This window comes from Liolophura sinensis, chromosome 8 (assembly GCF_032854445.1).
Source record: "Liolophura sinensis isolate JHLJ2023 chromosome 8, CUHK_Ljap_v2, whole genome shotgun sequence".
Classification (NCBI taxonomy): domain Eukaryota; kingdom Metazoa; phylum Mollusca; class Polyplacophora; order Chitonida; family Chitonidae; genus Liolophura; species Liolophura sinensis.
The window spans coordinates 54,227,329-54,287,484 of NC_088302.1; the positions used below are offsets into that span (position 1 = coordinate 54,227,329).

At 41.1% G+C, this 60,156-nt stretch overlaps 2 protein-coding genes across 2 annotated transcripts; both read left to right on the top strand.

The window, feature by feature from the left end:
* The first annotated feature begins 11,561 nt into the window (after positions 1 to 11,561).
* LOC135473686 (glycine receptor subunit alpha-2-like) lies at positions 11,562 to 20,598 on the top strand. Its single transcript, XM_064753552.1, has 9 exons — positions 11,562 to 11,976; positions 14,215 to 14,425; positions 15,592 to 15,692; positions 16,150 to 16,217; positions 17,073 to 17,293; positions 18,165 to 18,247; positions 18,756 to 18,890; positions 19,640 to 19,989; positions 20,329 to 20,598. The coding sequence occupies exons 1-9, from the start codon at positions 11,562 to 11,564 to the stop codon at positions 20,596 to 20,598; spliced, it is 1,854 nt and encodes a 617-aa protein (XP_064609622.1).
* An 11,509-nt stretch (positions 20,599 to 32,107) lies between these two features.
* Positions 32,108 to 32,446, top strand: LOC135473687 (uncharacterized). Its single transcript, XM_064753553.1, has one exon. It carries the CDS (start codon positions 32,108 to 32,110, stop codon positions 32,444 to 32,446), a length of 339 nt encoding a protein of 112 aa, XP_064609623.1.
* Positions 32,447 to 60,156: the final 27,710 nt, after the last annotated feature.

Here is a 60,156-nt window from a genome sequence, read left to right on the forward strand (position 1 = left end):
CTTTAACTGCTTTCGCGTAATAAAATATCTTGGAAGCGATTTGACATTTGACCTCATAAGTGGTAGATATTGTTGTCACACAGACAGAATGCACTCTTTGTCACCCTAATTTACCTTACCAGACTACCGTAACATGATGCACGGCATAAGACACACTGGCTGACTTTATAATGGTGTTAGAATTCAGGCTGTAAAGTCGTCAACGATAAATTGAGTAGCTGTTATACGATTTGTTATATATGTGGTGACTCCATCTCAAAACGCAGCTCAAAGAAGTCATAATATTTCTGCACGTTAGTTGGGTTTTTGGACAATAACACCTTTTCTACATATATACAAGAATTGACAAAAACAAGACCTGGACTTGATGTGCAGATCACAATCTACTTAAGTAAATTCGTCGAATTTTGTTTTGATTTCTTCTCTTGCACAAATATACCGGGCTGTAGAGCAACGAAGTCCTGCGATTCCTAATAATAACTTCATAGTGTACTTTCAAAAGTTCAAAGACGTTGGCGACGATGATGATGTTTCAAATGACTGTTTTGAAGAAAACACTTCCAATTTAAATTATTGGTTTTGAATAAAACTTGTTATGAGCTACTAGGGATAATTTTTCATGAGGGCTCGTATACCGTTCGAGATGCTGTGATAAATGTCTTTATTACAATCTATGAACATAATTTCCTGATTCAGGTATCAGTGGTTCGGTGATTTTAAATCTAACGTCTTCAGCTCTTTCTGGTCAAGAGATGTCTACATTGTCCCTGTTAAGACTACAGGCCCTTACGGTGGTGGTTAATAGAACATTTAGGCACGGGTACAAGAATTTTCAACAAAAATGTATCCGTCCCTAGATGGTTGGTTTCCCTGTCAGAATAAGAATTGTATAGATCCGAATGTTCCGTGTTTCAGGGTGAAGACTATATCGATAAGCAGTTTGAATGTACAGACTAATCTAATTTTGTATATTAGAAAGACAATGGTTAAAGACAAAGCGAGCGCCTTCTCTTTGATGTTTTACTTCAGAGTTAAAACGACAAGGTCCAGGTCGTATAGGCATTAAAAGTACGAAATACTGATGGGCAGTTGCAATTCTGGTTACAATGCAAACATGTCTTAGGTTTATCATCTATGTTATGAATACCGAATATGATTCATTATGCTTATCTGTAAACACCGCCTGTTTGGAACTGGCTTGCTGTTTGAGTTTTGATGTGACAAGCTAAAGCAGGCCATGCGAGTTGCATGCAAGTGTTTATAGAGCACCACGCTTTGGTTGACATTACTGATTTATTATTTTCAATCGAAAGCAGCATACCTAAGGTTTCTAAAAAGTATCATACTTTATTATTTTAATGAGATTTCATCGAATAACGTGTAGAACAAAATTACAATACTGCACAAATGTCTGGTGTGAGTCGAGGCACCCATGTTTTATCCAGTGAAACACGTTTCAGATTGCGCGGCCCAATCTGTGACGTAGGATTAGCCCATTCACTCGATGAAGTAACATATTATAACAGAGAACTACTGCATAAGACATCATTTTGAGATCGTTTACACCGATATAGTTGTGGGGCAGGTCTGTATCATTTACGGACCACCACAGACGTAAAATCAGCTGTTTTACAAGTCGTGTAATATTCAACGACGGCATCACAAATTATGTTAGACAATAGCATACCGTCTCCGCCCAAATCACGTTTATCACCCCAAATACATTTTGCAGTGCATTTATTCAGCAGTTTATAAATAGCAAATATCAGAATTGGTACAAAATTCAGAAGTGATGCCAACGATTTATGGGAATGAGGAGACTTCGTCTCATTGGACAACGCTTAAAATTTTTAAGTCTTGTGACAACTTTTCTCTGAATTTATTACTGCTAAAGGATATAAATTTTACTCCTTTGTTTATTTCGCATACAAGGGTTGTTTTTTCTGCTTTCTTTTTAAAAAAGATTAGGGAAACGCCGTGTTCAAGACGGGGTGCTTTCCCTGTCGTCGGCAATGCTTTTATTTTAGAAGCCATCGCTACAAAATTAAAGTATAAAATCCAGCGACACTAGATTGCCTAGGTCAACCTCAGTGGTGCTTAGATTTATTTCCATTTTTTCAGAATTGACCATGAATCTAGGTGTACAACAATTCTATTGTAATTTTGTAAAAAAGATAGGCTAGGATCAGAACCAGGAGCTGGAGTTCCTTGTAAATGATATAGTAGGCCTGCTGTATCAACAGTTCAAGCAGTGGAAAAAATAGTCTTCCAATATGCTCAATTCCGAGAAAACAATTTTTATCATCGCTCAATTTTTATGATCGCCTTCATCGCTGAAGTTCACAAACTGTATCTGCCATAGACTACTGCTTAGACTATTATACTGAAAACACCTTCGACGTTAGAGATCTAGAGTAAACGTGACGTCACCCTGCTCTCGATAATGGAGACATGCTGAAGTTGTGACAAGACGAAGTTTCACTAAATTTTCACTAAACGACAGAAGTTGATAGGAAGGCTTTAATTGCTACAAAAATGCGACACCAAGTGAGCACACTGCATGCACTGCCAGATGTACCAGAAGAAGAGAGCAGATATTTCTATAAGCATATTGGGCATTCTGCATGCAGATATCAACACTGATATCTACCAAACTCCTCTTGCCATCATAGCCTGAACCAAAGATGGAAAGCATTTTCATCAGATGGATAAAGGTATGTAAAAAACTGTAAAATGTTGCAAGCTTGTCTTTCAGTACCTCTGTTCTAATGCAAGTTTTTTGATATATATATTTTATCAGACTTACTTAGTTCAGCGATGTTTTAATGAGAACAAGGAGCCTGTTTCAAAATAATTCCCACAATCTACTGGGTTGTCATGGTGGCTATATCTTAGTGTAGGATGAATCACTGTATCCAAGTCGTCTCTATATTTGATGTGCGGCATCAACAACTGAGTTAAAGCTTCAGGGTAAATGCTGACAGATGCAATTCAGCAGCAACTGAAACAGTACAGAAGTGACGGAGAATTCTGAATTGATAGATGCTTACAAAAAGTTAATTTCAAATACAGATTTTAGGCCATTAAAGATTTTATGTGTTTGACCAAATCAGATCGCCAGTAGGCTTTCAAATTTATAGATGTTGGAAAATGCTAGAGTAACTTAATGAGGAGCGTGGGTTTCCTCCAGGAACCACCAGGATTCCACCGATCATAAGATTTAAATTCATAAATTGCTTTATCAGCATGATCGATGGGCTTTTGAAATACTTCTTAACCTGTTATTAGTAAAAGAACATGGGATGTAGCCTGCTGGGCCAAATGTTACGATGCATTTTGTAGCCACATTTATTATGTTCATCCCTCAAATGTATGAAATATGTATCAGTAAGTCTTAGCTAGCATTCCGTGTTGCAAAATCTGTTATTTGTAGTATATACATACATTCTAATCTCTCTTACGGGAGCAGGTGATGAGGAGCTGACCATCAGCTGCACACCTGCAATGGATTTTAGTTCATGTACCATATTATACTGCCCTAGTCTAATGATCCATGCATTGTAGAACTATTGTAGGACCTGCCATTTCTGATAGTGAGGAAAAAGAGAATCCTGGTGAGTTTAGGGGCTAAAGAAATGTGGAGGGTGAGGTGCATTCTAACAACAAGGTACAGTTTTGAGATGAAAGTGGTTTTTGCTTTTTACATTGTAATGGTACATAACAGTTTGGATATGCAATGCTGATCATATCAGCCCGGATATAAAGATAACAGCAGTGTTTTTTTATCAAAATATTTAAATTGTATAGACCCTCCCACCATTTAAACTGCAGTGCTCTCCGTGTAAAAATCTGTAGCAGAATTTAGCACCACGAGTCCATACCTCTGACATAATTTGAAAGACTCTTAACTTCCGCCCATACTTCGTAAACATGAATTTTTAATTTACTGAGATGAAATTTTAGTCATACCAATTGGCTTTATCTACATGTAGGTAGATACAAGCCACATACAATCACAGGACTCGAAATTGCCACGAGTCTACCCATTGATCTCACACGATTTTTGCTGGCGAAAAGCAAAACAATAATCTCGTAAATCAGGTCTGGGCAAAACTGTATACAGGAAAACCATAAAACAGTTTGCTAATAAAGCCAGTGACGGTGTTGTGCGAACTCTTAGTGTGATAACGACTCCAAAAAATCCTGTCTCGATTTGCATCGCACACAGTGCTACCAGAAAGGGATAAAAGTAAATCGTAGTAGCTTTTGGAAACCTCGCTTAAAGCATGTTTTCTGTGTTTAATGGAGATTCCCGATATAAAAACTCGGAAAAGGAACTCTTCTGCAAGAGGACATTTGCGACTGTAAAGAAACAAAATGTACTTGTAGACTGATAAATTAAATTCGAATTACATGGACATAGGAAGCTGATGACAAATATTTCTAAGTGAAATTCGTTCTTACCTAAAATATATTTGTACACATATTCGTTGCATAACCGTTCACCAGATAACGGTGTGAGGTGACTTCCACGTAGGCCTAACCCGAATAATCCCTTCGGCTACGGTGTATGTTGTGCATGTACATTTCTTGTTTGGCGTGGTCATGCTTTGAGACAGTGTTTGGAATTTAAAGGTTTGTAATAGACATTGCCTGTCTTAATACTTTCTTTGATTTCTTTCATGGGTATATTTAGAGATGTACAGGTAGGCCATCTAGCCGGGAGACCTGTAGACCTCACTGTCAGTGGCTTCACCCCATGTGGCGAGGATTAGCATCCAGAGATGCTAAGTGCCATGTAGAGTAATGAAACGGGCTGGGGGTTAATCGCTCTCCTCTGTCATCTTGCCGCCAACTCAGGTCGTGCGAAAGTAAGGGACAGTAACTCATGCGCGAAACTTTAGGTCATTTACCGTACTTCTTGTGTTTCACAAAACATGTTTTACATACCCAAATGTTCTATTATGAGCTGTGTGTGGACAATAGTTCTGTGTATTAATATAAAACTGCACTTAACTTTAAATTTTCAAAGGAATGATTTATTTTATTTCACAGAGGACGGGGAAAGTGGCACTGACGATGAGAAGAGACTGAGTAACAGAAGTAAAATAACCTTGGTCTAGCGACTTTCAGTACATGAATGAGAGCATAGTTTAGACTGCTGTGTCGGTCAGCTTGTTAGTCAGATTCTGGCATCTTGTCTTTTAACATGGGTTAATCACTTTTAATACTGATGGACAAAATGAGTAATCGTATAAATAGTAGAAAAGGAAAGACTTCCGGACGCTTACTGTATACATACACATTAAACTATGTAGGAGCCCAGTGGTCAGACTAGTCTTTCAATTCACAATTGCATAAGAGGTTCAGGTTTAAATCCAGGGCTGGGGCAGGCTGCAGATGGAGTCTTAGTAACATTAAGCAATCGGCAAGGCTTGAGTTGCCATTTATGGTGTCAAACATTTGCTGAAGACCGTTTATTTTCACTAATATGGTTTGCATACCTGTGCGACACGGAATGCTTCACCTAAAGTTTTGTTTAACGTAATAAATTCCTACTTCCAGGTATTTACTTTTTGGTAAATTTTATGTAGTCTCATCCCTAACATTATAGCTTACCTTTGTAAGTCAAGGGTTGCATGTATTTCATACAAAGAAACTTAGATTCACAATTATAGTTAGTATTTATTCAGACGATAATCAAGACACGTGCCATCGAGCACGCTATTCTTATTGTTGTCTATGTTTAGACACGAGCGCTGCAGTCCCACCGGAGTTAGCGGACGGAAATGTAGCTGTTTGAGTTTGTAATCTTCATTCAAGCCTAGTCGTACAGTTTAAATGTATGGTCTGAAGCATATATCTGGCGTTCTAGGTTATTGTTTCACGAATTTAAATATGTTCGCTGATGGATTCATGCGCACAGTTATCATTTTATATGATACACGTGAAGGATAGGTGCATTCATGGAATTACTTTGTCTATGGAAAACTAGCGGTAACAAAAATGCACCGAAAATCTGTTTGTGTAACAGTACAGCGTTTGTGAATGTAATGGCAGTTCGCCTATGTAAAAACAGTTAAGCGATCAAGTATTCGAGCCGTAAAGTAAATTATGGAAGATCGACAGTGTCATACTGTTATGACATAAAGTACAGCATCATAATTATGGAAGATCAACAATGCCACGTTGTTATTACATTATGTCAAGTTACTGTACAACACGCTTCACCTAAGGTTTTGATTAACGTGGTAAATTCCTACTTGCGGGTATTTCCTGCATGTCCTGGAGACTTGAGTCGGCGTTGATCATTATACTTCCATGGAAGATGTCCACTAGACCTGGTTACACAGACACATCATAATTGTTGGATACCACATATACTGTTACCCATGAATATAGTACTGACTTTATCGTAAACTTTTAAGCGTGTGTCACTCTAACAGTGTCTGGTGCATCACTGGCGTTAACATTACATGATATAATACATGTATGTTATTTTCTCAATCTCAGGTTTACAGTTGCATTTGGATTATTCCGTCTTGATCACTGAGTGTGTGAAATAAGCTGTCTGAATGGCGTAGTGTATACACGGTTACTGACGGCAAAAGAAAAACTAAGTGTAAAGCGTATGGCCAACTGTAGTTACATGTATCATAAAGAGCACACTGACTTCTTACACCAACAAACCGAGCTCTTTTTTTCAGCAGAAAACATGTTAAATGTAGATTGCTGTTAAGTATTTCTCTCCTGACTGATTCAACTTTTGCTGTAGGGAAACCATATCACTGATGACGGTTTATAATACATGTAAGCGGATAAAAGTCACTGAAGTTGTTTTAATATTTACTTCTTAAAAGGTTGTGGTTTCCCACACATCTGACAAGTGTTGAATAACAGGCACGTGATTTTCACCTGAGGGTGTTTGTATTTTGCTGTATGGCACCGTTTGTTATGACGCAGCGTAGTACGTAGTGATATTTGTAGAGACAGGGCTGAAATGTTCATTACAAGTTAAATTAAAATTTGCTGCTCAAGGTATTCATTATGATTCTGAGAGGATTTGCTCATCTTACTCCTCATGCAGTTTCAGTTTGACTGAGCTGTACAATTATTTGCATTTACAAGATCAAGGTTTTGAGAAAACATTATGCTAACGTAATAAAGACCCAATGACTCCGCATTATTTACATTGCTTTATGCGAAATTATTAGACTGTGTTGTCGGAACGGTTGTTGTTTAAGTACAGATATATTTACAAACTATTTACATCGGTCAGTCTTGTGACACATCAGCTTAACATGGGGCTTATTTGTAACTGGATTGCAAGGGCCAAATGATGGCTTACCGACACCTGTTCTCCTATCAATAGGAATGTGTGGCCATTTACACCTCAAACAGCACAAAAAAACCTATTCATCCCCTAGCAAATAACCAATACACACAATTCACCCTGGCTTATAAAAGATTGTACTGAAGTCGCCCAAATGACATAAGGTTTCAGACAGTGCTGTACACGCGAAAGTTGTAAGAAATACATTTATATATTTATTGATCGGTGTTTAAGGCCATAATCAAGAATATTTCAGTTTTCAGTTATTTCAGCATTGTGCTGGAGGGAAACCCGGGGAAACCCACCACCATCTCCACGCAGCTGCCTGACCTTCTCACGTACGGCCAGAGAGGAAGATAGCATGAACTGGACATGAACTCACAGCAACAGCATTGGTGAGAGGCTCCTGTGTCCTTGCGCCATGCTGGAGTGCTAACCAGCTCGACCCCCCATTAAGAAATATAGGTGCTTAAAGTAACAAATATTCATGAAATGTCTGCCTCTGGTGCGCTTTCTGTGATGAATTCTGTCACCTAAAGACCATTTTGGTGATGGCTGCATTTTACAGATGTGGACAATGGCATGGTCCTCCATGCTTGAACTGGAAAAAGAAAGTGCCTTACATGTGTCTACTGTATGCTGGAGTAACTAACGTATTTCAACAAAAGTTTGCCTGTAAAAACGCACTTTTAAAGATAAATAAAGGCTTTAAAACGATTATTCGGATGCCAATACTTCACAGAAAGAACCCTTAATTGGTAGTATATAAGCTGGATGAATCAATCAGAATAAAACAAACCATATCACTTGTAGATGTACATTCCTCTGCTACAAAACAAAACTAACTCCCAAAGTGTAAGGGTAACCAGTCAAAAATATTTTATTCCACTTTTATGAATGATCAAGTCACAATCTCGTGACAATTTAAGCTTATGTCAAGCTCATCTAATCTATAATTTATGCACGGGTGTGCACGAGTGGTGATACCGAGGCAACATGACTGCTGTAGGGGTCCGTTATAGTGCCTGTATACAAATGGAGATCTTTTCATTGTCGGTTGAAATTCTTTTCATTTCCGCTCGTCACCATAACACAGGTTGGGAACAGCAGCAACAACTAACAAAAATACATGTGTTTCATGTCAATTTAAATCACATAATTGGGGGATTTGACTGTGCAGAGGTACAGCGTAAAGCTCTGTAGTCTCGTTGATTGGTAAAGCGTAATGTCCTCTGTGTGCGTACAGCGACGGTTTGAAATCACACAGCAAAGCATTGGCGCACTAAAAGCTCTTCTGAATTATGTGTGGCAAATATTCCGAGTCGTGATCATATCATGTACAGCACACTGCACTTAGCAAGGCAGATAATTATTCCAGTCAGGTGGTAAGAATTCGTGATGTTCCAACTGTGCAAGGACGACGAGAGCTAATAGGAAAATAATAGACATTTGATTTGACTGGGTCATTCCCAGTAGAGCCACAGAACCCTGGACCAAACCAGGTGCATGGAGGTATTGACTCTCAGGGTAACTTGTTTGACAAAGGCAAATATCATCGCTGAGGCCATATCAGAAACCGCCATTCTATATATATCGGGCAGGATTTTGACCAGATCTGCTGTTAAAGCTGAAAACAGAAACACTTGCGGAAAATCAAATTCTTTCAATGATTCGTCAATCATCGTGGGTGTGCCTACCGGCCCTGATTTTCCTCTTCTCTCCAGTTGTTTTCATCAGCCCCAGGTAAGAAACCTAACCTGTATATAGGTGAGACTGAAATGTTTGATGTGTTTTCATATTTTGTGTGAGTGTGTTTCCTTTCCGTTTGGCTTTCTCAGAAAGTCAGGTTACCGGTACATTTGGGTGGAAAAAATTCCTGTCGTTCCTTTCGTCACTTAGTTTGTCCACCTCAATTATTGCCAGCAAAGCTTTTCTCAAAGCAGCAATGATAACGATTGCATCACTTCTTTGATCTTGTCCAGTGTCGACATGGAGACTTGCCACTCAACCATGTGATACTATTTGTGATAGGAAAGCATTATCCAAATGTCAATACCGTTATCATGATTCTGTGGTTGTGGTAAACAGATTTGTGTCCGCAACGCTATTCCATCATGAGTTGGGCATGATGACCTTTGTCGTGCCATGTGTATAGGAACATATGTAAGCAAGAATGACACACGCTTTTGCTTTTACATTCTGCTGGAGCAGATGACGACGATAGCATAAATGATTTGTCCGTCATAAGAACTCATCCGGCCTTCACCAACCCGACATTTATTTATTAATTTCATTGTTGCTTACCGCCGTATTCAAAGATATTTCACTTTCGCGAAGGCCCCAAGCATAATGCTGCCATTCTGCTGCACGAACACAGTAAACTATGCCATTAGCAATGTTGTTTTCTTAATGCCCACCAAACGTGTATGTTTAGGCCCGTCGTTATGGCAACAAGAGCGTCATAAAAGCTGAAGGACAGCATATTGCTCTTGTCTATTGTCGACCAAACATTACCCATTAATACAAATTCCCATAGATAGCGATTTATCTAAGATTCCATTGACCTTACAGTTGAGTTTCATCGGGCCTGGTGTCAATCCGTAGCCTATGAACAATTCGGAGACTGTAAGGTTTTATTTGATTTATTTGATTAGTGTTTTACGCCATACTCAAAAATATTTGAGTTCTCAAAGAACTTACTGCGATCACATTGGTGAGAGGCTCATCGCTCCGCGCTGGAATACTAATCCTGTTAATGCAGTTAGAATAAAACCCTAACTGACATATTTCGCCGGTTACGTGTGACCATTGCCAGCTATCTCACACCGTCGTCGCTGCTCTGGTGTTTCCTCTCTATGCTGTACGTCTTTAACTATATTGTAAAGCCTGATATGTCTTTAAAAACGTTTGCTTTGTGTGTGTAATCAGATAGGTATTGTGTCTGGTTCCATTTAAGTTTGACGGGGAAGTTTTTGCAGATACCAATGAATATGTGCCGTTGACAGCACACGGTATAGACAGCACACGGTATAGACAGCTCACGGTATAGACCTGTTCGCGTTGTAATCATTAACTCTCCTTTATTTATGGATGTGTCGGTCAACTACAAGTAGACAGGTTATACCCTGGCAAAAACTAAGGCTTTTTAGGGTCAAACTTGTCTTTGTTGTTTTGCCACCTTTGACCTATTTCACTCAAAATAAGACTGTGGGCCACCCAAAATTTGACTGTGGGCCGCCAAATTCCAAGATGGTTTCCAAAATCACAGAAATAGGGCAATGGCGACTTCTGTATACTCTACAGAGGTGATTTAAACATATATTATGGGTTATTAAGACATGAAAAATCCAGCGAAATATGAAAAATACGCCAAAAACTCTTTATTTGTTGCATAATATGATAAAAACCACAAATTGCACAAGTAAATATTTGAGATAAATATTTCTGTCATAACAGTGTTTCTAATTTTCTTCTCTTGCCGCTCTCTAGTTACTGTTGCTGCTTTTTATGCTGTACTATTATTCTAGGTGCATGTGTGGGCAGACCAAGGTCAAAGTCAACTGTTAACAGTGTGGGAAAGCTATAAATTGAAACAACAATCGAGTAAGCGCACACACACGACACCAATTTGATGTTACCAGGATATTCAGTGACAAAACTTTCAAGTGTTCTTCTATGAAGAACATGCTTGGTTGCTGTAGCCGAGCATATGTTATCTGGATGGCTTTGTAAAGGTAGTTTGTGCTCATTTCCGAGAAATAGCTGATCAGGACAAGGTAGCAGTGGTACCCAGGTGCATACCTTCATGGGAGTTAAGGTACATACAAATATTTTATCGATCTTTGATACACAATATTTGCATTCGTAGTCGATAATATGGCTGCCTAACCTTTCTTCACCTTAAAAAGATGTGTGTTATGCCATGACTACATCGATGACAAAGACGACTCAACGACAATTACACAAAACTACTCCATCAGCTAGCTAAAAGATGGTTAGCCATTAGCAAGAGCATTTACCTCGAGCCACCATATGTCTGATGTTTGATTCCAACGGATATGTCAGTACTTCAAGCACATCTCAAGCAGAGAATATTTCTGCTATAAGTTTGATGATTCATCGTATGGCCGGGAGTAAAGAAGCTACTACTCTGCTTCATCCCTGTGCAGTTGGAATTCCCTATTCTGATGTCGGTTTACAAACTTATAACTGGGCGAAGTCTGTAAGCATGGCTCATAAAAGTATGCTTCCACCGGGATTTATTACAGGTCGTAGTGTCCGTGTGACGTTTGATGATTCAGACGGGAAGCAACAAACACCGACAGAATCTCAAACAACCCATCACACAACGGGAACTATACCTCAGACCACACTTTCGACTGATACGCACGACCCACATCCTCTGCCAAGCCACGAGCTTGATATTCCAGGCCAAGAGGAATCTGATTATAGCTCATATGAGATCCCGAATAAAAGAACTCCGCCACCATCATTCCCTTTGTTTACTGACAACTACAGGAATTCTCCACTACTGGACGAGGCCCTTAAACGAGATATAGCCTGGGCTGTATGCTCAGCTGTAGGGGACAAGTGCTTAGATGAAACCATTTCAGAAGAAGACAGATCTGAACTTCATGGTGTTGGTTCATGGACAGCCCTCATGAAATCAGTGACATCATCGTCTTCTACTACTTGCCTCCGGAACACAAGGTGGTAAAATGGTGCATGGGTATGATATTGGAGATGGTAAATGACTTGAAACTAGATTACACTTTTTTCACATGCAGACGAGGCCATAAATTCAAAAATGTTAATCATTTCATGGATCCAGGAGGGGAAGTATAAAATCATACCATTCACTGGTGGTTTTCACACTATGCTTGTTGCCCTTAAGATATTATATAAGAAATATGGTTGTCTCGGATTTAGCGACTGGTGGGTTGATTCTGGGGTCATAGCTGATGGTAGCTCGGTAGCCCAAACAATGAGGGACGGCATTATTACAGAAGAGTTCGTCTGCACAAACAATAGTTTGAAGCTCTTTTTAGATACTGCATGAAGGACAAAAACATGTTCGCCCTCATTCGACACTGAGATGAAAAGAGCCATCGCAAACCTCAGACTGAATCTTCAGGCTTTGATTAAGCAACCTATGTTTGATACAGTCATAATAATGTGACATCAACATCCGGGACACAGTCACAGATTGTTGTCAAGTATATCAAAGAAGCTTCCTCTATCTTATGTCTAATAAGCTCTGTCAGAAAAAAATGCATTGAGAGACTTCCAGCTGCACAACGAGCCCTGACCCGTAAGTGTTTTGCAGTTGACCACATGAACTATGCCAGATACCTCACATTCCAGCACAACGAGCCCTGACCCGTAAGTGTTTTGCAGTTGACCACATGAACTATGCCAGATACCTCACATTCCAGCACAACGAGCCCTGACCCGTAAGTGTTTTGCAGTTGACCGCATGAACTATGCCAGATACCTCACATTCCAGCATGTGAATGTTACTGACATCAAGCAAATCAAAACAGCTACCTGACATGATCTTATCACGAATGGATTTGGTGGTTCTTTGTCTGGCCAACCATTTTCGACAATACATGTTGATTTGATTACTGAAACAACTATCAGCAGAGAAGTGAAGGTGAGGGCTGGCCCGATGCAGGGTCGTTACAGCACCACAGACAGCTTTATCAAAAAAAGTCCGATCATGCCTAATATTAGAACTAAATTGAAAGTAGTTCACAAAGAAACAACTAAAGGGTCCAGAAAGCAGCACGAGGCCATGGTCAAACAGCTTAGTTCTCAACACTGACAAGTACTTCAACCCATTTATCGATGGACCTGCCCGACATATCAAAATCGGTGTTGAAATTGATAGTCATGTTATGTTTGGTCTAGTTGCATCAACAGAAACAGGAGAACAAAAATTCATTGAATTTGTAAACCGTTGAGAATCCCGTTGATAGTTACAGAAGAAGACACAACTTGGCTTTTCAAAGGTGATGAATTCCAAGCCATTAGTAATCACCAAGAGGCGGACACCAGACTGGTGTTGGAGGCATCCAAATCTACGTCTTCCGTAATTGTAAGGGCAACAGACACAGATATTCTTGTCTTACTTATGTATGCCTTTTCGTCATGTAGACAAAGTGAAAATTGGTTCATGAAATTTTCCTCATGGCATTGGTATAGTGAAGCCTCTAGAAAAAATGGAAAAGCTTGGAAACTACTTTTTTCTATCTAAACTGGGTCCATCGCTTGAATCTGTGAAGGATCTTCCATCTGTCAAGCGTTTCTTCAGAACACGCATGTACGCAGGGCGGCGGAATGACAAATTTGTGACAAAAGTTAAAAAGTATGACAAACAGAAAGTTAAATCTAGTTGAAGTCTGCTGCCTGACGAAAACAGCACGGCAGAGCATCTGGAGAGAAGTGATCTACAGGCATATCTATGGTACCAGTGTCTACAACAAAATTTCACATATCCATCTATTGTGGACAGAGTATAGGAAGAAACTGATAACGGTATTCGACTAGAATGGTTTACATGCACTCAACTGCCACCTAGCCTGTCGATGAGAAGCAAACGTCACAAGAAAGTGATTGGAACTGGTAAGTCAGACATTACTCTTTCTTTTTCTCTTCAGGTCTTTCATCCATGTGAACATGTGAGGATCAAGGTTCAACTCCATTCAAATGTCGATCATTCTCGTAAATGGCTACGGCCTCCTTCATTGTGAAAAAGTGCGTTTCCGTCATATAAGTAAAACGGTTTGCTGTTTGGCGACAACTATCCGCGATCATTCATTTCATTCAAACTAAATGTTGTTAATGACATTTTATATTATTTCAATGGTTTTATGCAGGAGAACTTAACTATGACGCCGACGAGGACATCCCAGTGACGATGAGGCAAGTGCCACCAAACAAGAAGAGAAAAAGAAATCCCACCACCTGTGAAACTGCCTCAGAAAGTTACCATGGTGAGGACGAGTTTACAGGGATTCAGGATAGTTCGGAAGATGACAGTGCCAGCAGTTCATACAACAGCGACGATCTGCATGTAACTGATTCACAGTCAGACAGTGGCCGAGAATCTTCTGATGAACATTAATATATATACGCATTGATCAAGAAAAATAATTTCTTTCTCTGTACGGTTTGAGTTTGACAAAAGTAAGTTCCTTTTTGGTTTGAAACCATGTATATTTTTTCACATTTCACATTTGCATGTCCAACTTCACGTTTTTGATTTTAGTGATTTTTGCATATTTCATTGGATTTGTCATGTCTTAATACCCCATAATGGATGTTTAAATCACTTTTGTAGAATATATAGAAGTCGCTATAGCCCCATTTCTGTGATTTTGGCGGCCATCTTGGAGTTGGTGGCTATCTTCTGTTCTATATCAAATGTTGGGTGGCCCGTAGTCTTGTTTTGAGTGAAATAGGTCAAAGGTGGCAAAACAACAAAGAAAAGTTTGACCCCAAAAGGCCAAAAGTTTTTGCCTGGGTATAACCTGTCTGAAGAGTGTACTTTCAGCAAGCTCACACCACCCACACCGCCCCTACCCTCTATTTACGTCGTCTATTTTTCACTTAATAAGGATGGTTTGATTCATATTCATATAAGCTGGCTGATTATTTATGTGGCTGGTCTGTTTTTTATTAATGATACATTGATGAGTAATAACTCGATGAGTGGCCCCGATGAGTGGCCCCGAGATGAACAATAATGTATTGCTGGATGCATTTTGACAGTGATTACTTTCATTCTGTAGACACTGTGAAATTAGTTTAAGTTCATTTATGCTCTGTAAGCAGACATTTCATGATTGGTTTTCAAATCATGCCTTCGGTTCCTGTGAAAATTAAACCTTATTCTGATAATACAAAGAACGATCCTATGACAATTCAGTCATGCGCTCATTTCACTTCCGTTTGGTTACTTACCTTCTCATCCTAGCCTTGTAAGCCCTTCTTCAAAACACCTTGGCTGTAGTCGTATAAGTGAAGTATTCTTGAGTACAGCTTAAAACATAAATAAAATAAAAATAAATAATTAAACAAAACACTCTGCTTCTCCCGACTTTTCCAGAATTATACTGACATAAATATTCGTACTGATTGAAAGTTGACAGTGAAATGTGATCTGAAAGGTTAATCGCACAGGTATGATTTTGATGATTGAGGTGTCAACTTACATCTAACGGCACTTTGCTTCTTTTTTTTTTTTGCTTCAGGGTGATGGCAAATAAAACGGCAGAGTCTAGAGCTGAACTGATCGACCAGTTGCTTAAGCAAAAGGGATACAACAGACTTGTTCGGCCAGGCGAAGACTCACGTTAGTAAAATTTGTTTTTTTTTTTGTTGTTGTTGTTGATTATTGATGCTTTTTTTTTCTTTTCCACAATTGTGAGACGAAACCACGTGGCTGGAAAGTTACTGGACATCGTTACTTTTACAATTCAGATCGTTGATGAGATTTTCGCATGTGTGTAAGTGTGGAGGCCCAGCAACTCCAGATTTGGACAATTTTTATTAATAAGATTGCAAGTAGTTTACACATGTTGTGTAAAGATTGGAATCGCCATTTGAGAATAGTTTATAGATTAGCCAGAAAGGCTAATTATAAATTTTCAAAATATCATTTTACAATCAGATTACCTTTCAGAAAACAGGCATTCCTACATTCGACTAGCTTTGGTTCATTTTAATTTGAACATCATTACACAGGCCGTCACATTCTAAGCTACACGTAAGTACTGAAGACAACCTGCTGAACACCTATCTCTTTGTAGATACACCCACACCAGTTACCATCGATGTTATGGTGCACATGATCAGCTCTATATCGGAGATCAACATGGTAAGGAAATGACACAACTGCATGCCTTTGAACACACTGCGTAATCTTTAGTTAGCGAATCAGTGTGGTAAAGGGATGACTTAATCATAGGCTTACTGCAAATTTGATTATTCTCAGACAACCAGTCAGTGTACTAAGGTAATGACATTAACACAGGCCTATTACCAAATCTGACTATTCCCAGAAACCAATCAGTGTACTAAGGTAATGACATTATCACCCGCCTGTTACCAAATCTGACTATTCCCAGAAACCAATCAGTGTACTAAGGTAATGACATTATAACCCGCCTGTTACCAAATCTGATTATTCTCAGACAACCAATCAGTGTACTAAGGTAATGACATTATCACCCGCCTGTTACCAAATCTGATTATTCTCAGACAACCAATCAGTGTACTAAGGTAATGACATTGATGTTTTACGCCGTAGTCAAGAATATTTTACTTATACGACGGCGGCCAACGTTATGGTAGGAGGAAACCGGGCAGAGCATGGGGGAAACACACGACCATTCACATGCTGCTGGTAGACCTTCCCACGTACGGCATGAGAGGAAGCCAGCATGAGCTGGACTTGAACTCACAGCGACTGCATTGTTGAGAAGCTCGTGTCATTCCCATACTGGATTATACTCAGGTAACCTATCAATGTGACTTGAAAATGACACCATTACTGCTGCACTTGCTAAATAAATGTCATCACTCTTCCATTGGAAACCTAAAATCAAGGGAACTGTAATAATCAATCAGTTTGATGATGATAAATATAATAATAGATCTTACATAAGTCGCCATAGGATGCAAGTCAGTACGTATATGTCTATTACGTGTAATATTTATGAATGTATTGCAGGAGTTCGCAACAGACATTTATTACCGTCAACGCTGGCGAGACAGCAGATTGGCTTTTGAAGACTTCAACAAAACTTTGAACCTTGGTTACAGTCGAATAGAATCTATCTGGTATCCCGATATTTATTTTCCGAGTCTGAAGGGAGGTTACCGACATGACCTAACATCTCCTAACATACTGCTGAGGCTTTACCCGGACGGTACAGTGCTCTACAGCCAGCGGTAAGTATTAATCGTATGTTGGTCGTACTGACTCTGCTTGCTTTCCATAATTACACAGTTGGGCATTTACTGGTCAGATTTATGTATTTAGTCGAATGATGTTTAATGATGGCCAGAAGGGCGGTAAGCTGCCCCATTCACCCATTTCAGATGGCTTACCAACTGTTGAAACGACTTTCTCCGCCAATAAATATACCCGCTTTCGTTTAGGAGAATTATTGTAGACTATGGTGTCACATCACTTTCAAAGAAAATTATTGTATAATACTGTCGTCATATTTCATACAAAACAAGAAATCATACAAAAGCTGCTGGAGAATTGCTTTGGGTACCATTTTGTCGAGGATTAATGTAGTTTTCTCCTTAGTGCCCGAATTATAAACTGACCAAATGAATACATACGTTTGCTGTGGAAGTGCACCCTCACAATACAAATAACGGTGAATCTTCGATAAAACATTGCCCGAATAATCGACTATTGAGATGTTTTATGTAGATGACCGTGCGGTTTGTAGAATTCACACGATTTGGTGTACCGACTCGACAATCTTTATTTCACACGATTTGCTCCGCGAAAATCGATAGGTGGTTCACGCTTTACTAATCTGTTGATTTCTGCAATTTAGTAGACGGAACGGGAAATATTTTATATTATGGTGTTCAAATTTGAATGCTTCATATCAATATTTTACGAATACCAGGTATTTGTTAATGTAACTGTGCATCGATTGCTGCAGAAAAGTTATACACAATATTCAAATGTACCTGTCATTAGCACCAATCTCTGGTATTTCCAGATTCAAAGTATTTCTGAAATATCTTTAATATAATAATTCTGTTATTAAATCTTCTGACTGTTTATGTTCAACAGCCTGGCACTTATTATGGCCTGCTCCATGGATTTACAGAAATTTCCTTTGGACAAACAGAGATGTCGACTCGATTTCATGTCCTGTAAGTATTTGTATGGATAAGTTGCTACGAACTTTTGGGTCACCAAACCTCTGTATCGATTGTTGGACATTTACTATCGATACAGCATAGTTGACAGCAAAAGCGATTCTCATCTACACCTGCTGTGTGCGTCTGTGGATCCCGCAGTAGTAATATTGGCGTCACGTGTCATCCTCTTTTCCGGGATGTTCCTTGGTTCGTCAGTTATTTGTCAACGGCCGATGTTTATCTCTTGAAATTCGGTTTCATCCAAGTATGGAAATGATCAATGTAGCATAAAGCCTGACCCCCAAGTAAAAGCGAGCAACACGTGAACTTTGGGGCGCAGTGTATGCATGAGAGGGTTTCTTCCAAATCTTTGCAATAATATGACGTCCATCATATTGATGGGTACAGCTTGTAATGTTACATGGGTATGACTTAGTTTTAAGGATCTCATTGATTGGTTACAGCAATCGTCTTGTGAAACCATATGCTGAAAGTCATACCTAAATACACGCTGTTTTAGATGGCTACACGGTCGAGGAATTGACGATATCTTGGGATGGCCAAAGCAACATCAGTCTGAACAACAATATAACATTGCCCGATTTCGAACTTGACGGCTACAAGCTTGGAGATTGCACAGAGATATTTTCCACGGGTAAGGTGTTTAGGTGTAAATGTGTGTTTAATTACAGGTAAACAATCCACACTATTACCCTCAATGCTAACTTCATAGACGATCACCTCTCGGGCCTCCTCTTGAGTCTGCTTTTACCCAAAGTATACATTAGTGTTCAAACCACGCCAGGATGTCCACAAACCTATTGTCGGATCTCGTGAAGTGATAGTCTAAACGTTATTTTACATCTGTTTTTAATATTAGTGGTTATGGGAGGGGAATACAACGGGCTCTGCTTGTTTTTTTCCTAACGATCTTTGTTTTTAACGTTATACTGAATAATTTTGTCAGCAGTAAAATAGCGTCTAATATTGCGTGTGGGGGGAACGAGAACGTCCAGAGAAAATCCCTGGCCACAGGTGGGCTACTGGATTACTAACCCACGAGTAACACGTCATAATGATAGACGACAAACAGTCTCCAGCGGGCTTCATAAAAACGAGGGCGCATTGCAGACCGCTTACTTCCATCAAGGCTCCGATAACCATGGTAACTGGGAAGATTGAGATTGTGACATAATTGTGGACAATAAGTATTTTTCCATGGCCGTCCCCTCACCCTCCACTCCTCTCAGCCGTCGAATAAAGGAAATGTTCTTGAGAGGAGGACTAAAATGCAATCAAACCATAGTTTTAATTCTGATAGAAAAACAGCTTTTGTACATTTGAGATAAACAGAACAGGAACAGTAAGTGACTTGATCAGAGTAATATTTTCTGCATTTTTTAGGAACATATGGTTGCGTATTTGTGGAGCTAAAGTTTACCCGACAGTTTGGACATTACTTGACGGGAACGTATCTGCCCACCATGTTGATTATCGTCCTGTCTTGGATCGGCTTTTGGATTGATTACAAGTCCACGCCGTCTCGCATAAGCCTAGGTCTGCTTACGGTCCTGGCTGTGACCACACAGAGTACGAGCATACAGGCGGAACTCCCCCGGGTCTCCTACGTGAAGTCCATCGACGTCTGGATGGCCATCTGCATGGTGTTTGTGGCCGGAGCTTTGCTGGAGTTTGCTATTGTAAATGTAATTGCCAGAAAAGATTCCGAGAAGATTCTCACAAAAAGGGCTATGGTACACACACGCAATGAAGAAAGCGGTGTAAGTTTATTTGTGATCAGATAAGTATTTCTCAGTTCTTTTCGTGGGAGAAGCTATATTACAGTTTATTTCAGTATATTAGTCAGTGTTAAATTTAACCTCCATTTTCTAATATCAATGACATTTAATTTCTTTCAGTAACATAACTTCGCCGAACCAAATTATATATGTTGTGTGAAAGTTCACCGTTCCGTTTCGAGGTTTGGAAGAAGTTATTGATAACAAGTAAGATTTAATCGTCACACGAATGAAAAAAGTCATGCTGTGTTTTAATATGTTTTATACACTGATTCGGTTGTTTGTCCCTAACAGAGACTTTCAACGGCATCTTCAACGGCATCCACTCAGGAACTGGTTTATACCGAGAAAAATCACCGGAAACGGGTATCCTGGGGAAAGACCCAAGAATCTGCCCACGAGAATTACACTGACAGCTCAGAAAACAGAGGGTGTTTGAAGACAGATGAGAGCTATGCCTTACGCATTGATAAGCTCTCTCGCATTCTCTTCCCAGTTCTGTTTTTCCTCACGACCATGATCTACGGACTTTCGGTACATTTACATGCATACCCCGAGGAATGAAGACGTTTCATTTATTTGACGTATTTATTTGATTTTTGTTTTTCGCCGTACTCAAGAATATTTCACTAACACGACAGCGGCCAGCATTATGGTTGGAGGAAATCGAGCAGAGCCCTGGGAAACCCCGCGACCTTCCGCAGATTTCTGGAGACCATCCCACGTAGGACAGGAGAGGAAGGAAGCTTGAAGTCTTGGTGAAGTCACGCATGGGAAGCCTACCTCTTTTGTTTGCTCATTTGTTAGATTGGGGTTTAACGCAGCTTTCAACCTTATTTCGTTGATATCACGACCGTTTAATCTTGTAGAAGGTCGAATCCAATGCGGATAGTGCTGCCTCACTGGAACGACATGTTGGTATAGACCTGCTAGATTATACTTATACCGTGTCCACCAGTATTTGGCCTAATCCTCTTATGTTGATCGCCTGGAGAGGTAGTGCCAAGATTACCTATGTAAAAGCCACTGCAGCTCTATCCGCTACCCCGCTGCAGCTCCATCCCCTACAGCGCTGCAGCTCTATCCCCTATGCCACTGCAGCTCTATCCACTATGCCATATCAGCTCTATCCACTATACCACTGCAGCTCTATCCACTATGCCGCCACAGCTCTATCCTCTATACCAATGCAGTTCTATCCACAACGCCACTGCAGCTCTATCCGCTACGGTGCTGCAGTTCTATCCACAATTCCATCGCAGATAACATCCACTATGCCACTGCAGCTCTATCCACTACGGCGCTGGAGCTCTATCCACTACCACGCCGCAGTTCTATCCACTAGGGCACCGCATTTACTACGCCGCCTACCCACTATGCCACTGCAACTCTATCCACTAGGGCGCTGCAGCTCTATCCACTATGCCATATCAGCTCTATCCACTATACCACTGCAGCTCTATCAAATACCCCACTGCAGCTCTATCCACTATGCCGCCACATCTCTATCCACTATGTCACTGCAGCTCTATCCTCTATACCACTGCAGTTCTATCCACTCGCCACTGCAGCCCTATCCGTTACAGCACTGCAGTTCTATCCACTATGCAATTGCAGCTCTATCCTCTATACCACTGCAGTTCTATCCACTCGCCACTGCTGCCCTATCCGTTACAGCACTGCAGTTCTATCCACTATGCCATTTGCAGCTCTATCTGCTACCGCGCCGCAGTTCTATCCACTAGGGCACCGTATCCACTACGCCGCTGCAGCTCTATCCACTACGGCACTGCAGCTCTATCCACTACACCACTGCAGCTCTATCCACTATGTCACCACAGCTCTATCCACTGCGCCACTGCAACTCTATCCACTATGCCTCTGCAACTCTGTCCACTACGGCTCTGCAGCTCAATCCACTATGCTAATGCAGCTCTATCCACTATACCATTGCAGCTCTATCCACTATACCATTGCAACTCTATCTATTATGCCATTGCAGCTCTATCCACTACGGCGCTGCAGCTGTATCCACTATACCATATCAGCTCTATTCACTGTACCTCTGCAGCTCTATCAAATACCCCACCGCAGTTCTATTTCACTACAACAGGGCAGCTCTGTCCACTACGCCACTACAGCAGGTCCACCCCTTTTTATAGTGTTACCAAAATACGCTTTTTCCTTTGTCTGTGATAAGGTGGAGTACTGTAATTAAGGTAAAAGTCGTGTATTGTGTGAGGTGCATATCTCATATGGTATAAAAGTACATGCAATAGATTTATCATGACAAAAATTTTCTTGCCGGCATAGTGTAAAATATTCAATAAATAAAGTAATTCAATAAATAATGTAACATCCCATGAGTGATAACCTTTATAAAGAATGCAACTAAAGAAAGCCTAATTGCTTCTGACGTTAATGTAACGGTGACCTGTTTTAGTAAATACCGAGACAATTAACGACGATATTCTTTCAATAAGATCTTTGTGAGGAATTGCAGTATAGAGTGTAGAGAAATCCCATGTGGATACGTCTTTGTACGGTATATGCATATCAGCATCAAGTTCTCCTGTAAGACGTTTGGAGTTGTTAAGAATCCACATGCAGTTGACACCGGAATTTTTTGTTATGGCACAACAATACTTATTCCAAAATGACTTCATTTCTTGTAACGCTCTTGTAAGAAGTGTTGACAAGAGTTTGGTGGTACAACTTCTTGAACCCACAATAATCCTTGTACGGGGATTTATGCATTTTAGGAATCCAGTAAAGTTGTGGTATTTCTGTATGACGGGTAGGTATATTTAGGCGCCTTTCTTTAAGAAAGGTGTTGTGTTTATTAATTAGTTCCTCCAGAGTACATGTAGTAGCAGAATACGTGGATGTTTTTGTAAATGTACATAGCTCTTGAACAAGAATTTGATAATAATAATTCTTGCAAATAAAGATGACATTATTAGGAGCCTTGTCTGTTAAAGTGATGACAAATTTACTATGAAGGTCAGCGAGTGTTTCTTGCATAGTGGGATCCTTCAGAACCTGTTACTTTAGGTAGAGTCTCAATGTCTATACGGTGTATAGCTAAACTAACCTTCTTTTTGACAATCTCAAGCCAAGTCGTTAAGTATCGAAGAATCAACTTTCTCCCGTTTTGACCATTTTTTAACATATTCCTCAAGCGCCGAGATGATATTTTCTTGTTAGATCGAATGTTGACATTTCTCTTTTCTCTTTACTGAGGACCTCTCACAAAGAGATTCCTTTGATCGTGATTCTTGATAATATTAAGGTCGCCAGTCAGGACATGTTTACATTTGTCGTAGGTTTCACAATCACAGTTACAACCGCCAGAAGTATACCTCGCCAAATCGAACTCTTTGATGGCCTTGGAATAATTGAAAATTTTGGAAGCGATAGGCTTTGTATACTCATAGGATACGCAAGGTGGCTCTTGGATATTGAAATAATTAGGCATAGCACTACGAACATCAGGTTCATTAAAGATGTGTGGTAGGTTAAATAAATCAAGGCCTCAGTCTAAATACCTTATCTTCAGAAAGAGTCTATCATGTGTATGTTATTGGATACGTCTTGAACTACCTGTTTTAGCAAATTCAATGGCAGTGCATGTAATACTGTGCAGAGCATGCATGCTATTGGTATCACTCGACAATCATACTAAATAGATAAATGTAACGTGTTTGTGAATTATGTTTCTATTGAACTTCCTCCTACCATGACTGCGAGGTCTACGTTTATGGTAATTGAATAAATTTGTTGTGATGGAGTCATGTGGTTGGCTGGATGTTACATTGCCCATTCTCATAACGTTACCATTCAACCCATACGGGAAGACCAATCTCTAGCATCCAGAAAAGATCGCGGTCACGGATTTTACGTTCAAATTCGACATCTGTCTCGTTTGCTGATGGATAAACCGATTCTATTATTTGAATGCTGAAATGGTCCCAGTCGTTGTCGGAGGCAGAGAAATGCTTGCCTATTAGCAATTGTTTCTTGCGCACGAACTTACGGCGCCGGTTCACCCGTAGATGTAGTTTCTGGGTAGTCTTCCCAACATACTGCTGACCACATTTATTGCATGTTATTAAGTAAATACAGTTGGAGGCAATACAACTTATGTTAACGTAGGAATTAACAAAAAACATTTACCAGTCAGTGAAGAAATAAAAGTGGCGGATGTATCAAATGATGGACATGTAAGACAATTGGTATGTCCACATTTGGAAATAGTTAAATGTTTGCTTTGGGAATTCAGTGTCAAACAACCGTTCAGTTGGATTGAACACGGTTTGGTGGAAATACCATGTTGAATATTCTCATATATATCTGGTATTTGTATGAAAATGGGTCTTAGTGCAAAAGAATCATTTATTGACTCGCCCTGGGAACATGCACCACTATTCCCAGCGTTAGTCCTATACATATTGTTGTAGTTCATAGTTATTGGTGTAGTTGTGCAGAGGCCTCGCCTCGGGGTCAATAACCATCAGCAGAATCGGGGCATGCACAGGTAATAAATATAAGCGTATATTTAACCTATACATAAGGTAATAAACATATGCTACAGTTGCCTTGAAAACATTCCTTCCCAAGAATCCATTATTCCAGGCCAGGTTGGCTCTGCAGAAAAGAGACTAGATATGATGGAAAATTTATAGCCGCAATGACTTTTTCCGCCTGTTCCGAACAGGTTAACCTCTCCAACATGATTCATGTCTAAATAGTTTGTTCTCGGTTATTTATCGTTGATGTATTGCTCGATGTCATTTATTTTGTAAAAGACTTTTACATGATTGTCATTCAAATTCTTGTGCCGCAGACGTGTGCACATAAGATTCCAAAACCTTGCATCCTGTACAGCTGCATCAGCTGCAGTTTGGAGAATATGGTTTACCCTCAGTAAATGTCGATATTTAGTTTCCATCTCGATCCACCAAGTTTTGGAAAATAAAATCCAAAGGGCATCGATCCGGTTGTGCTAGAATAGCATATTTTTATGTGCGCGAATAGCCTTTGGGAGTGAAGTCGATTATGTAGGGAGCTGACTGAATAATACAAATATTTACCTTTGTAAACTGTGTTTGAACAAAGGCGTATGGATGCTGGATGTCCGCTCTTTGTTTCCTAGTAAACGTGACGGGATGGTGATAGTGCTACAAGTATCTGTTATGAGTTCAGCATCCCGTCGCCGCCCCTTGTTAGTGTCGCTTTTCAGTGTCGCTTTTTTAGTAAAAATCATACAGCCTGATAATAACATGTTATATCATAGATAACATAGATATGCCGTGAAAAGAATTGAACAACCAGGAGGGACTGCACCACCTTTATTACCATAAATATGAAAAAAAACCGGTAACGAGATTTACATGTCAACGTCTCAAAACATAAGTATATATATGGGCCCCCACATTCCTGTAAATTGAATGCATCCAGCCATATCGTGGTGAGCATTCGTGGAGAAAACAAAAGCATGATTCTGTATCTGGATATGTTGTATTTAGATCTAAACGGTATCACTCTTGAAGTAATCATCCAGATTTTGTATACTAATCAACGAGATCTCGTGAAGGAATTAATGAGGTTTCCCGTACGAATCAATCAGGTTTTTGAATGAACTAAAAAGGTTCCTCGGCTTTGTTTGCCTGGTAAATTGTTAGGTACAGTAATTTCTTCAGCTTTGTTTGTCTGGCACGGCTAGGTGTGGTAATTTCTTAGGCTTTGTTTGTCTGGTACTTGGTTAGTTGAGGTATTGTCTTCAGCTTTTCTTGTCCGGTACTTGGTTAGGTGCTGTAATTTTTTGGCGTTATTTGTCCGGTACTTGGTTAGGTGAGGTAATTATTTCGGCTGTGTTTGTCCGGTACTTGGTTAGGTGCTGTAATTACTTCGGTTTTGTTTCTCTGGTACTTGGTTAGGTGCGGTATTGTCCTCGGTTTTGTTTCTCTGGTACTTGGTTTTGTGCGGTTACTTCTTCGGATTTGTTTCTCTGGTACTTGGTTAGGTGTTGTAATTTTTTGGTGTTATTTGTCCGGTACTTGGTTAGGTGAGGTAGTTACTTTGGTTTTGTTTCTCTGGTACTCGGTTAGGTGCAGTAATTACTTCGGTTTTGTTTCTCTGGTACTTGGTTAGGTGCGTTAATTTCTTCGGTTTTGTTTCTCTGGTACTTGGTTAGGTGCGGTATTGTCTTCGGTTTTGCTTGTTGGGTGCATGGTTAGGTGCGGCATTGTCTTCAGCTTTGTTTGTCCGGTACTTGGTTAGGTGAGGTATTGTCCTCGGTTTTGTTTGTCCGGTACTTGGTTAGGTGAGGTAATTACTTCGGCTATGTTTGTCCCGTACTTGGTTAGGTGCTGTAATTTCTTCGGTTTTGTTTCTCTGGTCCTTGGTTAGGTGCGGTATTGTCTTCGGTTTCTCTGGTACTTGGTTAGGTGCGGTATTGTCTTCGGTTTTGTTTCTCTGGTACTTGGTTAGGTGCGGTATTGTCTTCGCCTTTCGTTCATCCACTATTCTGATCACCCTCGTAAATGTTTTTCAGTACGGGGTTAAACACTTATCAAATAGAGGGGTCAAACACTTATCAAATAGAGGGGTTAAACACTTATCAAATAGAGGGGTTAAACACTTATCAAATAGAGGGGTTAAACACTTATCAAATAGAGATGTTATTTGAAAGCGATACACAAGATCTCCAAGATTAGATGATGGGTTTCGCAATTTTATGTACATTCTAATGCGTCAGTTGTCGTATAAAATAACCAGGACTTTCACGGCACGATTTGAACACTTTTATTCAAGCTTACTGTTAGCGATTGGACAAAATTCCTTATAATATACCTAAACAGGTACACATTTCCTGAAGACCCTAAAATCCGGCTATAAACCTAAGATTACTGGAACTGCGTTATCGGCAGGTGGGCTCCCAAACCTTAAACGTAACCACGCAAACACAATCAATTTTATTTATTTATTTGATTGATTTTTTACGCCGAACACGAGAATATTCTCTTACACGACAGCGGCCAGCTTTATGGAGGGAGGAAACCAGTTAGAACCTGGAGAAAACTTACGACCATTGGCATTTTGTTGAGAGATCTTCCCACGTACGGCCGGAGAGAAAGTCATCATGAGCTGACCTTCAACTCACAGCAAAGGCATTGTTTAGAGGCTTCTGGAACATTGCGACATGCCGGCACGATATTCAAGTCGGGCACGGAGGCCTCCAAAACTGAATTAAGGAAAGAGGGTTAAAATTCAAGGACGGTTATATAGCTAGGACAGTTAGATTTCTATGACAGTTGGACATCTAGGACAGTTATACATCTAGACCAGTTAGACATCTAGTACGACAAAATGATCTCTTGATATGAACAACAAACCTGAGTGATGTTATAATTTATTCTTTTATCATCTGACAAACATCATATGAGACAGGGGGAACAGGGAACTATTGTCTACAGGAGACATGTGACAAACATCATGTGAAGACAACGGAAACAGGAAACCATGGTCTACAGAAGCCATGTGACAAACATCATGTGATGACAGCGGGAACAAGAAACCATTGTCCACGGAAACCATGAGACAAACATCATGTGATGACAGTGGGAACAGGAAACCATGGTCTACATGAGACATGTGACAAAAGTCATGTGAAGACAACGGTAACAGGAAACCATGGTCTACAGAAGCCATGTGACAAACATCATGTGATGACAGTGAGAACAGGAAACCATTGTCCAAGGAAAACATGTGACAAACATCATGTGAAGACAGCGGGAGCAGGAAACCATTGCTACAGAAGATATGTTGACCAACACATACATTTGATATGGGTCTGCACACACACTTTAAAACTTCACAGCTTTGAAGATTCACCGCTTAGATTTTCAACCGGTTGTCGTCCAATTCAAAAATAGGAAACATTAAAACTATGTTGCATTTTAGCCTATGCTTCTATCCTCCATTTTAGCCTGTGCTTCTATGCTGCATTTTAGCCTATGCTTCTATGCTGCTTTTTTAGTGAAATCATTCATTCCATGCTGCTTTAAGCCTATGCTTCTATGTTGCATTTTAGAGGGGCCTCTGTGGCTCAGCTGGTTAGCGCGCTAGCACAGCGTAATGACCCAGGAGTCTCTCACCAGTGCTGTCGCTGTGACTTCAAGTCCAGATCATGCTGGCTTCCTCTTCGGCCGTAAGTGGGAAGGTCTGTCAGCAACCTGCGGATGGTCGTGGGTTTCCCCCGGGCTGTGCCCGGTTTCCTCCCACCATAATGCTGGCCGCCGTCGTATAAGTTCTTGAGTACGGCGTAAAACACAAATAAAATAAATAAATAAATAAATGCATTTTAGCCTATGCTTCTATGATGCAATTTAGCCTATGCTTCTATGCTGCATTTTAGCCTGTGCTGCATTATAGCCTATGCCTCTATGCTGCATTATAGCCTATGCTTCTATGCTGCATTTAAGCATATGCTTCTATGCTGCATTTAATCCTATGCTTCTATGTTGCATTTTAGCCTATGCTTCTATGCTGCATTTTAGCCTGTGCTGCATTATAGCCTATGTTTCTCTGTTGCGTTATAGTCTATGCTTCTATGCTGCATTTTAGCCTATGTTTCTATGCTCTCGCGAAATTTCACTGCGAATCAACCTTTGGTAAAAACGAAGTACGATGGCCTAGAGATCTGTTATTAATCAGTTTATATTAACTGTTGAACGGAAAACCTAATCAAATGTGACATATCCTAGCCGTTGGACCATGTACTGTTGCACCAGGTATCATTAACCAGTTCATTTAACGTGTTACATGTTCTTCCTAAAGTCATTGTCTTACTTTCTAACCCCCATTGTACGTCTCTCTCAAGCTATATAGCGTTTCATCTTTAAGTGTGTGTTACTTGTTCATTCATAAAGAGGTGTCATGAAGAGGTGTGATATAGAGATATCATAAAGAGGTGTCAAAAAGAGATGCCTTGTTCCAAAGGAAAATGCGTACTGTGGTGTCAAAAACTAGCTTGATAAGTGATATTGACAAAACAGGCGCTTGATATGGATATGTTTGAGAGACAAGTGGCTTTGTAAGTTCCTAATTTCCAAGATATCCAAGACGTATAGGCCCAAGTCGAAGGCAGGCTACATTAGTGATAAGTTACATTTTCAACTTTTTTATTCATATGCAAGGATTGAGATAAAAAGTTGACAAATTTATACATTAAAACAATAGGAAGCTATACATGAAAGTCACTAAGACATGTACACATTAAGGGCATGCTAAGTGTACATATTAAACTATTAGAAATGAAAACCTTAGGCCATGATAACTACATAGATAAAAGCCATTGGAAGCGTATTTACATTAAAGTCATAAGAAAGCATACATTCAAGCCATAAAAAGTGTATATTTTGAAAATATCATGTAAATATCAACGAACATTTACGAACATTAATGTACAGCGTCCAAACTTAGGAAACCTCCAAAAACGCCCCCCACACCAGTCAATACATTGGTACATCTTAGGTTGAACGACATCCAGATAATACACCAGAACAGCTCTTTAATTTTTGCTTTACGTACAGCTATGATCGTGTATGGAGGGTGTGTATTTACATTCCGTTTACAACTTCACTAAAGATCTGGCCAGGCGAGAAAGTTCTAGGAATTATTGCTATAGCCTACACTCCAGAGAGTATCACCAATGTCTACAGGTCGATATCAGAAATGTATATAGATCGATGTTAGACATGTATATAGATCGACTTCAGAAATGTCTGTAGATCGACGTCAAAAATTTCTACAGATCAATGTCTATAGATCATGTCTCAAATGTCTATACATGTGTAGATCGACGTCACAAATGATAGTAGATCGACGTCAAAGATGTCTGTAGATAGACGTAACAAATGTCTATAGATCGACGTCACAAACCTTCAGGGATATCACAAATCTGTCTCCGAGTCCAAAGCCATAAGGGTCACCTAAAAGAGAGAATAGTTCTGGGAAGTTACCGTTCTAATGCAAGGAGTGAAAAACGATTTGTCATCGTCTTCTAAATTCTCGTGATATGGACTGAGTGGGCATGTTTTACTCGACCTTTAGCGAGAAAGTTGAAATTTTATCTGGCAATATACTTGTTGTAGCTCATTCTCTCATGGATATAACATATAATCATCATATTTTCATTGATTCAGAATTTGTTGTCATTATTTGCGGCAAGTCCATGATTCGAGGTCCTGCACAATCTCTCCCGCCAACTGAACACCGAAATCAGTTCTATCCACCGGAGGCACAGTTAAACTGACACATATCAAAATAAGCGAGTGTTTTTATTAATCGATAACATCTTTAAGGAAACATGACGCCATGTTCTCTCCTTTATACATAAAAGCCTCATTCTACTGCATTCTGTTGAGCGCGGTCTGTGTCCAAATATACATATTAAACGGGGTTGACCTTTCTAACCGCAACATACCGGGTGGTACATTTACATAAATGAATAATATCCCGTCAGGCTGTTTATTTATGCAAAAGGTTTTTGAGATTCGTGACAGTTTAGGTTATTTTTTTTTATATAAAGAAGAACAATTAAGAATTCCATAAGTGATAAATGTGCTATTTCACATAGTTGCTACACGTTTTCTCCCACCATAATGCTGGTCGCTGTCGTATAAGTGAAATATTCATGAGTGGGCGTAAAACACCAATGAAATGAATAAATAGTTTATACACATTCTCGAGACTTGATAAGGTACAAGTTTCAAAGTCGGTTTAGGGTGTTCCTATACAGCTCAGCAGATTACTGAAACAATCTATGATAAGGCCATACAATCAGGAAATTTGCCAGGAGTTCTCCCTAGTTTAGGAAACCTGAACTGGCTTCAGTTTCTGAGATTTCAGGTGATGAATTTTATGGTCCTTTAAACATTTTCAGCCGCATTGGCAATGCAAAGTATTGTTGAATAGAACTACGTAACACGCTAACACGCATGGTATCCTGTTCAGTGTGGCCAGAGTAGTGCTGGATATATCTGATAGTGACTTACACACCTGCAATCCATATGATCTGTGTATGTCAACGAAAGACATCTCCTTAACACCAGATAAACTGTTAAACTACAAGTGTTCGATCTAAACCGAAAATGCTGTAAATCAGGATATAAAGCTGAAGGAGTATTCTTTTACTACATTGGATCACTGAAAATGGTCAAAACATGAGACATCTACACCTAATCCAGTGTCGTTCTCGTGTGTTTTGATATACTATCCTAATATTATCACTGACTCCGTTCTCTCGCGTTTTCTTGTCCTGAAGAGTTTATATATTGGAGAAACTGTCTCCACAATTACCCAATGCAATCGGCTTACTCAGTAGGATAGATTTTTTTCAACTAAAAATGTTAGGAAAAGGCCGTCATTTTGAAATTCAGGTGGCTAACCAGTTTTTCTGAATGCAGAACCTTTCAGGAATATCCATACCAAAGTTGGTGTTTGTATGACCTATTGATCGATTGTCCTAAATATTAACATAATCTGCTTAACTAAGAGTTTTCTTGTGAAACAAAAAAAGAAAACCATACCAGACAACACACCTCAGTATCGATGCTTACAATACCTGATATTGTGTGTAAAATATCTTACACGACGGGACTGACACGTGATCATAGTGAGAGAGTGAGTGCTTGGGCTTTAACGTCGTACTTGACAATTTTTTCAATCGTATGACAACGAAGGGATCCTTAAAGTACATGTAATGTGCCTCCTTGTTGTGGGATGGATTTCCACAGCTCTTTTATCTAGTGCTGCTTCAATGATAACTTACCGAAGGCAAGTAAGCATCGGGGCCGGTCCCACAGGTGATTATAACAATCTATGGGGAAAAAGTTAGGTCCGTATACAACTTTTAAATGAGCATGTGGGGTGATGCTCTACCTACCAAATGGGGTGATGCTCTACCTACCAAATGGGGTGATGCTCTACCTACCTAATGGGGTGATCCTCTACCTACCAAATGGGGTGATCCTCTACCTACCAAATGGGGTGATGCTCTACCTACCTAATGGGGGTGATCCTCTACCTACCAAATGGGGTGATCCTCTACCTACCAAATGGGGTGATCCTCTACCTACCAAATGGGGTGATGCTCTACCTACCAAATGGGGTGATCCTCTACCTACCAAATGGGGTGATGCTCTACCTACCAAATGGGGTGATGCTCTACCTACCAAATGGAGTGATCCTCTACCTACCAAATGGGGTGATGCTCTACCTACCAAATGGAGTGATCCTCTACCTACCAAATGGGGTGATGCTCTACCTACCAAATGGGGTGATGCTCTACCTACCAAATGGGGTGATCCTCTACCTACCAAATGGGGTGATCCTCTACCTACCATAATCTGAGCACAAAGGTGACAAGGAGTACAAAAACTCGGGACCTGCAGAGTCTGGCACATCTGACAAGCTATCCTCCAGAACGCCCATTAAAAAGCACATCCCGTCAGTCGTGTCCACTACGAAATTCAAAGACCTGAAAAGTAATAGTTTGTTTTTATTTATGTGCTTGGTATTTCCAATCGTACCCAACAGCATTGGACCTGCTTTTGTACATAAACCGTTTCTGAGAAGATATGCTCGCAAAGAAACCACCGCATTTACCACAATCTGTGAGGTTACAGACCTAAGGAAAAAATGACCACGTCACCAGAAATCGTGAGGTTATAGTACAGAGTTGGAACCACCACATGTCACCAGACAGCGTGATGTAACAGTCCAGAGGTTATGGTCCAGAGGAGGAACCATCGCACGTCACCAGGCACCATGAAGTTATGGCCCAGAGGAGGAAACCACGGCAGTTCACCATACACGGTGAGATTATGGCAAGGAGGAGGAGCCGCCACATGTCACCAGACGTCGTGAAGTTATGGCCCAGAGGAGGAACAACCGCATGGTACAGACGCTATGAGATAATGGCCCAGAGGAGGGACCACCATATAACACCAGACGCCGTGAGGTTATGGGCCAGAGGAGGGACCACAACATATCACCAGACTTCGTGAGGTTATGGCCCAGAGGAGGAACAGCTGCATGTCACAAGACACCGTGAGGTTATGGCCCACAGGAGGAACCAGCACACAACACCAGATACCGTGAGGTTATGGCCCACAGGACGGACGTGAAAACTTCTCCAGCATACCGTTAGGCATGACAAGTGTGTGGCATTGTACAGTGTATATGCGAGGTGGAACTTCACGTGAAAACTTCTCCACCATACCGTTAGGCATGACACGTGTGTGGCATGGTACAGTGTATATTCGAGGTGGGGCTTCATGTGAAAACTTCTCCACCATACCGTTAGACATGACACGTGTGCTGCATGGTACAGTGTATATGCGAGGTGGAACTTTACGTGAAAACTTCTCCACCATACTGTTAGGCATGACAAGTGTGTGGCATTGTACAGTGTATATGCGAAGTGGAACTTCACGTGAAAACTTCTCCACCATACCGTTAGGCATGACACGTGTGTGGCATGTTACAGTGTATATGCGAGGTTGGACTTCACGTGAAAACTTCTCCAGCATACCGTTAGAGATGACACGTGTGCTGCATGGTACAGTGTATATGCGAGGTGGAACTTTACGTGAAAACTTCTCCACCATACCGTTAGGCATGACACGTGTGTGGCATGGTACAGTGTATATGCGAGGTGGGACTTCACGTGAAAACTTCTCCAGCACACCGTTAGGCATGAGACGTGTGTGGCATGGTACAGTGTATATGCGAGGTGGGACTTCACCTGAAATCTCCTCCTGCATACCGTTAGGCATGACACGTGTGTGGCATGGTACAGTATATATGCGAGGTTGGACTTCACGTGAAAACTTCTCCAGCACACCGTTAGGCATGACAAGTGTGTGGCATGGTACAGTGTATATTCGAGGTGGGGCTTCATGTGAAAACTTCTCCACCATACCGTTAGGCATGACACGTGTTCGGTATGGTAAAGTGTATATGCGAGGTGGGACTTCACGTGAAAACTTCTCCAGCATATCGTTAGGCATGACACGTGTGTGGCATGGTACAGTGAATATTTGAAGTGGAACTTCACATGAAAACTTCTCCAGCATACCGTTAGGCATGAGACGTGTGTGGCATGGTACAGTGTATATGCGAGGTGGAACTTCACGTGAAAACTTCTCCACCATACCGTTAGGCATGACACGTGGATGGCATGTTACAGTGTATATGCGAGATGGGGCTTTACGTGAAAACTTCTCCACCATACCGTTAGGCATGACAAATGTGTGGCATGGTACAGTGTATATTCGAGGTGAAATTTCACGTGAAAACTTCTCCAGCATACCGTTAGGCATGACACGTGTGTGGCATGGTACAGTGTATATGCGAGGTAGAATTTCACGTGAAAACTTGTCCAGCACACCGTTAGGCATGACACGTGGGTGGCATGGTACAGTGTATATGCGAGATGGGACTTCACGTGAAAACTTCTCCACCATACCGTTAGGCATGACACGTGGGTGGCATGGTACAGTGTATATGCGAGATGGGGGTTTACGTGAAAACTTGTCCAGCACACCGTTAGGCATGACACGTGGGTGGCATGTTACAGTGTATATGCGAGATGGGACTTCACGTGAAAACTTCTCCACCATACCGTTAGGCATGACACGTGGGTGGCATGATACAGTGTATATGCGAGATGGGGGTTTACGTGAAAACTTCTCCACCATACCGTTAGGCATGACAAGTGTGTGGCATGGTACAGTGTATATGCGAGATGGAACTTCACGTGAAAACTTATCCAGCATACCCTTACGCATGAGACGTGTGTGGCATGGTACAGTGTATATGCGAGGTGGAACTTCACGCGAAAACTTCTCCACCATACCGTTAGGCATGACACGTGTGCTGCATGGTACAGTGTATATGCGAGGTAGAACTTCACATGAAAACTTGTCTAGCACACCGTTAGGCATGAGACGTGTGTGGCATGGTACAGTGTATATGCGAGGTGGGACTTCACGTGAAAACTTCTCCAGCACACCGTTAGGCATGAGACGTGTGTGGCATGGTACAGTGTATATGCGAGGTGGAACTTCACACGAAAACTTCTCCAGCATACCCTTACGCATGAGACGTGTGCTGCATGGTAAAGTGTATATGCGAGGTGAAATTTCACGTGAAAACTTCTCCAGCATACCGTTAGGCATGACACGTGTGTGGCATGGTACAGTGTATATGCGAGGTAGAACTTCACGTGAAAACTTGTCCAGCACACCGTTAGGCATGAGACGTGTGTGGCATGGTACAGTGTATATGCGAGATTGGACTTCACGTAAAAACTTCACCACCATACCGTTAGGCATGACACGTGTGTGGCATGGTACAGTGTTTATGCGAGTTGGGACTTTACGTGAAAACTTCTCCAGCATACCGTTAGGCATGACATGTGTGTGGCATGGTAAAGTGTATATGCGAGGTGAAATTTCACGTGAAAACTTCTCCAGCACACCGTTAGGCATGAAACGTATGTGGCATGGTACAGTGTTTATGCGAGATGGGACTTCACGTGAAAACTTCTCCACCACACCGTTAGGCATGACATGTGTGTGGCATTGTACAGTGTATATGCGAGGTGGAACTTCACGTGAAAACTTCTCCACCATACCATTAGGCATGACACGTGTGTGGCATGTTACAGTGTATATGCGAGATGGGACTTCACGTGAAAACTTCTCCAGCATACTGTTAGGCATGACACGTGTGTGGTATGGTAGAGTATATATGCGAGGTGGGACTTCACGTGAAATATCGTTAGAGATTTCCTCATTGCGAAAACGAGACGCGCTCTCTTTGCACAGGTGGTATTATAGCGCAGCAATGCATCTGTCGGAGAATTCTCAGGCGAATGCGCTCTACCTGGCAGTCTTAAATTGTAAATGTAGCGTCACTGCTTGGAGAATATGTCAGCAAATGAAACAACGGCAAGTTGAGCAATGGAGGTAGCCAGTACTAGACCGTATGTTGTCAGATCAAGGGATGTAGGCCTACCAAGGGTCTAGGGACTAGACTAGTTATTACTATTTATAGTGATATTATTATATCATATAAGCAAGTAAAATCTAACATCATCACATTCATAGACATTCACACGAAGACCCTTTGTAAATCATCTCACCTTATGCTTGGTGACAAAATGCTTGGTGAATGTTGGCTTTGTAGGGCTGTGACTACGTATACTATCTCAGCCCTGTCTTGATCCATAGGCTTACCTTGAACCTATATACTTCCCGTGATGTCTTCAGTACACTACTGTTGGCCGCTAAATAATTTGTCTGTCCGTACTTATAGTCGTCTTAGCTATCGATTCCAGATAGGTGTTCCCATGTATCCTCCCCAGTAAATCCTGACAAGTGGATCAAAACAGGGCCGTGATAGTATACGTAATCACAGCCCTACAGAGCTAGATGAATGTGGGCCCTGACCGATAAATCTCCTCTCTGTAAATGTGGGCACTGACCTGTTAAATCTTCTCTCTGTAAATGTGCGCCCTGACCTGTTAAATCTTCTCTCTGTAAATGTGGGCCCTGACCTGTTAAATCTTCTCTCTGTAAATGTGGGCCCCTGACCCGTTAAATCTTCTCTCTGTAAATGTGGGCCCTGACCCGTTAAATCTTCTCTCTGTAAATGTGGGCCCTGACCCGTTAAATCTCTTTGTAAATGTGGGCCCTGACCGAATAAATCTTCACTCGGTGATTTTGGGCCCTGACCTGTAAATCGTCACTTAATAACTATGGGCACTGAGCGATTAATTTTTGACTTGGTGAATAACGCCTCTGATCGGTTAAATCGTCACTGGGTAAATGTAGGCCCTGAGTGGTTAAATCTCCACATGGTGAACGTGGGCGCAGACCAGTAAATCGTCACTTGGCGAATGTCGCCTCTGGTCGGTTAAATCTTACCGTTGTGAATTATTTGCCCTGGTCGGTGACATGGTCATTTAGTGAGTGTCGATCCTGGTCGATTAATAGTATTGAATAAAATTGACTTGATCTGTGTTTTGTACACAAATACGAGTTTTATACGTATTGTGAGTAACTAACAATTAACACGACCCCTTTAATTCAATCTGAGGATATACATAATTGGGTTTGAAGCTAGCAGATATAAATATAAAGGGAATTCAGTGCACTCATCTTACCTGCAATGGCTACTCTGGCAGCCGCATAGAAGCAGTGAAATGTGGCTTACCAACTTATACTGGCCCAGACGTGACGGTAAACCGACCATAGAAACATAGAAACCATAGTTTCCAGAACATTTTGCCGGAGAAGTTTTCACGTGAAGTCCCACCTCGCATATACAATGAACCATGCAACACACTTGTCACGCCTTCTTGGTTTGACACATGTGACGGATATGTCGGCCTATGTAACCATGACGGGCAATACAACCATGACAACCCCACAAAATAAAACTTCCTTCTTCAGGTAGGGAATAATTTCGAAAATGTGAGATTTTTCATATCGTAGCCGTTGGCCAATATGTGCGGCACAATTTTTATCCAAACGCACCTTCAAACAATCCGCCCGTGTGGGTGGCAGGAAATTAAATTCTGCGTTTCTTACTTTGTTAATGCACAACAGATTTATTTTAATGTTCAGGACAGATGTTGTGTCACGGGTGGATACTGATAGCTGTACGCCGTACGGCACAATGTCACTGAGGGATTCCCCAAAGCCTTCATCCATAAATAGCTGACCTGTTTGCGAAAACGAGGCTGTCATGATTTAAATAGAGATTTGCCAACAGTCAATCAGAAGGCTACCTTTACCCTACATGTGTACTTTACCCTACATGTCAATGGGGTCCAGCGTCTGTACTATAGTAACAGCACTGTAGCTATTGCTTGGACTACTAAGTTATGCGAAAAGTGCGAATACTCACTCTGTCTGAAGGGAATGGATGATTTGGTTCTCAAATGCAATACTAAAGATCACAAACGGAGTAGCCATCTCTCGCTCTCTATCCATCCAAGAAGTGAGCGTGGACCCTAAGCCGTTGTACATCATCCATAATTTTCTATCTCCTCTGAGAAAAATTTCCATCTTCACCTGGAACATATGTACATGTCACAAACACAAAACATTTCTAAGATAATATGTGTAATATATACATGACCAAATCAAAACATTTTCATTAAAAAAACGAGGTAGTCCGGAAGGCATTATTATGAAAAATGTGGTTTGACAAACGTTGCAATATTCAGTGTTTCAATTATGTAATGGTATATTCTGAACAAGTTTTAAAAAAAGAAGTATTTAATGTGTAGGAATGTCAACATGGAAAAAACAACTAAAAATGTGCGATAACATCTTAAACAATGGCCTAATATAAATCAAGCACTGAATATTTACAGACGATGCATATTATTCAACGTGAATATATTTCGGCATTTAACATGTAAAACGTCATGAAACCATGTAATATCTGTTACTTAAATTTTACCCAAGCGTAAGAATTCGATGTTCTTACAGGGCATAAGCCGTTAAATATCCAAAAAAGGTGAACATATTTCTTATCAGACAATCATGCCTGTAGTTCCTAAAGCAATTAGGCTCAAAATTTAATCTGGAAAGGACTGGAGCCCCGAAGGCAGGGCAACGGTATAGTCTTTGAATACAATTGAAACAGTCGCAAAAGTATGATAGCTGATATCTGGTCTCACAGGGCCGCAGAACTAGCGGCAACATTGTGATGACACCTGGTTACACATGACTGGGGAAACCGTGCCTACAGTGTGACGGCTGGTATCTGGTCACACGTGACCGGGGAAACAACGCCTACAGTGTGATGACTGGTATCTGGTCACACGTGAGCGGGGAAACAGCGCCTATAGCGTTAGGACTGGTATCTGGTCACACGTGAGCGGGGAAACAACGCCTACAGTGTGACGGCTGGTATCTGGTCACACGTGAGCGGGGAAACAGCGCAAACAGTGTGATGACTGGTATCTGGTCACACGTGAGCGGGGAAACAGCGCCTATAGTGTAAGGACTGGTATCTGGTCACACGTGACCGGGAAACAGCGCAAATAGTGTGATCACTATGTAGAGAGGAGTGCCACGAGTTCTTTTATGGTGCCTTATGTTTGAATACTTGTCTTTACCTTAATTTAATAAATTTCAAGATTGTTTTGTTAACCTGTGTTTCAGTCCCGTTTTTGGAGAGTTGGTCGTCTGGCATTTTGGCTGATTCACGACACTTGGGGTCCTAACTTAGGAACCATGGTAGGCCAAGGAAGACAACATTAGTTGCCTCCCGTTACATTTTGGTGCCGTGACCAGGATCCCAAGATGGCGTCGGGAATAAGCCGTTTCTTTTGTGCCTGAATTTCAGAGCGACATAGCGCAGACATAGAAATAGGGGAGGTGGGGCACAAGAAACGTTTCAGAAGCAGGTGGACGGTGGGGTAGGGTTACCTGGGAGAAATGCTAGCCACGCATTGGATGAGATAGACATGAGTTTAACAGCGGAAATATGCAGGTTAGAGGGGGTAATTCCCTGTTTAATGGCAAAACGACGTGACACGGGAATTAGGCATGAGGGCCTCAAGTCAGAGGATAGTCTGTTAGGGGTTAAGTTGGCTCCCAATACGCCGCACCGTAGCTTACAACTTCCTAGTTCCTTCTATACACTGCAATGACGGGAGAAAGAGCCTGATAAATTTGATGGTTTTTCGGTGGCGTGGAAGGATTACATTATTGGCCATGTGTCAAAGAGGAGATGCTCAGAAACTCCTGGGTGACTTGTGGAAAGAATGTGTAGAGGATTATCGGGAACTGAAGTCCCTATTGGTTGACCGGTTTGACCCCAAGGAAAGGGAAATGGCCCATCGATGTGCATCTAGGTCACGAGTGCTGTCTGCATCATAGTCGCCCACTTATTTTGGGTATGCTCTGCGTCGCTTAGGTTGTTTAGCATTCCCTAGTATGCCCTTGGAGTATAGAAGGGTTAATATCTTGGAGTAATATATCATGCGTGTTGGAAGTACGGAAATGAAAGAACACATTACCCTTGAAGCTGCTATCACTCATGCTGTGGAGTATGAAACTGTGAAAGGACTGAATAAACCTGTGTGCAAACCACAGTTTTGTACAGAAATTGGCGTGGGATATGTCAGAGCTGTGAGTACTGCTGATGAACTAGGAAGTGTTGCTGAGCAACTTCCGGAGCAAATAAGTGGGTTATCCCTCTCCACTGAGCAGCAGCTCCTGAGTCTATCTGTAGAACTTCAGAAAGCTATCAGGTTTTAAAAGGGTAACAAATTGAATTTCCGTGACAAAGAGTGCCAAGCACTCAATCAATACGGGTAATGCCAAGCCCACTAAAGTTCATCCTTGCCTATTACCAATGGCCCAAAGAATGATCTTTGAGGAAGAACCGGAGAAAATGTAAAGGGACGACATAATTGGGCCTAGTGGTAGCCCCTGGCCTTCCCCGGTTCTGCTAGTGGCTAAGCGAGATGGGTCTACCCCTTTTGTGTGGATTACGGGCGTTTGAATGCTGTAACGATAAAAGATGCTTATCCCCTCCCACGCGTTGACGACTCCTTAGATGCTCTCTCTGGTTCTTGCTGGTTCTCTACTCTAGATTTTGTCTCAGGATATTGGCAGTGTTCCCTGCTCTAGATCTTGTCTAAGGATATTGGCAGTGTTCCGTGAATGAAAAGGATCGAGCGAAGACGACATTCTCAACCCATAAAGGGCTGTTTCAGTGTAAAGGTATGCCATTTGGCCTGTGCAGTGCACCAGCGAGTTTTGAACGACTCATGGATTTGGGTTGTATTGGGATCCGTGCCTATGTTACCTGGACGATATTATTGTCTTTGGCAGATCCTTTGGTCAGTCCCAGAAAATGTATCTGAAGTCAGAGGTTTCCTTGGTTGTAGACGCTTTATTCCCTCTTTCGCTACTGTCGCCAATCCTCTTGTCTAACTGACAAGGAAGTGTGCGACATGTCGTTGGGGCAAGGATTTTCAATTGGCATTTGAAACTTTGAAGAGATTAGTAACATCTTCCCCCATTCCGACATCCTATAAAGGAGGCAAACTTTACCCTAGATACAAATGCTAGTGCGACAGGAATCGGGGTGGCATTATCGCAGGTTCAGAATGGTCAGGAACGCGGAATCGCCTACGTTAGTAAAACATTTAATAAACATCAGTGAAGGTATTGTAGTACAAACAAGGAGCTATGGCTCTTTTCACCATTATTTGTGTGGTAGGAGTTCTTGTTAAGGACTGATCATGCCTCCTCGAGGTGGCTGAGGAATTTTAAGGAGCCGGAAGGCATGGTGGCTAGGTGGACACTTATGATTTCGTCATCGAACATCGTAAAGGTAACAGGCATGGTAACACGGATGGGCTCTCTCGTTAACCACATAGGAAATGCAAAAGGGTAGACTGTGAAGATTGTTACGGGTTTATTCAGTCTGGTGTTGGTACTGATAAGCTACCTTTCAAGGATGAGGCAGATGTAAGTCACGTCTCTGTACAATCTGACGGCAAAGCGGCGAATGATGCTATTAACCAAGCTGCTGAATGGATGAAGAACTGGTCAGTGGAAGAGTTGCGTAAGTTTCAGGAGAACGATCCTTGCCTGAATCGGATTCTGCAACTGAAGAGTAAACATATAGAGAAGCCACCCAAGTCTGTGATAGCTGGAGAACCTCGAGACATGGTAACCCTTTGGGCATTGTGGGAGGTTTTAGAGGTAAAGAGAGGTGCACTCTATTATCGTTGGTACGAGAAGATGTACCCTCAATGTAGGTTACTGCTGGATGCTCCCCTTGATGTACGGTCGAAAGTGTTTTATGAATTACACTGTGACCACACATCTGGTCACTTAGGTAGAAACAGAACTCTTCGGTCAATTCGTCAGAGGATATTCTGGCCGGGTATGACAGCGGACATAGCCCGCTGGGTGCGTGCCTGTGATTTATGTGCTCGTTGAAAAAGAAGACCAGGTGCCGGTCGTTCTGCTCTACAGCAATCTAAAGGAGGGGCGCCGCTTGATAGAATTGCATTAGATATCCTGGAATGCCCTAAGACAGAAGCAGGACATCAGTGTGTCTTGGTAGTTGGAGATTGCTATACGAAATGGGTAGAGGCACACCCTATGTCTGAGCATACTGCACTTACAGTAGGGGATAAACTGGACATTGAGTCCATCACTCGCTATGGGGTTCCTAAGCAAATACACACAGATCAAGGAATCTATGAATCTAATCTTATTGCTGAAGTGTGCAGGCACTTGGGGGTAGAAAAGACCAGGGCGACTCCGTACCGACCACAGTCAGATGGACTTGTGGAGCGCATGAACCGAACACTTTTGCAGATGCTTGCTGTATATACTACGTCACACAGAACCAGCTGGGATGAAAGTTTATCCTTGGTTTTCAAGGCGTGCACAGTCACTGAGCATGAAAGCACGGGGTGTTCCCCAAATCTCCTCATGTTTAGGGGGGAATTAAGTTTTCCCGTCGATTGGATGTTAGGAAATCCACCTAATACCAACACAAAGATGTGTCCTGTGCAACATGTTCGTTGGTTGCAGCATGTGCAACAAGGTACTGAACAGTTTGTTGGTTGGTGGAAGTCTAAAAAAGCAGCAGTTTATCAAAATAGGTTTTGTCTCCAGAAATTGAAATGGCCGACGTCGTAGAAATAAAATTTCCTGAAAAGGAACTGGATACCTTAGATCAGGATCTTAGACATGAATGGCAAGAGGGAGGTATGGTGTGTCCAGTGCCTGGCTGTGGGGATCACTTCTATACGTCAAAGAATAGGATCTTCCGTCACTGGAAACTGGTTCACCAGAAGACTACAGACTGTTTCAGTGTCCGCTATGTGGTTTCCAGAACCCAAGGAGAAATCAAGAGAAACGTCACCTGATTCGGGGACATAACAAAACGTCCAATGAGGCAGAGGACCTCTTTCCCTTGTTGTAGACCATGGCAGTGGATAATGCGAGATTCCAGAATTCGGGATCTACACTGTTCTCTAAACGTAATGTGTGCATACATAACGAGGAAAGAGAGGCTGAGAAACGACGCCGTCTCAACATTCTGAAACAAGAATCGTCTAGTACGTGTGAATATGTGTGTAGGGACGAGCTGGTAGTGTTCTTGACAGGGCTGGTTGGATGCCCCGGTATGAAGTTTCAAGTGAAGCCCCATTGGATGCCCGGATATTGTCAGGGCGCTACCTCGTAGACTGGAACATCGTTTCGTTTTTTTGCGTCTACCTTTTCGTAGAAATATAAATTTTTGTGAGGCGGCGGCCAGATAATTTATATTTGTTTAAGAGGAGGGGAGTGTAGGGGAAGGGTTATTTTCGATTCATGGAATACCGTGCTTGTTTACTTAGTTTCCTTTTTTAAAGTTGTTTACATGCGTTTGGTGACTAAGTAATGTGATTAGAAACGTTGTGTATTAGAAAGGTTAGTGGAATGGCTTGAACTTCCGAAGCTGAAGTGACCTGGATCAATATGTTTCATAATTTATAAAACCTGTGATCACAAAGTTACACCTATGAGACAGGAGTTGTGCCAGAGAATGGGAAAAGGGTTCAAAGCCTCTTCCTCTGACCACGTCTCCATATAAGGTACCATGCCTACCTGAGGGAACTGACTGGGGATAGCCTCAAACTGCCATTTAAGGAAAACAGCAACATCCCACCACCCCTTCCTCAATGGCTAAGTGGAAGCAGTGACATATGTAGAGATGAATGCCATGAGTTCTTTTTATGGTGCCTTATGTTTGAATACTTGTCTTTACCTTAATTTAATAAATTTCAGTATTGTTTTGTTAACCTGTGTTTGAGTCCCGTTTTGGAGAGTTGGTCGTCTGGCATTTTGGCTGATTCGCGACACTTGGGGTTCGAAGTTACGAACCATGGTAGGCCAAGGAAGACAACATTAGTTGCCTCCCGTTACACTTATATGGATTTAGCCTGAAAATAATTCTAAGATAACAGAAGGTGTATAAGGATATGTTCATATTAGAATGGGTACGGGATGAGGACTTGCTTAGATAATGTAACCTCAGTATAAAGATTTACAGTACTTCGTTACATATTGCTATAAATATATACAGGGTTGATAACGTGTCTTGGAATGTAAAATTCACAACTATATCCTAGTTTAGGCTAAATAACAACAGTATCAGCATCACAATGTGGTTGTCGGTTGCACTCTCCTGTAAAGAAAATACGTGTCTAGTAGGAAAAAATGTTTATAAGAACATTCCAAATGAACTTATCGTGCGTCGTACATGTATGTGATAACGACTGTATTGCGCTAATCAGTAAGTTCTTAAGTCTAATAGGCCCCTAAGACGTGAAAATGTCGTGAAATATAGTCCCCTATACCGTTCAATCTTGACCTAAGCCTCTCTCCACGAAAATCCTGTTTGGATAGGCAGACTAACTTTCATTCAACACAAACAACTAATACTTTTGGATTTCTGTTTCCAGAAAATATATATAAATCTATTTAGTAAGGTACCATAAACGGTAAGCCGTTCAACCTCATCGCTTCTGTCAATCTCTTTTTCATAAATCCGATTGTTCAAGTCAGATTCTAAACAATAGTGGATAGGATTTGCCTGTTTATTCGTTTGTGTAGCCGGTAACGTATGTATTTCCATCTTAAACAATGGAAATCTGTTTCCTACTTCTTAAGCAAATCTTAAGCAACTTTACCTGTTCTATAACGTGGCTGTCCCAGGTATCCAGAATACTGCTATCTCTGTACACGAGTTCACTCGATAAATTCTTGGCCAATGGATTGTCTTCGTTCATATTCCCGCCGTTGATGAAGTCCCAGAGCGTTCTGCGCCCATTGTTGGCAACGGCTTTGAAAACTATTCTCCATTCACAGCCGTCATCTGCAGGCACACAAGACACAACCTGACGATAGCTTAGTGCTATTTAACCTAGGCTCCATCATGTTCATAAGACTTATTATTATTACACAAACAATATATATCTTTCCAGCTGTCATACAATTCAACTTTGCTTAAAACCCATATCAAGTGGAGGAATAACACGATAATAACGCGATACAAGTGAAGAAAGAATCGCACAAGATACGAGTCCCGCGCTGGGGGTAGGAATCGAGTCAGTGTGAATGTCGGCCTGCATGTGGAATGAATGAATGTATGAATGTTTAACGTCGCACTTATCAAGTTTTCAGTCATATGTCGACGAGGAGTTGTTAGGTGTGTGTACATATATTGTGTCTCCTTGTAGCAGGGGGAGTAAGAGCCGCCAAAGTGCTGACGCCACTGAAATATCATGTCGAAGACATCAGACATGACACCCCATCTATTCACATTATGCTGACACCGGATCGACCAGTTCTTGCTCTAACCTCTTAGAGGTCCATGGCGAGGCACAAACAAGTACCATATCTTTTGTATTCTAAGTCTTTTGTTTGACACGACCCGGGCCTCCTAACTTCGAAGCAGACGCTGCCCGCATGTGGCCTCAGGCCCTTGTTAATTTTCTATAAGCGAAAATGTTAACATTTAATCCTGTAACTCAGTGCCAAACATTCCGTAGCAAATAAGCTTTGGCCCAATCTCTGACAAAGCAGCCATAAAAGTTTTGACATATGTTGACTGTCAAAACCTGGGGCCGAGACCACAAAGTCATCTTTAACTTCGGTCAAAATTTAAGATACGATCTTAAGTCTATTTTTTCTGCTTTTGGGGTTAAAATTTTATCCACCTCATCAAGATGATCTCCAGAGAAATGTTCCAAATTTCAGCTTCCAGTACCAAATAATAAGGATAGTGAAGAGGTTCTAATTTTTTATCTATGTCAGAAATGGCTTAGTGGAATCCGCCCTGGTACCTTAATTTCTATGCCAGCAGATGGGAGGGGTGCAAGGGGGCGTCACTCGCAAACTCATCAGAAATTGTCTCCTTGAGCCCTGTCGCCCAGAATGTCACATTTTCATCATGAAAAGTTTAGTAATAGAGGAAATTTTGCACAAAAAATATGTCCCACGTGTGTAGTCCTGTATTTTGTACAAAGAATATGTCTCACGTGTGTAGTCCTGTATTTTGTACAAAGAATATGTCCCACGTGTGTAGTCCTGACTTTTGTAAAAAGAAAAAGTTCCATGGGTGTATTCCTAACATTCGTAAAGAGAATGTTCTCCACGTGTGTATTCGTGACTTTTGTACAAAGAATATGTCCCACGTGTGTAGTCCTGACTTTTGTAAAAAGAATATGTCCCACGTGTGTAGTCCTGACTTTTGTACAAAGAATATGTCCCACGTGTGTAGTCCTGACTTTTGTAAAAAGAATATGTCCCACGTGTGTAGTCCTGACTTTTGTAAAAAGAAAAAGTTCCATGGATGTATTCCTAACATTCGTAAAGAGAATGTTCTCCACGTGTGTATTCGTGACTTTTGTGCAAAAAATATCTCGCAGGTGTGTAGTCCTGTATTTTGTACAAAGAATATGTCCCACGTGTGTAGTCCTGTATTTTGTACAAAGAATATGTCCCACGGGTGTAGTCCTGTATTTTGTACAAAGAATATGTCCCACGTGTGTAGTCCTGTATTTTGTACAAAGAATATGTCCCACGGGTGTAGTCCTGTATTTTGTACAAAGAATATGTCCCACGTTTGTAGTCCTGTATTTTGTACAAAGAATATGTCTCACGTGTGTATTCCTGAATTTTGTGTAAAGAATATGTCTCACGTGTGCATTCCTGACTTTTGTGCAAAGAATATGTCCCACGTTTGTAGTCCTGAATTTTGTGTAAAGAATTTGTCCCACGTTTGTAGTCCTGTATTTTGTACAAAGAATATGTCTCACGTGGGTATTCCTGAACTTTGTGCAAAGAATGTTTTTCACGTGTGTATTCCTGAATTTTGTGCAAAGAATGTATCCCAAGTGCTGGAGTTCAGTATTTTGAGGGATTGTCATGGAGCCAGTGCCCCTGAATTTTGAACAAACAATATGTACCAAGTGTGACATTTGTGTAGTCCTGATTTTTGCACAAAGAATATATGTCTCACGTGTTCATTTCTGACTTTTGTAAAAAGAAAACGTCCCATGTATGTATTCCTAACATGCTTAAAAAAAATGTGCAACACATGTGCATTCCTGAAATTGGTACAAACAATATGTCCCACATGCGCATTCTTAGCGTTTCTCCAAAGAATATGTTCCAGGTGGATGTTCTTAGCCAAAGAGTATGTCCCACATGTGTATTCCTAACGGATCTCCAAAAAATATCACACGCGTGTATCCGAATCGTGCGTCGAACTTACCAAACATCTTACACAATCCTAACTGTGTTTTCGTGTAAGGACTAGGAGTAGGGAGCAAATCACGCACTGAGTACTCTAGTCTCGCTCGCTCCGTTTGGGTGGTGGTCACGCACTGAGTGCTCTAGTCTCGCTCGCTCTGTTTGGGTGGCGGTCACGCACTGAGTGCTCTAGTCTCGCTCGCTCTGTTTGGGTGGTGGTCACGCACTGAGTGCTCTTGTTGCGCTCGCTCTGTTTGGGTGGCGGTCACGCACTGAGTGCTCTAGTCTCGCTCGCTTTGTTTGGGTGGTGGTCACGCACTGAGTGCTCTTGTTGCGCTCGCTCTGTTTGGGTGGCGGTCACGCACTGAGTGCTCTAGTCTCGCTCGCTCTGTTTGGGTGGCGGTCACGCACTGAGTGCTCTAGTCTCCCTCGCTCTGTTTGGGTGGCGGTCACACACTGAGTGCTCTAGTCTCCCTCGCTCTGTTTGGGTGGCGGTCACACACTGAGTGCTCTAGTCTCGCTCGCTCTGTTTAGTGGCGGTCACACACTGAGTGCTCTAGTCTCGCTCGCTTTGTTTGGGTGGCGGTCACACACTGAGTGCTTTAGTCTCGCTTGCTCTGTTTGGGTGGCGGTCACACACTGAGTGCTCTTGTTGCGCTCGCTCTGTTTAGTGGCGGTCACACACTGAGTGCTTTAGTCTCGCTCGCTTTGTTTGGGTGGCGGTCACACACTGAGTGCTTTAGTCTCGCTTGCTCTGTTTGGGTGGCGGTCACACACTGAGTGCTGTTGTTGCGCTCGCTCTGTTTGGGTGACGGTCACGCACTGAGTGCTTTAGTCTCGCTTGCTCTGTTTGGGTGACGGTCACGCACTGAGTGCTGTTGTTTCGCTCGCTCTGTTTGGGTGGCGGTCACGCACTGAGTGCTTTAGTCTCGCTTGCTCTGTTTGGATCGCGGCTTTAAATCAGGCGCATTTCCAGGTACCTCAGTTTCTCCTGACCCTATTCTTAGATCGACCCTTATAAATCTGACCAATGTCATAAACTTGAAATATTCTTGAAACCACAATAAAATATATAAATAAGCAACAGGCAGCATTAGTGTGAACGTTGTGAGAGATCAAATGCGCGTATAACCATGTACATATACATAAGTGTGACTAACATTAATATTTCGGTTGACGTTACATTGGCCTGTATTATGAAAACAAACACTACTTCATTTGTAATTCTGTTTGCATTGCAAAGATGCTTTGATCGTTGACACGGCATGCTATAAGCTCTCAATACTAAATAATGCAACAACAAATGGCTTGTGTTGGCATGCTAAACGCTCCCTGTCTTTCTATTCCCGATAAACTTCCGGCAATTACAGTTACTAAAACTGTTTAGTACATAAGTGTTGCATCGTGTCGGTTTGCCGCCTTCCTAGAGAGAATAGCATGTTGTATAAGCTTCTATTAGCAGTATCCATGAAACTTGTAGGATATAGAGTAAATGAGATGGTTTCGAACCATTGGAATAATGTGTTACTTCTACTGATATATAATATAATATAACATAATAAAGTGATATTCTATAACCAGCTGCCCATATAGCCTCCTTACCCCTCTATGCGTATGCCTTTGTGCGCTATTTGTCTATGGTAGGAACAGGAGGTCATCATATTTGTTTCTTGGTATGCTTAGGAAACCAGTGCAGGAAATCGCCTTTATCGGGTGTGAAATGGAGATCATGACATGTTAACGGCTTCCATAAAACATTAGGACCACAGACGACCTGGTCTGTGCACAGACGCTTGACTCCGTTTTAGTTGTATGTTAACCCTACGCATACCTCCTATACAAATCTGTATTAATTTAATTTGTATTTAACGCCGTAATTGAGGGTTTTCCCCTTATATGGGGAAAATAGTGGTGGTGGTTATGCACGAAGGGATATACGACCGCCGATGTCCTTGTACCTAACAAAGCTGCTGACGGAAAGACCCAGCCAAACTAGCGACAGCAGAATTTGTGCTAGTGGAGAGACCCAAGCTCTGGCCGGTCATCATTGCTTTGGCTTTAAATGAATATTGAATCTTCGATGAATGGCTGGTGTAAGAGACAGGCAAGTCCAGGTTATGTCAAGTCTAAGCTGAATGTTAGGCATGGCAGATTATTCAAGCGCGGCCAAGGCTGCACAGTTTAACACAGGGAATCTTATCTCCAATGTCAGCCAATGAGCATGGATTCTGTATCACCTTAACCCAAGTGTATAGAGGAAATATGACCTTAAAGTACATTCTTATATAATCACATTTCGTGTGAGTTGGTAACAGTCTCTAGTCGTAAAAGGTGATCAAGCTTCGAACATTAGACTCAACTGACCCATTTATATTTTTTTTAGCGATTGCCTCCTTGTGATAACATCTCACTTTCAACTTTTTAAGTTATTTGTTTAATGTTTAAAATGGCGTTTCCATGCAGCAGAGGTATTCCGGTGCTAATCTAGCCTGTTTTCTAACCGTTTCGTTTATGTCCTTTTATTATTTTCGGTTGTGTCGTGACATTTTCTTCATGTAGCAGACCTTTAGCAAAAGACCAACCTGTCTAGTTAATTTGTCTTTACGCTGATATCTAGTCGTTGCAGGTATGTTGTCACACTGTCTTTCTGTGTCAAACCTTTAATGGCCTTTTTGCTTAACTTTTTTTTCTAATTATTTCGGGTATGTCACCACATTATATTTCTGTTCTAGACCTGTCCTAAGGCTGACATTTAGCGTCTCTGACGGCGTCGTGACATTTTGTCCATGTAACACGTTTATCGAAAAGGCCAACCTGTCAAAATGCCAAGAGATTTTAGTATTTTGGCTTAATTCACCTCATTTCGGTTTTGTCGCCACATTACTTCCTTGTACAAGGCCCATTACACACTTTTTCTGGCCGTTTGGCTTAACATCTCATTCTAATCATTTCCGTCATGTCGTCATGGCTTTTGCAGCAGGTATGGTGCTCCAGATATTCGCAATTAATCATAAAATCGTTTAGTACCGTAATAGATAAAACTAATTCGTGTGAATAAAATGGTAGGTTTAACCATTTCGTGTTGTAATATTTCATTAGCATCCATTACCACTCTGGTCAAAGTTTTTTGTTTTCAGGCGTAAATCGAGGTTTTTTTTTCTTTTTCATTCTATTTTTTTTTATTTGAGTCTGCACATTAGTCTGACTTTGCTGACACCAGCCCGACTAATATACTCTGCCTTCAGTCCTTAGGGGGATTCCTTATCCTGACTATACTGACACCAGCCCGACTAATGTACTCTGCCTTCAGTCCTTAGGGTGACACCTTACCTTGACTATACTGACACCAGCCCGACTAATATACTCTGCCTTCAGTCCTTAGGGTGACACCTTACCCTGACTATACTGACACCAGCCCGACTAATATACTCTACCTTCAGTCCTTATGGTGACACCTTACCTTGACTATACTGACACCAGCCCGACTAATATACTCTGCCTTCAGTCCTTAGGGTGATTCCTTATCCTGACTATACTGACACCAGCCCGACTAATGTACTCTGCCTTCAGTCCTTATGGTGACACCTTACCCTGACTATACTGACACCAGCCCGACTAATATACTCTGCCTTCAGTCCTTATGGTGACACCTTACCTTGACTATACTGACACCAGTCCGACTAATATACTCTGCCTTCAGTCCTTAGGGTGATTCCTTATTCTGACTACACTGACACCAGCCCGACTAATGTACTCTGCCTTCAGTCCTTATGGTGACACCTTACCTTGACTATACTGACACCAGCCCGACTAATATACTCTGCCTTCAGTCCTTAGGGTGATTCCTTTTCCTGACTATACTGACACCAGCCCGACTAATATACTCTGCCTTCAGTCCTTATGGTGACACCTTACCTTGACTATACTGACACCAGCCCGACTAATATACTCTGCCTTCAGTCCTTAGGGTGATTCCTTATCCTGACTATACTGACACCAGCCCGACTAATGTACTCTGCCTTCAGTCCTTATGGTGACACCTTACCTTGACTATACTGACACCAGCCCGACTAATATACTCTGCCTTCAGTCCTTAGGGTGATTCCTTATCCTGACTATACTGACACCAGCCCGACTAATATACTCTGCCTTCAGTCCTTAGGGTGATTCCTTATCCTGACTATACTGACACCAGCCCGACTAATGTACTCTGCCGTCAGTCCTTATGGTGACACCTTACCTTGACTATACTGACACCAGCCCGACTAATATACTCTGCCTTCAGTCCTTAGGGTGATTCCTTATCCTGACTATACTGACACCAGCCCGACTAATATACTCTGCCTTCAGTCCTTAGGGTGATTCCTTATCCTGACTATACTGACACCAGCCCGACTAATATACTCTGCCTTCAGTCCTTATGGTGACACCATACCCTGACTATACTGACACCAGCCCGACTAATGTACTTTGCCTTCAGTCCTTATGGTGACAACTTACCTTGACTATACTGACACCAGCCCGACTAATATACTCTGCCTTCAGTCCTTATGGTGACACCTTAACCTGACTATACTGACACCAGCCCGACTAATATACTCTGCCTTCAGTCCTTAGGGTGATTCCTTATCCTGACTATACTGACTTCAGCCCGACTAATATACTCTGCCTTTAACCTCATGGTGACACCATATCCTGACTTTACTGACACCAGTCCAACTAATATACTGTCCTTTAATTCTTATTGTGACATCTTATCCTGACTATACTGGCATCAGTTCAACTAATATACTCTACTTTTAACCTCATGATGACACCTTATCCTGTCTATACTGACATCAACAAGGCTAATATACTCTGCATTTGAACCTATGGTCACACCTTAACCTGACTATACTGACACCAGCCCGACTAATGTACTCTGCCATCAGCCCTTATGGTGACACTTTATCCTGACCATGCTGACACCAGCCCGACTAATATACTCTGCCTTCAGTCCTTATGGTGACACCTTACCCTGACTATACTGACACCAGCCCGACTAATATACTCTGCCTTCAGTCCTTATAGTGACACCTTACCCTGACTATACTGACACCAGCCCGACTAATATACTCTGCCTTCAGTCCTTATGGTGACACCTTATCCTGACTACTATACTCTGCTTTTAATTCTTATTCTGACACCTTACCCTGACTATACTGACACCAGCCCGACTAATATACTCTGCCTTCAGTCCTCATGGTGACACCTTAGTCTGACTTTACTGACACCAGCCCGACTAATATACTCTGCCTTTAACCTCATGGTGACACCTTAGTCTGACTTTACTGACACGAACCCGACTAATAAAAACTGAATCCTTATGATGACACCCACGTGAGTATATGGATACCGAAATATCAAGTTTTGAAGTATTAGGTAAGACCTGTCTCGAAATTGGGTAATTGCCCCTCGTTTAGGCATATTAGAGCAGTGCCCATTTGTAGGGTCATCAATACCTTATTTGAATACGCAATAAACAGTTTGTTTTTGTTTTTTTTTTTTTTTTTTTTTTTTTTTTTTTTGGAATACTCGCCCCTGCTATTACTTGTGTCCTCAGTAATACACGCGGTATGTGGGAAGCCATTCGGATGAGCGGTTGTAGAGAAAAGCCAAGGCCAGACAGACAAACTTATCTACTGCCATATAGTTACAGATCACACAGAGAATAAGAGAGCTTCTTCCCCGAGGTGGTTAGCGTGCCAGCGCGGCAGAATTGTCCAGGAACTAGACACCAACGAGGTGGCTGTGAGATCAATTCTCATTCTCTTCCCGGTTTCCGCCTACCTTAATGCTGGACGCCGTCGTATAAGTGAATAAATGAATGAACGGTTATGGCTTAACCCCACGTCAGCAATGTTACAGCCATATCTCGGAACGGTTATGGCTTAACGCCACGTCAGCAATGTTGCAAACATATCTCGGAACGGTTATGGCTTAACGCCACGTCAGCAATGTTGCAGCCATATCTCGGCGATTGTATAAGTGAATAAATGAATGAACGGTTATGGCTTAACGCCACGTTAGCAATGTTGCAGCCATATCTCGGCGATTGTATAAGTGAATAAATGAATGAACGGTTATGGCTTAACGCCACGTCAGCAATGTTGCAGCCATATCTCGGCGATTGTATAAGTGAATAAATGAATGAACGGTTATGGCTTAACGCCACGTCAGCAATGTTGCAGCCATATCTCGGAACGGTTATGGCTTAACGCCACGTCAGCAATGTTGCAGCCATATCTCGGAACGGTTATGGCTTAACGCCACGTCACCAATGTTGCAGCCATTTCTCGGAACGGTTATGGCTTAACGCCACGTCAGCAATGTTGCAGCCATATCTCGGAACGGTAATGGCTTAACGCCACGTCAGCAATGTTGCAGCCATATCTTGGAACGGTAATGGCTTAACGCCACGTCAGCAATGTTGCAGCCACATCTCGGAACGGTTATGGCTTAACGCCACGTCAGCAATGTTGCAGCCATATCTCGGAACGGTTATGGCTTAACGCCACGTCAGCAATGTTGCAGCCATATCTCGGAACGGTAATGGCTTAACGCCACGTCAGCAATGTTGCAGCCATATCTCGGAACGGTTATGACGTAACGCCACGTCAGCAATGTTGCAGCCATATCTCGGCGATTGTATAAGTGAAAAATTCTTGACCAAGGCGCAAAAAGACCAATTAAATTAATGAATAATATATAGATAATAACAGCTTACTTACCTAGGTCTCTACGATTCCTTTGGTAAGGGGGTGGAGGAACGCACATTAATGGTGTGTCTGGAAGCTGCGAAAAGCGTTCAAAAGACGGATCTGGGAAATCAGGGAGATCCTCACGGGGAATGTTGTCTGTTCGTTCTGATCGGCTGCTCCCTTCGATTCGCTGATGATCTCCATGCTGCCGGTCTGTCACCACCTGACTTTCTGAATTTGTGGGTAGGTTTTGTTTGAAAGTTGAACTAAATCTTGAATCTCCTCTCTCAGATCTTGCTGGCAAATGTTCAGATGTTTCGTCGGAAACAGACCTTAAAGTTTCACTGCCACTCCTACCAGGGTTGTTCAAAGCCTCACGTCGAGCGTGGTCCAAGTCTTGTCCAAGTAAGCCCGCCGCGGGAATCGCCGCAACGATCAGGCTAAGAGCCATTGTTGAAAAAACAATTTTCGTGCGTTCTTTCATTTTCGGCACTATTTGCTTTCAAAGCAACTTATAAAATTAACATATGTTTATACAGCTGCGTGTTTTAATAGAATGAAAACCATATTCAAAAAAGAGCTTCCATTTATACGTGAAGGATTGAAGTGAAGTTTGATATGAGTCATTCCGTAATAGGGTTCATGTAGTGTGGAGATGACAGTTATGTTGACAATTATCTTCACTGGTTGTGCAGCCGTTCAAGACTTGTTTATCCATAGCAAAGTATGTTTTGCATAGAACAGAAATATAACAGCCACACTATGCTGTCTGATTGTTGAAAGTAAAATGTAAATGAGTGAGTGAGTGAAGTTATGAATTTGGCGTCTTCCAAGTCCTGAAAAGGGATGCTGCACGCCACACTTAACTGCAAGAGTAAATCTACACTACATAATTAGCGATAACACTCAAATAAACTGGATGAAGATTAGGACGACTCAAAATCGCCTTGAATTAACAATAAACTTGTCCACTCCATTGAAAACTTTAACTCTGTTCCGCAGAGAACACAGAACTGCCTGTGATGTGTGCTGAAAAATGCCATAATGTCTTAGCTTTGCAAATATAGGAGTTCTGACTAGATCATATCTGGGACATAAAGACTTATTTTAAAAAGAGACCGAAAGAGAAAAACTGGAATAGCATAAATACTTATTTAAAATAGAGACAGAAAGAGAAAAACTGGAATAGCATAAATACTTATTTAAAATAGAGACAGAAAGAGAAAAACTGGAATAGCATAAATACTTATTTAAAAAAGAGGCAAAAAGAGAAAAACTGGAATAGCACAAATTCTTATTTAAAATAGAGACAGAAAGAGAAAAACTGGAATAGCATAAATACTTATTTAAAAAAGAGGCAAAAAGAGAAAAACTGGAATAGCATAAATACTTATTTAAAAAAAGAGACAGAAAGGGAAAAACTGGAATAGCATAAATACTTATTTAAAAAAGAGACAGAAAGAGAAAAACTGGAATAGCATAAATACTTATTTAAAAAAGAGACAGAAAGAGAAAAACTGGAATAGCATAAATACTTATTGAACAAAGAGGCAAAAGGGAAAAAATGGAATAGCATAATTACTTATTTAAACAAGAGGGAGAAAGAGAACTAAAGCATTAATTTGATGGGGTAAATTCACGTGAATGAATGACTTCCTAAGGGATTAGGGGATTTAGGGAAGATAATACTGAAGGGAATCTCTAGGCATGCACTTCATTTTTCTCACAAACGTTTTATCCAATAGACGCTTGCACAGTGTATGGACGAAGACCCAAGAAAGCATCCATTATTCGAAAAATTACACATGCAAATTAGGCAATGATGACGCCATGTATATTTTCTGGTGAACTAGTATATTAACTAGTGAATGAATAATAAACAGAGTACAGTTATACTATCTACATTGTTTCGCAAATATGAGTATTTGTCAACCAGTGCAAGGATTGTACATTATACAAATCCTGAGTCCTAAACAACAACTTCAATGTGTACTACGCTATCGACGTGGTTCAATCTATTCCTTCATGATTGTAATTTTTGGACATCCTTAAAAACGACAATGCCTTCAAGATGCGCCCAATAGCATTTTACTGCTGACGTCAAGAAGAAAAGAAGAAGAAAAAAATAGCTAGAAAATCCTCTGCTTTCTTGACATCTAACAATGACATCTAAACCTAACCTGAACTCTTTAGTTGGGACAAAATAACGAAGTCGCTCAGCGCTTTACATCTCGCATGAACCTCTGATGGTAGTTTTAAGGCATTTAACATGGAACTGACAAAAGCCTTTAACACTGCTTGTGCGTATTATTGTAAACTGAAGCATGAAGAACTTAGAAGAAAAGACAGCACCAGACCAAATGTACATGTGCACGGATAAATTAAGTTTTTTTTTACTTATTTATTTGATTGGTGTTTTACACCGTACTTAAGAATATTTCACTTATACGACGGAGAAAAGAATTCTTTTCCGCATTCTTGTACAGTTAACTGCTTTAAAATTTCACCATGTCTTGCAGCCAGTAACCAATGGCCATATTCAGAAAATTTTGAATAAGTGAATTTTATATTTGTTAATCATGTTTATTTGAGAAGAATGTAAAACTATCCTCTTGTATGAATAAGCATCAGTTTCTCAGTCATTTCCGTTTGCAGGGGAGGCGTGATTGGCTGCGATGGTAATTAGTAATCGCAGAATGTTTAGATTACAGTGGATGAAAAATCTACATGTGATAGAGACGAATAATATAAAATTGTACATGTGGTAAGTACTGACGCTTGTGTTTATATTCACGATATACACGTAGTAAGCGCTGATGCTTGTGTTTATATTCACGATGTACACGTAGTAAGTACTGATGCTTGTGTTTATATTCACGATATACACGTAGTAAGCACTGATGCTTGTGTTTATATTCACGATGTACACCTAGTAATTACTGACGCTTGTGTTTATATTCACGATATACACGTAGTAAGCGCTGATGCTTGTGTTTATATTCACGATGTACACGTAGTAAGTACTGATGCTTGTGTTTATATTCACGATATACACGTAGTAAGCACTGATGCTTGTGTTTATATTCACGATGTACACCTAGTAATTACTGACGCTTGTGTTTATATTCACGATATACACGTAGTAAGCACTGATGCTTGTGTTTATATTCTCGATGTACACGTAGTAAGTACTGATACTTGTGCTTATATTCACGATGTACATCTAGTAAGTACTGATGCTTGTGCTTATATTCACGTTGTACACGTAGTAAGTACTGATATTTGTGTTCATATTCACGATGTGTACCTTTTCTTGATGCATACTGTTTACATTTTATACGGTGAAAAAAAATTACATCTAGGAAACAGCTTTTTATAATAGATCTAAATCGAAAGAGGGGAAGACAATTGTGTGTTGTGGGTATCTGTGCCTAAAATATTTAGAAATATTTGCTTTCTCTTGCTTTACTCATATTCAATATTTACTTTGCGGATAAAAAAACATTACTGATACCCCATACATTAATTCAATAGCTTGACAGGGGTTGTCTATTTGCATAGTTACGAGATGTTTCCCACCGAAGACCAGTAGCATTTCTGGCCATTATAACCTATATATGTTTTTCCAAAACTCGTCGTAAAATCCTGTAATATTGGGTGTAATCACAATATCGATTTCGTCTTTTGATTTCAGTTTTCACACAGGCCATTATCTTCAATGATCAAAATTATGACAGTCATCCATTTAACATTTATGTGTACCACCAGTATTTCAGCTGAAAGAATGCACAAAACATGCCTTGTTTAAGCATGCCTGGTTGGGAGTGTACGCTAAGTGATGTTATTTGTACACAGACAAATGTAGTTGTCAAGTGAGCGTTCCATAAACAGGGAATGAACTTCATTACAGACGCTCATGTAAATAATTATATCAAGCGTTTGTCTAACTGTGAATTGTAGCGCCCATCACGCAGAACGACAACATGAGTGAATATCGGAAATAAAAAATACTCCCCCATACGAGATGAGATCGAGGGCTGTGGAATGTTAGCTTCATTCCTTAGCATTAATTTAAGGTTAGTTCACTGTGCACAGAATTCATTATTAATTCAGATATCCTCAGGAAAGAGTTGAAACTTTTTTACGCAATAGTTTTATCTGTATTGTTACCACAATGTCGCCGTTTGCCTGGGTCTCGTTGGGGAATGTACTTGGAGTGTGCTTGGCTCTGGTTAGTCCAGCAACAGGTCTGGTCTCCCGGGAGAGTATTGGTAAGATGGTTTCTAGATCTTAAGCTATGTTATCGTAGACGTGAATAATTAACTTTCTTGTACTACATGTGTAAATGATGTGTAAATGGTTTAATATTTAATATGTACCGGTGCAATACTCAAAGCAACGAATGTTTGTCATATGCTACAAAATGGAAGTGAATGACAGCTGACATTACATACATGCATACATACATACATGCACGCATACATACACGCATACATACACGCATACATACACGCATACATACACGCATACATACATACATACATACATACATACATACATACATACATGCACGCACGCACGCACGCACGCACGCACGCACGCGCGCTCACACACACACACACACACACACACACACACACACACACACACACACACACACACACACACACACACACACACACACACACACATACATACATACATACATACATACATACATACATACATACATACATACATACATACATAACTTGGTACGTTCTTCAGTGGACTTCTCTACATGCCTACGTCAGCCAAGATTGTCAAGATCGATGCGGCGAAGATGACCTTATGCGATAGTCAGAAAAATTGATAGTGCAGTTGACTGTGCTTTAGTTAAATCTAACTTACTCCGTGTTCTCCAGCAATTTAAGGTCCACTATAGTATAGTATCAGACAATGGTTTGAAGGCACTCTCCGTGACTAATGCATTGATGAACCACCTGTACAGAGAAAGCTCCAAAGTGACCCATGAACGAGATGAAACAACCAATAATAGTTTTAAACCGAAGATTCTAAAAGTAATTTAGAACAAGTACAATAAAGGCTAGCCTGGCCTGTTACAATAACCGAGATAACATCTGTAGTGCTATGCAACAGTTAAAAACGCCAAAATCTTCAATGCCAGGGTGATTTTTAAATGAATTGATTGTTAGATGAAAAAAGCTCGTTCATTGTATGTTAACTTTGTTTAATGTTATATTTAGTACTACATATTAAATAAAGCCCTGACCTGAAGGGCATGTTAAACGTTTGTGCCAAAACAATTCAGGTTTCAGTCTGCATTTGGATTCTCAACAATTCAAAACTCGACGATCGGCACTACAATTCCATACAAAGAGTATTTGACAGAATTTGAAAAAAACAAAATGGCCTTCTTTGGTTCTACTATTTCTAAAGGTTAAGATTAACAGGTCATTGCTAGAATTTCTCAGTGATTTTTAATACAGCTCTATGTGAAATCCGGTGATGCTATTACCAATAGTGCAGGTAATGGAATGGGTACAAAGTTCTCAGCGCTTTCAGCATGCAGGTAATGGAATGGGTACAAAGTTCTCAGCGCTTTCAGCATACAGGTAATGGAATGGGTACAAAGTTCTCAGCGCTTTCAGCATACAGGTAATGGAATGGGTACAAAGTTCTCAGCGCTTTCAGCATACAAGTAATGGAATAGGTACAAAGTTCTCAGCGCTTTCAGCATGCAGGTAATGGAATGGGTACAAAGTTCTCAGCGCTTTCAGCATACAAGTAATGGAATAGGTACAAAGTTCTCAGCGCTTTCAGCATGCAGGTAATGGAATGGGTACAAAGTTCTCAGCGCTTTCAGCATACAGGTAATGGAATGGGTACAAAGCTCTCAGCGCTTTCAGCATGCAGGTAATGGAATGGGTACAAAGTTCTCAGCGCTTTCAGCATACAGGTAATGGAATGGGTTACAAAGTTCTCAGCGCTTTCAGCATACAAGTAATGGAATA

Excerpts from the sequence above, each read along its gene's own strand:
- LOC135473686 (XM_064753552.1), top strand. The coding sequence starts at position 11,562 with ATGGCTCATAAAAGTATGCTTCCACCGGGATTTATTACAGGTCGTAGT. Across the intron at positions 16,218-17,072 it reads CTATATCGGAGATCAACATG|GAGTTCGCAACAGACATTTA; the intron begins GTAAGGAAATGA and ends AATGTATTGCAG. Across the intron at positions 18,248-18,755 it reads TCGACTCGATTTCATGTCCT|ATGGCTACACGGTCGAGGAA; the intron begins GTAAGTATTTGT and ends ACGCTGTTTTAG.
- LOC135473687 (XM_064753553.1), top strand. The coding sequence starts at position 32,108 with ATGGGGGTGATCCTCTACCTACCAAATGGGGTGATCCTCTACCTACCA.